General features: G+C 35.6%; 1 protein-coding gene and 2 long non-coding RNA genes across 5 annotated transcripts; 2 read left to right on the top strand and 1 right to left on the bottom strand.

Annotated features, from left to right (window-relative positions):
- The first annotated feature begins 36326 nt into the window (after positions 1-36326).
- On the top strand, positions 36327-49947 carry LOC101262639 (borneol dehydrogenase, mitochondrial-like). 3 transcript variants are annotated; one of them, XM_069287789.1, is made up of 4 exons: positions 36368-36433; positions 36813-36907; positions 48977-49317; positions 49393-49947. In XM_069287789.1, coding segments are annotated over exons 2-4 (771 nt in total). In that variant the 5' UTR covers positions 36368-36433; positions 36813-36905; the 3' UTR covers positions 49821-49947. The 3 variants fall into 3 exon arrangements, with proteins under 3 accessions (XP_004244887.1, XP_069143890.1, XP_025888369.1); XM_004244839.5 differs by lacking the exon at positions 36813-36907 and having other exon boundaries at positions 36327-36433; XM_026032584.2 differs by lacking the exon at positions 36368-36433 and having other exon boundaries at positions 36509-36907.
- LOC112942035 (uncharacterized) lies at positions 36371-39089 on the bottom strand. Its single transcript, XR_003247875.2, has 2 exons — positions 38816-39089; positions 36371-37985 (listed from the first exon to the last, which is right to left on the bottom strand). It is a non-coding gene; the product is annotated as an uncharacterized lncRNA (long non-coding RNA).
- Positions 49948-50683: 736 nt separating the features above from the next.
- Positions 50684-51628, top strand: LOC112942044 (uncharacterized). The gene is made up of 2 exons (XR_003247883.2): positions 50684-50943; positions 51048-51628. It is a non-coding gene; the product is annotated as an uncharacterized lncRNA (long non-coding RNA).
- The last annotated feature ends 20461 nt before the right edge of the window (positions 51629-72089 follow it).

Below are 72089 nucleotides of genomic sequence, written 5' to 3'. Positions count from 1 at the left end.
TGAGCTTGTTCTAATGAGACCGGTGACTAGATGGAGGGTATGTATGGATTACCAGAGATTAAATGCATGGACTAAGAAGGACCATTTTCCTATGCCTTTCATGGATCAGATGTTAGATAAACTTGCAGGAAAGGCGTGATACTGTTTACTTGATGGCTATTCGGGTTATAATCGGATTTCTATTGCACCAGAAGATCAAGAAAAAACAACCTTTACTTGTCCCTTTGGAACCTTCACGTTCAAGAGAATGTCATTTCGGTTATGTAATGCACCAGCCACATTTCATAGATGTATGATGTCAATATTCTCTCATATGGTGGAGGACACTATTGAGGTATTTATGTATGATTTGTCAATGGCTGGTGAATCCTTTGAGCGGTGTTTGAGTCATTTGTCCGAGGTTCTTAAGAGGTGTTAATATTGCAACCTTGTTCTAAATTGGGAAAAGTTTCACTTCATGGTGAAAGAAGGTATTGTATTGGGTCATCTCATTTCAGAGAAGGGTATAGAGTTTGATTGAGCTAAAGTTGAGGTGATAGAGCGACTTCCTCCACCTATCTTTATAAAGGTGTGAGAAGTTTTATTGGGCATGCAGGCTTGTACCAGAGGTTCATCAAGGATTTTTCAAAGATTGCACATCCTTGTGCAAGTTGCTTTATAAGTTTCATTTTGATGAATGTTATCTTAAGGCATTTGGTGAGTTGAAGGAAAAGTTTGTGTTTGCACCTATCATCATTTCTCCGGATTGGAGCAAGCCCTTTGAGGTGATGTGTGATGCGAGTGGGGTTGCTCTTGGTGTGTTATTGGGACAATGAAGGGACAAAATACTTCATCCCATTTACTATACTAGTACAACCCTTAATGAAGCCCAAAATAACTACTCCATGACTAAACAAGAGCTCCTTGCAATAGTCTTTGTTTTCGAGAAATTTCGCTCCTAATTGCTTGGTACTAGACGTATAGCGCATACTAATCAATCTGCTTTAAGATATTTGATGGAAAAGAAGGATGGGAAAGTAAGGTTGATTCATTGGGTATTACTATTGTAAGAATTCGACTTTGAGGTAAAAGATAGAAGAGAGACTGAAAATCAAGATGCTGATCACTTGTCCCAATTAGATGATGAAGCAATGAGAGAGTTGGGTGAAAAGGGTGAGATTGATGATTCTTCCCCTGATGAGCATGTATTGTCTGCCTCCCAAGACTTGATCCCATGGTTCGCAGATTTCGTGAATTATCTAACTAGTGATATCATCCCACCAAACTTATCATTTCATCAAAGGAAAAAGTTCATGCATGATGTGGCAACATTCTTGTGAGATGAGCCATACTTATATAGGATTTGTGCTGATAGGCTTATTCGGCGTTATGTGCTGGAAATTGAGATGTTGAGTGTTTTGGAGGCATGTCATTCTTCGCCTGTAGGTGAGAATCATAGTGGTATTCGAAGTGCTCGCAAGATCTTGCAATGTGGTTACTATTGGCCAACCATCCACCAAAATGCTCATGAGTTCACCGAGGCATGTGATAGATGCCAAAGCGACAGTGGCATTTCGTGAAAGCAAGATCTCCCTCTAAACCCCATTTTTGTGATTGAGTTGTTTGATGTGTGGGAATTTACTTTATGGGCCCTTTGTGAGTTCTAATGGCATGAAGTACATTCTTGTGGCAGTCGATTATGTGTTTAAATGGGTGTAAACTATTGCACACGCGAATAATGAAGGGAAGAGTGTCGCCGCATTATTGAAAAACAACATATTTTCCATATTTGGCATCCCAAGGGCTATTATTAGTGATGGGGGATCTCACTTTTGCAACAAGCTTTTAAGGGATTATTGGAAAAGTATGGGGTTCACCATGATGTGGTCACTCCTTACCATCCTCAAACTATTTGGCAAGTTGAGGTGTCAAACAGGGTGATTAAGCAAATTTTGGAAAAAACGGTGAATGCTAGTAGAACAGATTGGTCAAGAAGGCTTGATGATGCTCTTTGGGCCTACCGGACAGCATACAAGACTCCCATAGGTATGTCACCTATACCAACTTGTATATGGGAAGGCTTGTCACTTACCGGTTGAATTAGAGCATAAGGCCATGTGGGCAATGAAGAAGTTGAAAATGGATTGGAATGAGGCTGCGGAACATAGGTTAAACCGGTTGAATGAGCTTGATGAATTTTGCTTGAAGGCATATGAAAGTTCATCCCTTTACAAAGAAAATATGAACAAGTACCATGACCAAAAGATTGAGAACTGTAATTTTTTAGTCTGGATTTGGTGCTTTTGTTCAATTCTAAGTTGTGTTTGTTTTCGAGCAAACTCAAGTCCAAATGGACCGGTCCCTATTTGATAACCTAACTATTCCCTCATGGTGAGGTTGAGATGGAGAACAAGGAGGGTGTGAGGTTCAAGATGAATGGCAGAGAATCAAAATATATCTAGGACTTGCTTAAATGGCGAAAAAAGTGATCAAGGAATGCCATCTTCATTAAGTCTGAGTATACAAGAGCCCTCCATCGTGCCGTGACTTTAAATCAAGCACTAATTCGGAGGCAATCCAATATGTATCCTCTAGCCAACTATATGTTTTTTATGAATCTTTAGGCATAGTTGCAATATTTTTGCTTTTATTTATTTAATGTTCCGACTAACTGCTTTTTTCTTTTTCATTTATAGTCTGGTCTAGAGCATAGATTAGGGCGTGTGTCCAAAAAGTATCCAGAAAATACAAAAAGATTATCTTAATGCGTGTTCAATGTGCAGGTATCAAATCAGAAGAAATTTGCTAAAAAATTGGTTTGCTGCACCCATCGATGAAACCATAGATGGACCGTCGTGTCATCGATGGACCGTCGGTGTGATACGTCATGCCCAGGTATGTTTTTCAAATTGTCCAAGTTAGGTTACCCTCGACGGTCCCCCATGATGGACCGTCAACCCTGTTACAGTCCGTCGATAGGGAATCGTCGCGTCTTTACCCACCGACCCGACCCTACCCGTCCGGCTGAATATTAAAAGTATTAAACATTTCAAATTCCCACGTCTTCACATAACCCCTCATAACTGTTTCTCTCCTCATTTCCTACCATTTTCCCCCACTTCATCACCATTAACTCTTATTCCCTCTTCATCTTCTGATTTCCCACATTTGCCCCAAATTCCCACTGTCCCTTTCTCTCCCAAATTCTCCCAGTTTCTTCATTCCATTGCCGGTCGGTGTTCGTGGTGGTTGTTGCCGTTGTTCAACTCTTAGAAGTCATACTCCTATTCCTCTACTACAGTTGTCAGGTATGATATTCTGCTCCGCTTAGATTAGCTTTTGTTAATATTCCTGATTACTATGATGTCTAACTTTTTGGCTACTTAATTTTTGACCATGTTTCATGCTAAAAAAAACCACACAAATCTCCTCAGTCCCTTAGAACACTGAAATTGAAAGGGATATGGGTGTACTATAAAAAACAGCCTATATTTGCGTGATTGTGTTCCTTACCTAGGGTTTGATAGGCTATCGAAACTGCATGTAAAAACTAGGAAAATGCATGCCCTGAGGATGATGGGATGCTAGGTAAATATAGTTACCTTAGGCTTCAAGAATAGTTCAAATAAGTATGATAGGGTATGAAAGTTTGGCTGCAAAACTCTATTCCCTGAAAGTCAGTACGAGACCCCGTCAATGGACCGTCGGTCCCTCGACGGACCGCCGTTGGGGTTTTCATCCCTACCATCCTTAGTTTACTCTAACTGTCCCTTTATTGACCATTTTGATGTATCATTGTTCCTTCGACGGTCCGTCTTCACAACCGTCAACACTCTCATAACCTTTGTTTATAACGTTTTTAAAATTTATATTAAGTGTCTCTCGATGGACCCTATGAAGGATCATCCTCCCTTTGATAGTCTGTCCTGCACAACTGTAGACACTATTACAATCTTTGTTTCTGACATTTTTAAAATTTATTCTTAGTGATCCTCGATGGACCCCATGATGAACCATCTACGATAGACCGTCAATGGGTCCGTCCTGCACTCTGTACTTCTGCACTAGCATTTCTTTTCTATGCTTTACTTCTTCATTTGGTTCTAACTACTTCTCTCTGAGAGTAGAAAAGGCACCTAAACAGGAAAGTGTCTACTCACGAGGGCGTTCCAAGTCAGTCGCCCTGTCGAACCGGCTATCATAGTCTCAGATGATGAGCGTAACCCAGAGTACGTGTCAGCAAGCATCCGCACTCCTACCCCTGCTGCCCGTTCCACTAGAGCCACGCCCACGAGGGTGGCACCCGGCGTAGTCACTACCTTCCAGTCAGAAGAGGATCACATACTGATTGGCACACCTTCAGAGTCTGCTGAACAGACTGAGGGAGCATCTGGCTCCGAGGATGCTTTCGGTTCTGAGGAATAGTCTAGTCCTGAGGAGGTCTCCGGGTCTGAGGAGGCCTTTGCTCCCGCCACCGCATCCCAGTATGCCTCATCTGATAAGGCTGATAGTGTTGGCTCTACTCTAGCACCCCAGACTGGCATCCCCGCCTCGGTTGCTGATCAGCCCAACCAGTGGTGTGTTGCGGGGAAATATCATGTATACACCGTCTTCAAGCTGTCGAACGACAAGGGAGTCATGACCCGGACCCTGACACTAGAGTGGCGGTTCCTTACGGGGAGTCTCCCTACCATGCCGGCTATTCATGAACTATTCACCAGTCATCAGCTAGAGTGGACGGCTCGAGATGTAGGTCGCTACAATGAGGAGATGGTCCGAGATTTCTACGCCTCCTATGTGGAAACTCTCCGATCTCAGCTTGCCAGGCGGGAAGCCCCCGCCAAACATGCTCCTTTTGATTACGTCCATGTCCGCGGCAAGTGGGTTGACATTTCCTAGTAAGCCATCCACAGGTATCTCTATGGGGAGGATGTTGATTCCACTCGGACACCTCTCACCGCCGAGTTTGACTATCGGTTGAAGTTGATTAAAGATGGTCAGTTCCAGCATGAGCCAAAGTTGTGAGTGACCACCAAGAGGTGGATTGCACAGTACTGTTCTATCAATGGTGAGGCCTACAATTGGGAGCTAAAGCCCAAGGAAAGTATCAAGAAGGCTAATCTGACCTTTACAGCCAAGTTTTTGTGGCCACTGGTCCGACGCTACCTTTCCCCCAGTGCTGCTGATAATATTATCACCTTGGATTATGCAGTGCTACTGATAATATTTTCACTTGGGATCATGCAGGTCACTACTACTTACCTTTTCCCGTACATGGTTTTTGCTCTATGCAGGTTAGCAGGAGTGACTGTGTGGAACATTGATGTGCTCAAGACCCTGTGAGGCATAATAGATATTGTCCTCATTCGGAATGAGGCCAATGAGTTGGCTCCCAAAAGAGGTCCTTGTATAGAGGTGCAGCCCCTAGGTGAGAACATGGCTGCCACGGTATAGAAGGACTAAGGGGATAATCCGGCTACATCTGATCCTACCGATACCACTCTGGTCGAGTCTATCCCGAGTGGCAGCACTGCTCTAAGCTTCTCCTGCTCTATCCCATCTGCTACACTGGTCCCTCTAGCTAGGGTCCACACACTGAGCGGAAGGTAATGGAGGTCCACCAGTGCTTAAACGTTTTTGAGCTGTGGATTCTTGACCGACCAGCCCCTATAGTTGATGTGACGGCTCCCCAGGCTGCTGTGGAGATTCTTAGAGAAGATTTAGATACTATACTAGAGGCTTGAGTGCCGGAGTCTGAGGCCCCTTCTGTAGAGCGTGCTGAGGACACAGTGTTGGCTACGTTGTTCTCCACTTCCACAATGCCACCACCTGCACCATGAGAGAATGCCAAGAGGCACCATGCTATATATGAAGAGGAGCCCCGGTCTTGGAAGAAAGAGCTCCTTCAGTTGGAAGCTGCAAGGAGAGCCTCGCTTATTGATGAGGAGGCCTGCCAGTTGAGGGATATAGAGTTGGTTGCTGAGGGTCTAGCTTCAGAGTTTATGTGGCTGAGATTTCACTACTGTAAAAGTTGTTGTTGTAGAGGACACTACTTAGGGTTTCCCGACTACATATGGAGCAGGTTTCGGGCAATCGGACCCGCGAGCTTGTTGATCGCCGGTGCTTTGCGTCTCAGTTTTGCTTCACCTACCACCTTATTTTATATACTTTTATGCATTGGGGAAATTTAATGTCTTTTTGTTGGGAGTGGGGTAAATGGAAAGTGAGTGCTAGGGTGAAGTCTAAGTAGCCTAATTCACGATCCTCTCTTGGGGTTTACTTGCTTGTGTTCTTTTCCCCCAAGAGACTGGTTATTTTTATTGTTGAACCAGCATGTTGGTATCTTTTGTACATACTATAGAAATAGAATTTGAAGCATGATGGCTAAACAAAATGATATCATAATTTAAAGAAAATGTTGCATGACTAGGCACAGTAACTGATAAATATGTGGCTTTAAGAATGGCATAGAGATACACCACTCCATGACCCTAAATCTAAGACTCTAACAAGGTTTCTGATAATTTGGTAGAGTAATGAGATGTCAAGTGAGTGTGAGTAAAATTTGAATAGTCCACTGTTTGTACTGAGATACAACTTGCCTGGTTAGTCCTGCTAAAAGTAAGTCGTAATAGACAATTACAAAAGGATCATAGGCCCTTTTTCAATATAGCAAATCTTTATCCTAAATAATAGAAAAAATGAATAAAATTAATACATTCTTGATCCAAATGATTTGAGCTTAAAATAGACCTTTCTTTTTCACCCCAGATGATCTTTTGTGGGAACAATGTGTTGGTCCTGGTCCCTCCTTGGACATGTGCACCTCATCTTATGCCAAAAGCATAAGTTGAGGATGGTTAATGCAGAAAACAACCTTGTCATGGCCTTGACCCAACTTTGTGTATTATGTACCTTTACTCATGGCAAAGCCATAAGTTGAGGGTGGCTATTATGAGAAATACTCAAAAAATTGGAGTTGAAAGAATAAAGAGAGAAACAACAAAAGAAAAGTGACTCAAGAAAAGTTTAAAGTAAAGAAGAAAAATTGAAAATTAAAAATAATACAAGAAAAGAGAAGCGTCACTTATCCAAAAGGAAAAAAAGGGAAAATAGCAAGGTTAAAGAAAATTGAGAAAAAGAGCAGAATAAAATAATAAAAGGGTAGGATGCCTAGACGTTATGTCAAGGAGGGGAACAAGTCACTAAAATATATCTAAATGTACCCTACCTAATCTTGAGCCTACGTTAGAAGCTAAAAAAGTCCTATCGTTATTCTAAGAGTGCATTATCGTAAACTTAAAGCAGTGAAATAAGGGCAAGCATATGGAAACAGGTATAAATGAGGTGAGAAGTTTCCCTGAGAGTGAGTGTCGAAAAATAATCCTTATACTCAAACTGAAATCATTGTGTGAAAAATAAGGATGTTGTTTTGAACTGAGGATAGTAGTTGCAATACCCAAATAATTGGTACCTCAGTGAGAGATCAATGAGGATAGGTGTCGGTGTATGGTGATTCTGTCATGGTCTGATCCACATGAAAAAGCCTAATAGTGATAACATGCATAAATCAATTTGAAAAAAATCAGGATTGATATCCAATTTAAAAGGCTAAAATAAGGATACTTTTGTATAAAGATTTGGTGGTAAGTCATAGTGCGTATCTTAAGGACAAACAACGAATTTAAATGGAGGGTTTTGATGTACCGCAGTTTCATGGTACTTTCAATGTTTTTTCCTTAAATTTAGTGTGTGTCTAAGGCCTTTTTGTATTGGCTTTAATGTAGTTTTCTCTTAGTTTGCAGGAAATCTATCCAAAAGGAGAAAGTGGGAGAGTTGTGTCAAAAATTAGACAAGTGACGACCTACGGAGCCATCAACGGTCTGTCAAGATCTTGATGGTCCGTCGTGATCTCGACGGTCCGTACGTGACTACCGTCATACGAAGAAAAAGGCTACTAAAGGAAGTTGGGGAATTCTAACCAATTGTGGGGCTACAGAGGATCTCTACGGACCGTTATAGACACGACGGACCATGGTGCAAATCCATCAATGTTAACAGAAAGTAGCCCCAGTACTCATCTCCAAAAGATTCTAAGTATGGAAGAATGGAAGACATTGACGGATCGTCGTGCATGCAATGGATCGCCATCCATGTCCGTCAATGGTAATAGAAAGTTACTTAAGAAAGAAGCAGAAGAAAGAGTTATGATTGGAACGATGGAGGGCCTCGACTATCACTCCAGTCATCCACTCAGATGCGTTTTTTGGAATATTTTCCTCAAATAGATTTCCCTCTTTTGTTAGGACTCTATTATTATAAATACTTGTAAAACCTCATTTTTAGGGTTAGAATCTAGGATATTTTCTAGTTTTATTGTTCTAAGTGTTGAATATTGGGATTTTGTGAAAATTACTTTATTTTCCGGAATCGTTTGTTGCAAGTTTTAGATTAATTCAAGTAATCTTCTAGATTTTCTTCAATCTCATCAAAGTAAGTGCATGGATTCTTATCTAATTAATATGAATTATGTGATTATTAACATGGGTAGCTAAACTCCATAACAAGGGTTATGGTGTTATGGGAACCATGGGTAAATAACAAGGTAAAACCTAGCTAATATAACAATTCTCGAATAGTGTATTGCATGTATTTATAATTCTTTCGTTTAGAAGTCTTTTTAAAATGAGTGCACGCTTTAGAACTCGCCTTGTTGCTACTTGGACCAAGGAGGTAGATAATTAGAAAAGAATTATCAACGTAGATTTATTATACACTATCTAATAGGCTAGTGTCTGTTGGTGCGAAGTAGCATGTAAGCCAAACAACGATTGGGATGCATAATATAAGGTAAAGGTAAGGTTTAGTAAAATATACACACATAGTCGGACCAAGGTGCGGAGTGAAATTTCCTAGTTGCCGGACCAAGGAATAAGGAATACATAACTTACCACATTGCGTGGAGGATACTAGGAAAGGATTGTTATAGCTAGAATTGTCGTGTTATGAACCTGTAGGGAACACTTAAGCCCTAGTTACTATTATTACTTGATAATAAATCAAATCTTTGAACCTGTTACTTATCTACTTAGAAATAGTTAATTACAGTTATTGATTAAAACCCCCCTTTTAGTAACTTGTTTCTTGGAAATAACTTGACTAAATTGACGTAATAATAGATTAAAGTTAAGTCTAAATATTTTTTCTCGTGGGATCGATCCCAACCTCATAGTTGGGTTCTTTACTTGATACGACCTCTTATACTTCTTTTCGAGAAGTAAATTTGAGCGTATGATATGGGAGGCGTGATTCAACACTTATCCTGGTGAAGTCTCAATCCAGTTGACAAGACTCAAACCCAACGATGGCCAAATGGTACGTTCGGTCGTTGGGACTACAGGTCGTCGATAGTGGCATCGATGCAGCCTACAATATCACAGCCAGGCGAACTGTTTCATTAAGGGGTGAATGGAAAATTGACACCACGTCCTAACCTAACCCTAGGAGGTTTATTTAGATATTTTTGGGTATACTTAGTTAGTTAAAAATACAAAACCCATCCCCAATTCATCTTCTCAAAATTAGACATCCCTCAAAATTTAAAAAAAAACTATAGAAACCTCCATTGGAGATGAAGCTTAATAACAGCTTGTAGATTTGATTGTGATGGTTTCTTCATGAAATTTTCATGGTTTTTCTCATATAGTGAGTTATGCTGATCCTTCATCCTTATCCAACCTTTCTTCCTAGGAGTTCCTTCCAATGTTTTAAATGAAAATTCATTATCAAACCTTGAATCTTCAAATCTATCCATGGGTTCTTTCTCAAAATGTTAACAAAAGCTTTGTTATGATGAATTGATGTTAATGTACTGATTGTAAAGTGAATGGAAATCCAATTGATGATGAACCCATGTTCCCTCCAATTCTCAAATTGGGCATTGGTGATATTGATTATGTGTTGATTGGATTATGATTCTAGCATGTTGAATTGTTTGTATCTACTGCCTATCAGGTAAATTGATTATGAATTATGTGTGATGGATGTAATATGGATCAAGGTTTGAAGATTTTCTAGTATTGACTTATGTTCTTCTATCCTCTATTGATTGGTAATGCAGAGCACTTATATGATCTCGATTCTAGGGCAATTGATGTATGATTCTGTTTAGGTTGTCATCTCTTTAGATACTGCCCTTTATTTTATTAATGATGAATTGTGAGTATTGATCAATGATGATTAAAGCAAGGATTTTTGGTAAGATTGATCTATGTTCTTCTATCCACTATAGATATAATGCAATGTATAGAATGTAATCTTAATTCTAGGATAGATGAAGCGTGATTTCGTTTTTGTTAATATACATTAAGCTACAACCCTATACGTTAATTTTTGATGAAATATGAGTACTGATCAATGGTGATCAAAGGTTGATGAATTTGTAAGATCACCTACTTTCTTTACTTTTCCTATAGAATTTCTAGATGATTGGTCTTGTATACCATTGTGTGGTATGGTCCACTTATAGTGGCGGTGATTACTTGTTGTCAATATATATATATATATGTGTGTGTGTGTGTGTGTGTGTGTAGATTATGTCCTTTAAGTCAAATTGATTATATATGAATGGGTGGTTATGATGATCACACTATGTGAAGCTTATGCCTAGTTTCTATTGTAGTTTATGATGTAGGTTGTGTTGCTAATGTTGTGAGTATGTTGGAATCTTATGTGTGGTCTATATGCTGCTAATAATGAAGTATAAATTGTGAATGACCCCTTACCTATGTAACATTACATGACGGTGTGATTAGATAATGTTAGGAGTCTTGAATGCAAGTGTTGAAGTTATCTTGTCTCCTATGATAGTATGTGTTGTGTGGTCTATGTTTCAATGTGCATTGTGTTCCTAATAGGGTGGCTGCCTTTATATGTTGTTGATATCCATTATGTGATCATGTTGACCAATGTACACACACTTACACTTTATGCATTCTTACAAATAGTATAGGTTTTTGGTGTCTAATGAAAGGTTATTCTCATATGTACTAACATTTACTACTATGCATTTAAAGTATATGTCGATGATGTAAGTTATTTATTCCTTAACTAGGATGACTTGATAGGTGTACTATTATGGAAAGGTGTATGGGACCTTGTCTATGCATTGCACATGTGTGTCTTGATAGGATAGTTCCTAGGTTTGTGATCTATTTACATGAACATGAATTCATGAGTATGTTATGAATATGCATAGTGTCTGAATGTGTTTATGTGAAAGTATTGCTCACGTAGTTACACATATACCCCTAATCATCAATAAAGTTAAGTATGAATATGTGTGGTCTAAAGGTGTTAAGTTAAAGATTTGCTCACATGTATGCACACACACACGTGTATGATGATCTAGTAAATAGAGGGGCGCTTGAAAGGTGTTCTTAAGGGTACCCTAATCTATATGGTTCTTTACACATTCTATGTCAATATGAAAGGACTACTCACATGATTTAGGTTGATGAACTCTCCTCTATTAACTATGAGCTAAGCATATGAGGAGATAACTCTCCTAAGCCTATTTTTTATAAAGTAATGATAATAATGGTTTTTTCAATAAAAGTAACTTAGTTTAGCACCGAGTGAACTTAGATGAGTGGTGCCCCTTCCCAATGTGGGAAGTCTTGTTCATTATAGTGCTCACGAGGTGGATAACTATAATGCCTCTACAGGCATAAATAGGGTAACTAAAATGCTTTAATAGTCATAAAGAGGGTTTCCATATATACCTCCAAGTTCCATAAACTGTGTTTGCCCCATAGAATCTAGCAAGTGATATCACCTAATATATTAGCATGATGTTAATGTTCTAAATAGGCAAAGTAGAGCACCTTCCATTGGTGTAAGGCTCTATAACACCAGATTCTGTGTAGCACCCATGCTCTTATTGTCGGTTAAGACTATAGTTTTCCTAAAGTAAAAAGGTCAATGGAAGTAAAGTTAGGACCCTAACTAGGATAACCTAAGGGAATTTGCTTAGTGTATTTGAGGGTATGGGACTTTACCTATGCATTTCAAAAGTAGATCTTGAGGGGAGTTCTAGGAAGGTTTTCTAATGTATATGATTATGTTTATGTCCTTATGCATGACATTGTAGTTTTATCTACTTATTGTAAAATGAAATGCATTGTATGAGTCAGTATGAGTCTATATTATGGGGTCTTACCTTGTATGCATAATGTTGTCACATTTACTATATGATTAAGTTCATATTTGGTGAGAATGTAGTTGACTATAGTATTATGGTTGATGTATGAAGTATATGCTAAGGCTTATAGTGTCTTTGTAGGTTTAATTTGTTTATGTGAGGTTACGGGACTTCACATTTTTATTGCACAAGTAGACTTAGATTGAGGTTATGAGTAAGGTCCATGATATATTTATGAAGTGAAGTCCAAATATGTTAATGTTGATTATTGTCTTCATATGATGATGTTGGAAGTCTTTACTTGTATGTGGTCTTGTAATGACTTCTTATATGTGGGCCATAAAGTGTATTGAGTCAAGTGTGTGTTATATGTCTTCATATATGAAATGGTTCTATGAATGTATGTGTTGGATTAAGGAAGGTTGTATGCAAGTTTTCTTGTGTCCTTAAGATGATGCTTGAGTGTGGAGAGTGTAATGGGACATTATCTACACATTGCACAAAGAATCACTAGAGGGTTACTTGGGGACTTAAGATGATAAGAAGGAAAAAGAGTTAAGTGTAAAAAGAAATGAGCTTACTGTAACATGATATAAGCTTAGTGTAGAGTGATGCCTATTATGCCTTAAATTTAATGTATGGTTTTATAGGATATTATGACTATTGTATATCACTAAATGAAATATGTGAATTTTATGATGCTTACTGTGTCAAGTTTTATGAATTTTTCACAAAAGTCATGATGCATGGTTTCAAAGTAAAATGTTCCTTTTAAATGCATGTTTTTGCATGATTGTCATACTTAGTGCATTTTTGTTGTTTCACCTGTCTTCTTTACCTTTTTATAAAAAGTGTAGGTTATGGATTCTTAATGGATGTCTCTAATGGTGAGGATCTGGATATGTGATTACCAAGATCAAGTAAAGGAATCCTTAAGTTCAACGAATTCCTATATCATGCCTTAATGTAAAGTCTTGTATTAGTTTACTTATGATTTATGTTGTAAGGGTCGTGTCCCTAATGTACTCTAATGATGATGAGTCTAAGATGACAAAGAGACTTAGAATCTTAAACTATGTATTATGATATTATATATATATATATATATATATATATATATAATGGAAGTGATGTTCTAGCATATGATGTGCGATGAAAGTTTTAAATTTTACGCTAAATTTACCTATGAAAATGCGATGAATGATAACTATGGGCTTGTATAAGGACTCCAAGAGTTAAACTATGCCATGTTACTTCTAGGGGTGCTCCATGATCGTGGCAATGGGTTTTTGAGAATGTGTATCAACTATTGTCAATTCAACAAAGTTACCATAAAGAATAAGTACCCACTTCCTAGGATTGATGACTTGTTTGATATACTCCAAGGAACAAGTTACTTTTCAAAGATTAAATTGAGTTCGAGTTATCACCAATTTATAGTGAGGGGGGTTGATATTCTGAAAACAACATTTAGAATAAGATATGGTCACTTTTGAATTCCTAGTTACGTCATTTTGTGTAACAAATGCCCCGGCGGCTTTCATGGACCTTATGAATCATGTTTTTATAGAGTATCTTGATTTGTTTGTGATTATCTTGTTGATGACATTTTGATATACTCTAGGAGTGAGAATGATCACATAAGACATTTGAGGATAGTTTTGCAAGTTCTCACAGAAAACCAACTTTTTCTAAGTTTAATAAATGTGAATTTTTGTTGAGATTGGTTAAGTTTCTTGGTCGTGATAAAAAAGAGCTAGCGAAGGAGGCTCATAGGTTGGCCATGTTGGGTGTCCAACTAGAAGACTCTCCAAAGGGTGGTTTTATGGTTTGCCATAACTCCGAGTTATCTTTAGTTGTGGATGTGAAGTCTAAGTAACATCGTGATCCTCTAATTATAGAGTTGAAAAAATTGGTCCTTATAAAGAATAATGAATCTTTCCCAAGGGGAGGATGGGGTACTCAGGTACTAAGGAAGGTTATTCGTGCCAGATGTGAGATTTTTAAGGGATATAATCATGGAAGAGGCTCATGGCTCTCGATATTCCATCTATACAGGAGCCACTAAGATGTATCATGACTTGCGGGATATTTATTGTGGAATTGAATGAAAAGAGACATGGAAAACTTTGTTGTTAGCTGCTCGAATTACCAACAATTCAAAGCCGAGCATCAAGGGCCAGGAGGTCTAACAAAAGATATTGATATTCAAACTTAGAATTGGGAAGATGTAAGCATGGACTTTGAGGTAGGTTTGCCTCGAACGCGTAGACAACATGAATCCATTTGGGTCATAGCGGATAGGTTGATTAAGTCAGCCCACTTTCTTCTCATAAAAGTTTCTTATTTAGCGTAGGAGTATTCTAGATTGTATGTTAAGGAGATCGTAAGTTGCATGGGACCCCTTGTCAATTATTTCAGATAGAGGTGACCAATTCACTTTGCATTATAGGAGGTCTTTCCAAAGTGAGATTGGTACTGAAGTGAAACTTTGTACCGCTTTCCACCAACAAAAACATGGTCAAGATGAGCGAACCATTCAAACGTTAGAAGACATGTTAAGAATTTATGTAATTGATTTCGAAGTGAATTGGGATGATCACCTACCATTGATAAAATACTCCTACAACAATAGTTATCATTTGAGTATCGCTATGGCACCTTTTGAAACACTTTATGGTATAAAGTGCCGATCTTCAGTTGGGTGGTTTAAAGTGGGTGAGTTTGCTCTTCTTGGTGCCGAAATATTATATGAAGCCATGGAGAAAGTTCAACTCATAAGCGAGAGGTTAAAAAAGGCTTATAGTCGGCAAAAATCTTATGTCAAAAATAGAAAGAGAGACCTTGAATATGAAGTAGTTGATTGGGTTCAAAATCATACCCGTGAAAAAGGTGATGAGGTTTTGAAAGAAGGGGAAACTCACTCCCCGTTATATGGGACCTTATAATATTTTTAAGCCAGTCGGGAGAGTGGCATATGAGTTAAATATGCCGAATGAATTGGCCTTGGTTCATCTAGTGTTCCATGTGTCTATGCTAAAGAAGTGTATAGGTGATACGGTGTCTATTCTCCCTCTAGAATTTTTAGGGGTAAATGAGAATCTTTCTTATGACGAGGTTCCACTTGAGAACTTAGATCATAAATTAATATATTGAGGGATACGGAGGTTTCCTCCGTCAAAGTTCTATCGACGAACACCTTATTGAGGGTGCAACATAGGAGGCCGAGGCCGACATGAAGTCTCGTGATTCTCATCTTTTTCCTCCTACTCCTAGCCAAGGTTAAGGTCAGTAGTTTTCTCTTAAATGACTACTATGAATAATGTTGAACTTATCATGTTTTCTAATATGTGCATGTTTTAATAGAAATTCATTCCTAAATTGATATCTCGTAAGTATGCTTCTCATGGCTAATTTGGACATAAATATGTAGTTTGTTATATTGCTTTCATGAGAGTTGTATTAAACATGTTTAGTGTTGTCTTTATAATAAAAATTTGCATGTCAACTCTTTATAGGTGTTCATGTTGACCTTATATTAATATAGAGAAGGTAGTTCTTCCTTATGTGATGTAAATTATAAGCTCTTATGTGTTATGAAATTTGGAGTAAGCTCCTATACAATGATGTTATGTTTATGTGTTGAAAGGAGTTGAAATTTCTCCTATGAGTTGCGACTAATTACGATATTCTTGTTGATGGGATGCTAGTCTTGAGTCTTTCTTCCTTATTCCCTAGTATTGGTTTAAGGTTTCATTTAGGTACGAATGTTCCTAAGGGGGGATACTCAAACACCCTTGAAATTCTATGCCCTAGACTAGAGCCTCACATTGGAATTTATGATGATTATAGAACTAAATGAGTGTAAATAACTTGGTTAAGAAGTATTAGAACCAAATCGCTAAGAAATGACCATGATGTCCGGGAACTAGTAAAATTGAAGTAGAAAATGTCCATAGGTCTTGTGAAGATTTGGGAGTGTCATATGAAGTCTAAAACATGTAAAAATAATTTAATAGGTAAAATTATGTATAAAGGGTCAAAGCTTCCAGGTCCGACCCCCAAAGGAATGCCCTAGGGGTCCACGAAGGGACTCCACCTTTGGACAAGCAAGCTGTCAAAAGACAGCAAGAAATTTCACTAAGAGGGATCCAGTCCGCGTTGCAGACTTTGCAAACCTATGGACAAAATCTTGGTATGAAATGTGTACATGTTACGTAATTGTCTGGTTCAAAAATTAATCTTGGAAAGTATACAGGAACAGCTCCGCAATGCAGACTTGTTTCCCAATGAAAATTTTGAAATGAGAATTCAAGTTTGACATCACTAAAGGGTCAAATTAAGTGAGGGTATTTTGGTTATTTTTAGTGAGGGTTATATATTAAATTAAAATAAATTTTTTACCACAATTTCCCATTAAAACCAAATCCCCAAATAAAAATCTAAAATCTCTCTCTTCTCTCTACATTCTCTTTCTACCCAACGTCTATTGAAGAAGCTTTGTAGCTTAAAGATGAAGACCAAATCCTCTAATATTCTACTACAATTTGGTAGATATTCATTTTTAAGGTATGGTTTCTTGCGATTCTTTTCCCCAAGAGTTTCCTCCAGAAGATTATTTCTTAATCTCCCAAAACTAGGGTTTTCTTCCATACATGGGTCTTCTTTGAAAAATGAATTGTCAATAAATTGTGTTAAATTATGATTATTTAATGGTTTTTTAGTATATATTTATGGTTAATTGATGATTTCCTATGAGTTTTCCCTAAACCCATGTCTTTCCCCAATTTCCTCAAATCTTGGATTTAGTAAGGTAAATTGTTGAAGGGGATGAACATGATAATTGTTTAATTTGATGTTAATTATGAAATTACTTCATGAATTACCTTGTTTTGTGTATTGGATATACATTCTTGGGTGATTGAGGTGTGAAGTCCCATTAAGTGCAAGAAAGTAGGATTGTTTATTCTCTCTTGAGTTCAATTATGAAAAGTGAGTTATTTAGATAGTAATGATCTTATGTCTAATGTGTTGTTGTAATGTTTATGACAAGCATTCCTCATACCTAACCCTAGACATCTAAAATATCCACAAAGTATGTATGAATGTTATGATATGATTATTATATGATTGATAGTGTTCTTATTATTGTAATAATGTGCTAAGTGGAAGGTTTACTCACTTGTGTATTGGTTTCTAAAGTGAAAGGAATGTTCGCACTTTTAATTACCTATGAGCTATTATGTTGAGATGTTAATATAAGGGCTTATAAAGTCTAGTGTGAACTTACAAAATAACAAAATATGGTTATAAGAACGGAATAGATTCTTAGCACCGAAAGGGCATGTAAATGAGATGGATGTCTCACATTTAGTAAGTCCGGCCTCCCACATGGGTTTCCTCGCGTTAGTAAGACGAATTCCGTGTTTTATCATGAGATGGTAACTCCCATATTAGTAAGTTAGTATTCCTAGTAACAATCTACTTGACCCTTAACTATGTGCCCACATAGGACTATATCTTAGTGGATCCACCTAGATAGCTATGTACGAAAGGTTACACCTCAGGCAAGTGTTGACCATCTCTTTGCGGTGTGGGACTAGAACACCAAATTACATGTATCTCACATGATCTGATGTCCGTTATTGTTCTTCTTTCCCTAATGTAAAAGTAAATAAACAAGTTAAGTTCATTATCTCATATAGGGCTTGTCTTGAAGGTTTCTACATGATGTGAGTGAGGGTATGGGACTTCACTTACATATTGCACTTGTGGGATCCTAAGGGATGGTTCCAGTAGTATTCTTTTATGATTGTGATTATGATGATGCCTATGTTGATAAGCTATGAGTAGCATTCATTTATGAAGAATTTCATGATGAAATATGAGAATATGTTGCAAGTATGAAGTGGGTTGCTTAATGTGATACTTAGCTTTGGATAGGGTAATGGAATTCTATCTTTGGAATTGGACAAGTACTGCTTAGGTGGTCTACATGTTGGGTTGATATTAAGTAGAATTGACTTACTATGTTTATTATATGTACATGTTGATCTAGTTGATAGAAAGCATGATTTTGACTAAAATATCCTTTTCTCATGCATTGATGATTTTTGTACATAGAAGACATAATTAGTACGTGCGATGTACTAAACCTTATTAGGTTGCCACCTGATGTAGGAATTCCGCCATCGCACAATCATATGGAATCAATTGTAGATGCAGTATATTCATCACTATTACAAAAGTACGATGACACTACATACTTGAAAGAAAGAGCCATACTGACACCAAAAAATGAAATGGTTTATGAGCTGAATGATAAAATTATGAAAATGATATGAGGGTTAAAAAGAACCTAGTACAACTCAGACAATGTGTACAAAGAAAGTGTGAACACTAATGAGGAAGATATATTGTACCCAACCGAATTCCTTAACTTACGCTTACCAGGAATTCTGAACCATGACATTCACTTAAAATAGGAAGTACAGTTGTGCTTCTTAGAAATGTCAATCAAACGTAAGGCCTTTGCAACGGAACAAGATTAATTATCACACATCTTGGGAAATGGTCTATTAGTGTGAATATCATCTCTGGTAAGAAAATGAGCAATAGAGTCACGATACAAAGAATTATCATACCTCCAAATGAATAAAAGTGGCCATTCAAGCTTAAGAGACGCCAACTTCTTTTAGCGCCCTCTTATGCTATGACGATGAATAAGATCCAAGGAAAAACCCAACCGACAGTTTGATTGTATCTTCCAAAATGTGTATTCACATATGAACAATTATATGCCGCAGTATCGTGTGTAACAACAAGAGAAGGATTGACAGTCTACAACTCGGCCGAGGACACTGAACACCATACATACATTAAAATATTGTTTAAAAAGAAATCTTCCAGAATGTATGCCAAAGACTTGTGGAAACACACCAGGTATTTATTAACATGTGCTCGTAACTTTAGCTTTTCAATACTATCCTTAAATAGAAGAATAACAGAAAAACTATCCAGAATGATAGGCGTCTAGATAACTAGCCATACAAGAGGATTCATAATCGAGATGGAATGCGAAGACCCACGAATCCTCATAGCAAACTTATGCAAGGACAATATGGATAACACATAGGCATGAAAGTTAATCATTTGTTGCAAATACATATATTGGAGTTGACCACTCACTAAAAAAAATTCTCATAGCAAACTTATGCTACGACAATATCGAATACACATAGGCATAATCACAGGTAATTTAAGGATACTTGCATCGGCGGCGGTCATAATGGGGTTCAGGAGATATGAAAGTTATGCTACACATTTTGCAGGGAATACATTTAAAAAATTTAATCGGTATATATTATTGCATGGTGTGCAGATTTAATAGAATATAAGGACACACACATCAATGTGATTACATCTTCTACATCACTAGTGGATGGCTCATCTACTATGTAACAATAGATTACATTGTTGTGTACGCACTGCATTGCAGCTTATTAGACATACAAAACTACATTACTCCAGCAGGATGGTTTATCCATCCTGTACATTGAGTGTGCAGGATGAATTAAGGTCCATGCAAAAGTGCAACAGACCTATAATACCATGAACTGAAAGTGAAAGATGGAAATTAGGCACACAGTTAGTAGAAATTGGAAACACCTCACTAATGCAGTTTACTGCACCTTATTATGATTATGTACAGACATGTCTATGACATGAAACAGAAAGATAACTATAATGTCAACCGTTTAAGATCGTCGTACGGACAAGCCAACGTAGCAGGATATATTTCAACACTCCGATGCATGAAGGCCTAAACAATAAGAGATCAACTTGTGAATATTCAATTTTAAGTGGGAGTAGATATTACAGTTTGGATGCCCACATACTTGGAGACATAAAAACGACAAAATGAAAATAAGTAGACCTTAACATTAAACACTTATTTAACAAGTACACTAAAAAAAAATAAAAAAAGACACCAGATTTGGAACTCTCGGACCCGTGCTAAGCGTGAACAATATCCTAGCTTAAAAATAATTGAAAAGAACATTTTAATGTTATCCATGTATTTCGTGAATACCTATATCAATTATTATTATTTAAAGATAGTGTCATGAACGGGAGTGGTAGTGACAGGCCCCTTTGGTCACCGACATGTTCCATTTCCAAGCCACTATATGCAAAATAATTGGGAAGTGAGAGCAGTTTCATAATAATTTTGAAAGGACTCATTTATAAAATCAATGTGTTCACGCACTTGTATCTTAAAAAATTAAAGATGTTATCCAATCATATGCATCTATTTGTATGATATTTTATTTTTTATTTTAAGTCATTGTAGCTCTTTAATGTCGTTTATATAATTTATTTGAATATTGTAATTAAAATTATTATCTATTAGACTCTATAATATTAATAAATATGTATTTTTTGAACATAAAATAAAAATTTGCTTTAAAAATATCTAGGTTTAACTCATACACAATATTTTAAACTAATCATAAATCAAATTATGACACAGGACACATGAACCCAAGTTAACAATAAATATAAATTCTAAATTTATGTGACATTAAAACAAAATATTTGCCATAATTCAATAATTGTAATTCTAACTTTTGATATCAGATCTTTCTACTCAATCTAATTTTCATTAAATTTGAGAAAAATGAGTTGATTTGGAAAAAAAAAATTCAAACATTTAGGTCAACCAAACATGAATTCCATTAACCGACTCCACCTTCGTTGGAAATATTAACTGGACTCCCAATCGTGCAATTGTGCTTATATCTTTCGCTAACTCTTTCTTGTCTTCCTCGACATGGAAGTACAACCCACACTACAAGAACTGTGGTTTTCTGCAACAACTTTTAGTGACAACGTGTAGAGGTGCCACAAAAGTGAGAGCTCCAGTGACCACTTCAAAAGGTTGCTATAAAAGATCATAGTTTTACTGGTGACTAGTAAAGTCGCCACTAAGTGTGTCCTTTTTAGTGGAGACAATTAACAAGTCGACCCCAATATAAATTAATCTTCTAATAAAATATAATTGAAAAAAAAAGATATTTATTACGATCATATCAGTTAAGAGTCGCTACAAAAGTCCCTTTTGCAGCAACCTTATCGCCACTAAAGGTGAAACTTCTGTGGCAGCCTTGTGAGTCGCAACAAAATTTTTGTTTTGTATTTATATAATTTAACTTTTGTGGCAGCTTATTGTGTAGCGGCATAATCTTATATTTAGTATTAATCTGATTTTGCACATAATCCGTCATTCTTCTGTTAATACAAGTAAAAAGTTAGACCATGATTCATACTTTATTAGTAATAAATAAGTGCATGTTGTTTACGGATGGGCATAAAATCGGTGAGAAACGACATACATATTTTATAGAGTAAAATATATTTTATTTTGATAATTGTTCTAATATAAATATTTCTTTAATATTATTTATTATATATTCTATATATAACATATCTTGGGTTCTTTTGTACATGTATAAATTTTCTTGCATTAATTGTTTTAATAATCTTATATATTCATAGTTTTTATCCAATATTTTAAATAGTCATAGTTCATTTTAATCTGAATTTATTTCTAAATCGTATATATCTATTCTTTCTATATCTATTTTTTGTAAATCTATTTCATACCATTCTTGATTTAATGTATCTTCTATATCATGATCAAATATTTTTTCCCACATAATTTTTTTATGTCAACAATTTCTATATCTTTAAGTATATATGAGATCAAAGTTTTATAGTTTTTTATTTCATCATACATTGTAATCATGTTTATTTATTTATGCAGGTTTTTTTTCAATTATTCCTTCCTATCATATCATAATTCAATTAAATTCATATTAGTTTATTATAAACTAGAGTATCGTTATCATGTTTTTCGGTCACTACTAGCATCGTACTTTAGCGGATAATTACTGTTTATCAGCGCCTCAACCTTGTGTACTCCCCTAAGGACATCCCTCGCCTACTGATTTCCACTGTGGGATGACATAGTCTAGCAGTTTTCTCCCTGTTTCCTGTTTATGAGCAAACTAGAATTCATGATTCAAATATTTTTGTAGTATATAATAACTAACATAAATTTAATCAATCAAATATATGATTTTCACGAATATATGAAATTAGTTTTGCATAATTGTTAAACAATATACCTTTGTCTCTTGATTTTCCATGCTATCTATAATATCCTACTTGATTTCAGGATTTCTCCATTTTTTAACTTAAATTATATCTTAGAGAGGTTTTTTGAAAGGGTTTTTTATCAACTAAACTTTTGTTTGGCACTGCCTGCCTTTCATTTACAATTTGGCAATCTACATATACTAAATTCTAAACATGTGCATAAGTGTGCCTACTGTATACTTTACAACTTTTTAAACAAAACTTTACAAATGGCCGGCTATAGACATTGGCCTTTTAAAAAAGTAAAAGCTATTTACTATACAAAGGAATCTTATCTCTTATTTTTACATTTTTTCAAAGATATCTATCTCTTTGTCTGCCACCTTTTTTGTTTCTATCTCTACGTATTTTTCTTCTTATGTCATTTTTCTTTGTCTACTATAACTCTTTTTCTCCATCCTTATCTTATTTTGCGTTTTTACCTCTTCATCTTTATTACAAATCAACATCTGGTATAACGTTATCTTCTCCATTGCATTTGGAACATCTGTGATCTGGGTATTTGTGTCCAACAAGTTTACAATATCTAATTAATAAGTCTTCTAAAATAAATTATTTCTTCAATGCTCTTTTTGTAGGTTGTTTCTCTTCTTTAGTAATAATAAAATCTATCGTTGAACTTCATCCATATCTGTTCTTCTTAATTCTCTTGAGTTTAAATATATCATAACTTGATCTCCAGCATAATAGCTCCATATGGCATTTCCATTTAAATAATTATTTGTTAATTCTTGTATGATAGTTGATATACCAATTATTCTTTTATTGGCATAAAAATTTGGTATTTCTATCTTTGGTATTTCATTCTGATGTCCAATATCTTCTGGTATAATCATATCTTTTGTTAATCCTATCTTAATAACTTGAATTGGAGATTTTACCTCCTCATATAATATTTCTGTTGGTGCTGTATAAAACTTAATATAAAATAAGTTTCCTTTTCTAACTCTTTTATATGTAATAAATGCTTTGTATAATTCTGGTATTCCACTGATTTCTTCTTCGTCATATGTATATATTGTACTTGGTAATCCATAATTGTAACATGTCTTAACTAGATTAGCACTAGTTTTTGGTTGTGCTAAAAGCCTATTGTATCCTTGTAATTTTTGAGTTATATAGTCTTGATTTGGATCTTTGGTTTGGTTAGATCTGGGGTTGAGATTTAAATAAGTTTGGATTCTATATATATTTTCAATGTAGGTGTGTGTAATATAATTGTATCTTTTCTTTTCACTCTGATTTTGTATACTTACTACATAGGTAGAAGTTTGTGGTTCTATGGGTATTTGTTTTAGTGTATTTTGAATAAATAATTTTGCAAATAACTGGTTTAAATTTGTATTTCGTGGTTTTCACTGACATTTCTGCTTGTACCTGTAGCTGTATTTAAACAAACATTTTGGGTTATAGGGAGTTTCCCATCGTCTCCTTTTATCTTTGAAATTTTACCGTCTTTCGATCGACGTAGCTCCGCATTTTTATAGTCATGTTGCTGACTTATATTAGCTTTAGACTTCAGGTTATCTTCATTATCTTTAGCTTTTGTATCTCATTGTCCATACTTTCCACTTTAGTACAAAGTGTACTAATGGATTTGAGTAGCTCTTCAGTTGTATCATCGTTTTTGTTCTCAGTCTGAGTAGCTTTGTCTTGATAAGTAATCTGCAACACCATTCTTATTAGTCTTTATCACTTCAATTGTAAATGTAAAGTTTAATATATTTAATACCAATCTTCTAATTTCTTTCATTGTTACTGAATCTTGTATTTTTCTGGTTAACCACCATTTTACTTGTGTATTATCTGTTCTTACAATAAATTTGTTATATACAACATATGGCTCAAATGCTAATAAACATTTATATACTGAACTTTACTATTTATTTCTAATTTTATTTTCGTATTTGTATATGTGCCTGAATAATATCTACAGTGATATTCTATATAATTATCATTATATTTATATTTTAATAATCCTCCATAACTTGCATCAGTTTCTACTATATAAATAAATTTTTTCTCTTCATCTGAAAAATATAATTTCGGTAATGTTTTACATAATTTTGTGTTTGTGTTTGATCTCTATTATCAAAATGATATTCTACATCTTTCTTTAATTTTTGTTGTAATGATTTTAAATTTTCTGTTAATTTTGGTATATATTCTCTTACTTGGTTAACTAATCCTAAAAAGGATTGTAATTTCTTTTTTGTATGTAATTGTTCATTCGAGGTTTTATTTTTTGTACTATATGTGTTTGCATTTTTATTCCATTTTTATCTATTTGTATTCCTAGGAATTCTCTTTGTTTTTTCATTATATCTGTTTTCTTTTTACTTAGACTTATTCCTGAGTGTTGTATTATACGTATAAATATTTCTAATAATCTTATGAGTTCATCTTGTGTTTTAGAATATAATAATATATCATCAATGTATACTACACAATTTTCTAGTTGTTTAAAATAGTTATCCATAAAATGTTGGAATCTACCTGGTGTATTTTTATATCCAAATGGTAATACATTCCATTCATAAAATCCTCGTGATACTGTGAATGTTATAAGCTTTTTAGATTTTTTTCTAACTTTAAATGATAAAATCCTGATTTACAATCAAATTTATTAAAGTAATTATATCCTTGTATTTGTCTTATCTATAATATTTTATTTGGTATTGGATAATCATATGTTTTAATTTTTGCATTTAAATTTCTATAATCAATTACCATTCTACTTTTTTCTCTTTTTTGTTCACTATATTTATTTACAATAAATGTTGGACTTGTATGTTACTATTGCTTTCTTGTATATATCCATTTTTTAGTAATTCACTTTTATGTATTTTTAAATTCATTTAAATCATTAAAATTATATTTTAATGGTTTTTGTGTATTATACTATTTTCATCAATCAGTTCAATTTTAACTTCTGTTTTATGTTTTTCCATCCATGTAAAGGATCTTCGTCATACAATAATTTTAATTTTTCTTGAATTATTTTTAGTTTAGCTAAGGAAAATATAATTAATTCTATTCTATGGTCTTCTTCTTTTATATTTTCGAACTTTTGTGTAATTTTTTCACTGTCTTTAATCCATTCTGTTGTTTTTCTTCTTTTGTTACCTACTCTTCTCGCTCCTATCTTTTGTTTACATGGTGTTGTGAACCACCAGTGTGTTTTTGTTATTATATGTGGATATAATTTTTTTTAAAATGGCATTCCTAATAACAAATCCTTTGTTGTTAATTTATATATTTCATCTACAGTTAATATTTTATCCCATATTTGTATTTTCATATTTTTGCCTTGTATGTGATCATACTTCCTTCATTATAAAATCCTGTTACTACTATTGGTGTTTTTAACTTTTCCTATTTTTCTTCTGGTAAACAATTGTATTTACATATATTAGCCTCTGCTCCTGTATCTATCATTGGTATTTAGTATTTGTTATAATATTCTTTATCTTCGCGAGTATATATATTTTCATATATTTTTTTATATTCAAGTCCTTTTTATTTTGATAATTTATCATTAGTTGTTTATCCTCTATATTACATTGCTTTACTTGTTCTAGTCATTTTATTCCTAGTGTTTTTCATTTCCTTGATATATTTTAAATTTTATTATCATTGTTATAGCTCCAATTATAATTTCTTGTTCCTTTGTCTCTTCAGTATTTATTAATACTTTTGGTAATTCTGAAAATGAGTGTTCCGTAGTTATTGTTTTATCTTCCATTACTAACTTTCTTGTAATATAATTTTGTTCTTCTCCTGTTGTCGCGACCCAAAACGAGCCGTGAGTGGCACCCACACTTACCCTCCTATTTGAGCAAACCAACCAATCTAAACCCCAACATTTCAAACATAATAAACAGAATATAATGCGGAAGACTTAAAACTCATTAGCGAAATCAATTAATAACTTCTAAAATTCAATACTTATCATTCCCCAAAATCTGGAAGTCGTCATCACAACAACATTTATCCTCAACTTACTAAATCTAAGAGTATCTAAGAAGCTAAAATAACTAAACAGCTAGTCCATGCCAGAACATCAAGGCATCAAGACGTGAAGAACAAGATCTAGTCTAAGCTAGAAACAATAGCTCACCCTGAAATCTGACGTGATGAAGACTGGCTAGAGTTGTGGTTGAGTTGAAGACGACGGTACGTTTGCTGCACTCCACAAATAACAAAGAGAAAACGTACAAGTAGGGGTCAGTATAAAACACGAGTACTGAGTAGATATCATCGGAAAACTCAAAATAGAAAGCAATATATATCAGATAATATCATAAAATCAACTACAATACTCAACAGGTAGCAGCAACAAGTACAAGAATCATTGATAATAACACCAAGTACACCCATGAGGACTCAAGCCTCCATACCATACTCATTTGGGAAATAGGTTCATTAATTTGAGTATATTAACATAATTCAAGATTCATTCTCTTTACTATCCTGGTGTCGGAACGTGACACTCCGATCCTCCTACTACTATCCTGGTGTCGGAACGTGACACCCGATCCACTACTACTATCCTGGTGTCGGAACGTGACACCCGATCCATTAATACTATCCTGGTGCCGGAACGTGACACCCGATCCATTAATACTATCCTGGTGCCGGAACGTGACACCCGATCCATTAATACTATCCTAGTGTCGAAATGTGACACCCGATCCATTAATACTATCTTGGTGCCGGAACGTGGCACCCGATCCATTGATACTATCCTGGTGCCAGAACGTGACACCCGATCCCCTAATACTATGGGTCGGTTCGTGACACCCAATCCATTAACCTCATTCTTTTAATTCATCAAATCTTCTTTTATACCAAGGCATCATCATTAACAAAGAGGTTTTTAAAGGTTTAAGATTCAACAGCCTCATCATGCTCTTTTTTATCACAATTATATAATCACATCATGCAGGCACATAATTAAGCATATACAAGGGTTTACAATACTACCCAATACATATCATTCGCTACTAAGAGTTTACTATGAAATAGCATAAACAATAACCTACCTCCACCGAAGAATTCGCAATCAAGCAAGCTATCCCCCAACACCTTTGCTTTCCTCTTTGTTTCTCTCTTCTCTCGATCGTTCTCCCTCTCTTTCTCTTTTTCTGATTTTTCCTTATTCAAACTCTTTTTCTTTTACCCTAATTACCATATAATTAAGTATAAAAGATGGTAAAAGCAACCCACTAATTAATCCAAGGTTGTCTCCTTTAATCCCCAAATAATTGAATTATTAACATTAAACCCCTAACTTTATAATTATAAACAGGAATAGTCCAAAACGCCCCTTAAAACTTTTAACAGAAATCCGACTCAGTCAGGGTTAGCAGTCTGTGATGGGCCGTCGTGCCTGCGACGGTCCGTCCTTCTGAGTCGTCACAGAGTTTAGAGACTCAATTTTTATTTAAGACCCTGTGACGGTCCGTCGTGCCTACGACGGTCCGTCCTGCTCTTCCGTCGCGAAGTTCACAGAGTTGTTCTCAGTACCCAATTTTTCAGAATTCTAAGTATTTTGGAACGAGACCCCCTCGACGGTCCGTCGTGCCCATGACGGTCCGTCGTGGGATCCGTCGATACAGACTGTTATTACCAGAAATAAACTCTACTGCTCAAAACGACTAACAGGTCGTTACAATAGATACAAATTTACCCATCGTTCGTCCCCGAACGATCACAAGAAGAAAAACAAGGGCGAAAAGGAGTACCTGAATCTGTAAACAGGTGTGGGTATTTTTCTTGCATATCAGCCACCTTCTCCCAAGTGGACTCTTCAACTGGCCGATTCTTCCATTGAACTTTGACCGATGCAATCTCCCTTGACCTCAACTTGCGGACTTCCCTATCTAAGATAGCAACAGGCTCCTCCTCATAAGACAAATTCTCATCAATAAGAACTGAATCCCAACGAATGATGTAGTTTCCATCCCCATGGTATCTTTTCAACATAGACACATGAAATACCGGGTGCACTCCTGACATTCCTGGGGGCAAGTCTAATTCATAAGCTACCTCCCCCACGCGCTTCAAAACTTCAAATGGACCAATATACCTCGGACTAAGCTTACCTCGCTTACCAAACCGCATCACCCCTTTAATGGGTGAAACCTTCAGTAGGACTTGTTCACCCTCCATAAACTACAAGTCTCTAACCTTTCGATCTACATATTCTTTCTGCCTACTTTGAGCCGCTAAGAGCTTTTTTTGAATGCATTTCACTTTATCTAACGATTCCCTCAGAAGGTTAGTACCCCAAGATCTAACCTCAAATGCATCAAACCACCCAATGGGCGACCTACATCTTCTCCCATACAGTGCCTCAAATGGGGCCATGTCAATGCTTGAGTGATAGCTATTGTTGTATGAGAACTCTGCTAAGGGTAAGAAGTTATCTCAATGACCACCAAACTCTATCACACATGCACGAAGCATATCCTCCAAAACCTGAATCGTTCGCTCAGACTGACCATCGGTCTGAGGGTGAAATGCGGTACTAAGATCCAATCTAGTACCTAATTCAGCATGCAATGTTTTCCAAAACTTAGAAGTAAGATGCGTACCTCTATCTGATATGATGGAAAGTGGAACTCCGTGCAATCGAACAATTTCTGAGATGTAAAGCTTGGCTAAGTTCTCTGCATTGTAAGTCACCTTAACCGGAATAAAGTGAGCAGACTTAGTTAATCTATCAACAATCACCCAAATATAGTCATACTTACCCATCGTCTTTGGAAGACCAACCACGAAGTCCATTGCAATTCTCTCCCACTTCCATTCAGGAAAGGGCATTCTCTAAAGTGTCCCTCCAGGCTTCTGGTGTTCATGCTTTACCTGCTGACAATTCGGGCATTGAGCAACAAAATCAACAATGTCACGCTTCATCCTACTTCACCAAAAATGTTGCTTTAGATCACGATACATCTTGGTTGCACCAGGATGTATAGAATACCTTGAGCTATGAGCCTCTGTGAGAATAGTGTGAATCAAATCATCGACGCGGGGTACACATACCCTTCCCTTAATTCTCAATACACCTTCCTCATCGATTTTTTGCTTCTTTAGCCTCTCCTTGCAACACCTTATCTCGGATCCGGATCAGTTTCTCATCGGTAAACTACTTTCCCTTAATCTTGTCAAGAAAGGAAGATCTTGCTTCCACACAGGCTAAAAATCCTCCCTTCTCATTTACTTCTAGCCTCATAAGGTCATTAGCCAAAGTCTGAACCTCTTTAGCCAATGGGCGTCTAGAAACCTGCAAGTGGGCTAGGCTTCCCATGCTCCCTGCCTTTCTACTTAAGGCATCTGCCACCACATTAGCCTTTCCCGGATGATACAAGATAGTGATACCATAGTCCTTCAGTAGTTCCATCCATCTCCGCTGTCTCAAATTCAAATCTTTCTGAGTAAAGACATACTGTAAACTACAATGATCCGTATAGACTTCACACTTAACCCCATATAGATAATGTCTCCATTGCTTTAATGCAAACACTACTGCCGCTAACTCCAAATCGTGGGTCGGATAATTATGTTCGTGCACTTTTAATTGCCTCGAGGCATAAGCAATTACATTCTTCTCTTGCATTAGCACTACACCCAAACCAGAATAGGATGCATCACAGTAAACAATGAAATTCTTACCTTCCACTGGCAAGGTAAGAATTGGTGCAGTAGTCAACAAGGTCTTGAGCTTCTGAAAAGCTTTCTTCACACTCGTCCGACCATACAAATGGAACACTCTGCTTAGTCAATTTTTTCAATTGGGAAGCAATGGAAGAAAATCCCTTGACAAATCGACGGTAGTTGCTATCTAACCCAACGAAGTTCCTTACCTCTGTAACATTAGTAGGTCTTACCCAATTCTTCACTACTTCAATATTGGAAGGATCCACCATCACTCCGTCCTTAGAAACTACGTGCCCCAAGAAGGACACTGAATCTAGCCAAAACTCACACTTAGAGAATTTGGCATAAAGCTTTTTCTCCCTCAACATTTCCAATACCATTCTCAAGTGCTCCTCATGTTCTTTCTTGCTCTTTGAGTATACCAGTATATCATCAATGAATACAATGACAAAGAGATCCAGATATGGCTTAAAAATCCCATTCATCAAACTCATGAAAGCAGCAGGGGCATTCGTAAGCCCAAAAGACATTACTAAGAACTCATAATGTCCATACCTGGTCCAAAAAGCAGTCTTGGGCACATCCGTTGCCCGTATTTTCAATTAATGATAACCATATCTCAAATCAATTTTTGAGAAGGTACAAGCACCTTGTAACTGATCGAACAAATCATCGATGCGAGGAAGAGGATACTTGTTCTTAACAGTTACCTTATTCAGTTGTCTGTAGTCAATGCACATCCGAAAACTTCCATCTTTCTTCTTCACAAACAGAACAGGAGCACCCCAAGGGGATGCACTTGGTCTAATAAAGCTTTTGCTTAACAACTCTTGAAGCTGGGCCTTTAACTCTCTTAATTCAGCGGGAGCCATCCTATAAGGGGGTATGGAAATGGGACGAGTACCCGGCTCCAGATCAATGCAAAAGTCGATATCCCTATCCGGTGGCATACCAGGAAGGTCTGCAAGAAACACATCCAGAAACTCACGGACTATTGAAACCGACTCAATTGAAGGTACTTGGGTATTATCATCCCTGAGGTGTGCTAAGAAAGCTAAACAACCCTTTCTAACCATTCTCTTAGCACGAAGGAAGGATATGATACGAACTGGAGTGGAAGTGTAGTCACCCTCCCACACTAACAGATCTTTCCCACGCTTGGCCAACGTTACATTTTTAGCATTACAATCTAAGATTGCAAAATTTGGAGAAAGCCAAGTCATACCCAGAATTACATCGAAGTCAACTATTTCTAGGATAACCAAGTCTACATGAGTATTGCTCTCCATAAAAGTCACAGGACAAGACCTATACACCTTTTCAACTATCACAGACTCACCCACAAGAGTAGAAACACGAATAGGCATGTCAAGAAATTCACAATGTAAATTAAGACTAGTAGCAAATGAGGAAGATACATATGAAAATGTGGATCCAGGATCAAACAATACAGAAGCAATGCAATCACAAATCAAAAGATTACCTGTGATAACGGCATCAGATGTCTCCGCTTCAGATCTCCCAAGGAAAGCATAACAATGGGCCCTATAACCTGTCTGCCCATTGCCCCTACCATGTTGCGCTACAGAAGCTCCAGTTTTCCCGTCACCCCGGCCGTTTTTGTGACCACCATTACCTCGGCCACCACGTCCTCCCGAATAGCGGCCTCTTCCATGACCACCTCTACCTCTGACTATTGGGGGTCTGTTACTCTGTTTTGGACAATACCTCTTAATATGTCCAGCTTCCCCACATCCGTAACACTCTCTGGGTTCAAACATAGGTCTCTGTGAGAATGTTGACCGGTCTGCGGTGGACCCCCAGCTACAGCCTGCAGTAAAGACTGAATAGGGCGGGCTGGATAACCTCCTAAACTCTGCCCTCTAGAGTAAGAACCATTAAACTCACCTCCTTTACGAAACCTCTTAGATGTCGATGCCAAGATTATTCTATTTTTAAAAATCTATCCCACTTCGACTAGTGGTTTGTCTTTCTTTAATCTGAGTGTAAATTTCAGAGGACCTGGTCCGTATAAGATTTCGTTCCAGATCCAGTTTGGCATGATCAAGATTTTCTTGTAGCAACCTATTCCTTTTTGTTAAAGCTTGACAATTTATGGTTAACAATTTTATTTTTTCTTCTAGAGCTAATTGAAGTTCACTAGCAGAGTTTTTGCCCTTGTGATTTAACTCTAAGATTTTTAATCTGTTCTTTTAATTTGTTTTGAAGAAAGTGATTGTGTTTCTCAAGATTGTCATTGACTTCTCTTAAAAATGCACAGTTTTCCATCATTTGTTCTCTTTCAGAATTGATTGACTGATATGCATCTACAAGAGTACTCTATAAGGATTCTAGTTTCCTTTTAGAATATGATTCAATATTTACCTTGATATGATGAAAACTTACCTTGCTTTGTTTGTCATCTTCTTCATCATCTTCAGAATCTGATTCAGCAATGAGTGCAAGAAAAATAGATTTATTTGATTGTTTCATTGCAAGTAGTGACTGATTTTCGAACCTTCGATCCTCAAAATCTTCTTCTGATAAATCCCCCATAGCGACAAAGACTCTTTTCATTGAAAGATCCATTTCTTGATTGGTCATTCTTCTGTTTGTAGGAATGTACTTATCATTCTTAATTTCCTCCTCTTTTTTCAAACTATTCCTCTTTTTCTCTAGAGATTTTAATGGACAAAACTTGACAAGGTGATCCAGACTTCCACACTTGTGACATACTTGATCTATTGGATTTTCAGTGATTCTTTGAGAGTTCCTTCCATGGAATACTTGTCCCTTTTTTTTAACAATCTTGAGAATCTTTTGGCCATTAACGCAATATTTTTGTCCTCAAAATTTTCTGGTGTTGTGCCTGTAAGAACCAAGTTCTTCTCTTTTCTTTTGCCTCCAATTTCATTTTCTTGTTTTTTCTTGAGTTCATAGGTCATGAGATTTCCAATAAGTTCATCCATAACTATCTTATCTAGATTACAGGCTTCAGTAATGACTTCTACTTTGCTTTCCCAAGATTCTGGAAGAACACTCAAAAGTTTTTTGACTGCTTTCCCATTGAGAATTATTTCATCTAGTGAGTAGATTTCATTAATGATAGCAGCGAATCTGATATGCATCTCTTGGATTGTTTCACCTTCTGTCATTCGAAACAGTTCGTATTGTCTATTCAAGTTATCTATTTTAGACTTCTTTACCTGAGTTGTTCGTTCATGCGCAGTTTGTAAAGTTTCTCATATTTCTTTTGCATCTTGACATGATGATATTCGATTGTATTCATCTGGACCTATTCCGCATATCAAGATTTTTTTTGCTTTAGTATTGTTCTGAATTGCAAGTTTATCTGTAGCATTCCATTCTTTCCTATCTTTTGGTATTTGAGTGATTCCATTAATTCCATTCTTCATGGGTATGGTTGGACCGTCCAACACGACTCCCCATAGGTCTAGATTTTCTCCTAGTAAATGATCCATCATGGGATTCTTCCACCATCCATAATACTTTCCATTAAATAGTGGTGGTCGAGTTTGAGTGGTGTAGCCATTGATCCTTTTCAAGATGTTAGTCTTTTAATGAAAAGACCTGCTCTGATACCAATTGAAGAAACCTTACCCCTAGAATAAGAACCAAGTTCTTGTAATTTTATCGTAACACAATAAAACAAAGATTTATCGTGGAAACCTTCTTAACTCAAGAAAGGGAAAAATCATACCGAAGTTTTATGTTAATTCAAGATTTACAACTCAGTCAATCAATGAATCTAACTCTAAATTTCTACCCTTTTCAATTAACTATCATCGAAAACTCTCCACTCAACAAGAAGTCAAACTCACTTCTTGTTTACAAAAGATCTCAACTCTTCTTAACTTTAACAACCGAAGAAGTCAAACCCACTTCTTGTTTACAATTCCCACAACCTATCTCCCAAGAAGTCAAACCCACTTCTTGTTACAATTCTCTCAAGACTCAACTCCCAAGAAGTCAAACCCACTTCTTGTTACAAATCTAGGAATTATTACAACTCAATAATAAACCTAGAACAAATCAACAAAGACTAATAACCCTAGACTTTAATATATCAAATTTTAATATCCAATAGTTCTGAGTGGAACAGGTTTCATGAACCTGGTCCTAATATTGTTGTGATTAAGGTGAACCCGGTCCTTGCGTTTTTGTGACGAAGGCCTGCGTTTTTTATCCAAAAAATACTGTTCTCAAGATGATATATTTCGTGAATATGCAATGGCTATTGTTTTGGCTTTGCTGATAAATTCTCTTGATTTGTGTTTATGCAAAGATGCTTATTTTCTTCAACTTTTTGATCCTTTTATAGATTTGATTTGCCTTCAACTTCTACAAGGAAAGAAATTACAAATCTTTTTCCTTCTTGAACTTGTCTGTATTTACTTCTTTTCTTATTTGACTTGAATTGTAACTTCTTTATTTCTTTACTTCTTTGACTTGAATTGCTACTTTTTATTTATTTTCTTCTTTATTTATTTCCATATTTGTTTCCTTCTTTTCCTTCTTTACAATTCTGCATTTTTTTCTTTGCCCCAATACTTTTTCTTCTTTGCCGCAATCTCTCATAATTGTACACATGCAACACCATGCCTTTACTTTGTCAATCATCAAAATTACTTTATTTGTTCTCATACTTCCCAACATATTCCAAGGTTACCGATTTTGTTGTGGTATTAGATTATGAGATCGCCAAAATAAATCCTATTTTCCCCTCCTTCATTAAAGGGGACAAGTTTCCAGAATGCAAATGGCATCTAGGAAGGATGATTGAAGACTTCTATTTTTTTAAAAATCATATATGTAAATTGACATTGAAAAATATACTATCTTGTAAAATATTTAATTGAGCTTTTTGCCATGAAAGTATTTGAATTATTCAACATGAGAATTATATGTTTATTGAATATATCGGATGAATTTAATATTAGTTAGCAGTTTATTCGTGTGTACATGCATATATATTTGGCAACAAAAATTAATTAAAATATTGTATATTGCAATTGTTAAAAAGATAAGTTTTAGTGGCAATCATAGTTGCTACTGAAGATATAACATGTTTAGTGGCTACAATAGTTGTTCCTAAAGATCATGCTATTGCGGCAAAAAGACCTGTCACTAAATACAAAATGGTATTGTGGCGAAGCGATCGCCACTAAATGACATTTCAGTGGCAATAAGAGATGCCACTAAACATATATAACTGATGTGGGGACCCTTGTTTTCATTGAAAGTCAATTTTCAGTGGCGACTTACATAGCATTTATGTTGTGGAACCTTATTTTGTGACGTATTTGTTCAATTTTTGCAGCGAAAAAAGTCGTCGCAAATATAATTTTTTGTGGCGCTATAAGAAGGTCGTCACAAGAAACCTTTAGTTATGGAAGTACTTGCTACGGTGATATTGTTGCCACTTAAGGTCATTAGTGGTGACTATCTAGCTTATTGTGGAGATTTTAGTCGCCACTAAACATCTCATTTTTTGTAGTGTCATATACAATCTACTAAAAGCATCAACAACAACATCAGCCTTTCCAAAATGATAGAGAATAATCATGTCATAATCATTGAGTAACTCCAACCACCTCCTCTTGTCTCAGATTAAACTCTTTCTGACTGAATACATATTGAAGACTCTCGTGATCGGTGAATACATCTAAATGAACACCATAAAGACATTTTCCAAATACTTTTTTAAAAAAAATTGACGATGATGGTGGGGGAGGATTAACCTTGTATGGGGTGGGGGGGGGGCACGGAATGTGGGGTAAAAGTTTTTTAAAAAATTGAAATATTTTTCAAAAAAAAATAATTGGAGGGTGGGGGTGGGGGTTTAAGGAGTAGGGTGGTAGGGGTTGGGCCATGTAAAATTATCTTTAAATTTTTAATTTTTTTTTTTTTGAATAGGCAGGGCTAGATACGGTGTATGTGTAGGGTAAGAAAAAAAAATTAAAACATGAGGTAGAGTTTAGGAAAATATTTCCTTCATATTGGAATAGAAAATACTTTCATTAAATTTGAGAAAAATGAGTTGATTTGGAAAAAAAATAAATATTTAAGCCAATCAAACATGAAAAATTGAAAAACATTTTCTAAAAAATATTTTGCCCCTACCAAACACACCCTAAGAGTAAGACATCATAGTTTGTTGAATTATTTAGAAAATTTGTGGCTAATAATCATTTTATCTTATCTCTCTTTTATATATAAAAATAATAATAATAAATATACAAATATAAATATCTCACAATTGTCCAAGTATTTTACTTTTCTATTCCAACTTGAAGTCTTTTAGGGCTATTTACAGTTTCCAATGGCTGCCCACTTAGCAAGAAGGTTAGACACTTCTTATCTATATATATTATTATAATTGTGATGAGTGAGTCAATTTTAATATGACTTTGATCAATGTTATGAGATATTTGAAATTTTTCACAAGATTTTAAGTGAGTTTATTTATTAAAAGTATGATAAATAAGATGAAATTATCTAGTGACTTTTGTTTCCATAAAAATATAAATTTGTGACTTCAAAATTCTCATTCTATTATTTTATCATTTCATTGTATGATTACTTTTTTGGTGCTCTAATAATATATTTCTGGTGCTCCTGAAAGCCCCTTAAATCTTTGTTCCAGAAACATTGAAAAAACTATTTATTTGGGTCATTTACAAAACAAAAACAAATTTTTTTTAACCAACTCAGCCATTACTAGTGCCTGATAACGAAGTGACAACCTTCCCCACCACCAATAGAAGGTCCAGAAGGGCATTCTTGTCCCTCCTACACCTCATCACTTGGGAGTCGTATGTAAGTACTAATTATATATGTATTAATTATAAGAGTTTAGTTATGTTAAATTTTTATTTGTACATGTATTAGTTGTATTAGTTATGTAAATATATTAGTTGTGTAGAATTTTTGTTATCTAAGGTGTAGTCATACACTTATTTTATAGATATTAGGTATGCATGATCCAATTAAGTAGAGATTAAAGTATTTTAGTGAGCTAATTTTATTTTTTAATTCCAAACATAATTATTGAGCTAATGTTTGTTATAACCATTAAAATAACAAACAATATAAATAACATATTACAATTAAATAAATATCAATAGTTAAATATAATAAAGTAAATAAAATTAAGAAAAAGTAATTAAGTTATCTCTACTCAATATGATGAAAAATTTAAGCAATAATTTATATTAAAATTAAAAAATAAAATAAAAAGACAAAACATGTATTGGTGGTGTGCGGTAGAAAAACTATGCAAAGAAATTAATTAAATTAGTAGTGACTGACATTTTTTTGGTAGAAAGAATATATTATATATAATTAAAGCAGTACACAATCACTATTATAACTAATGATTACAGATAAGTTTCTGTAATGAGCTAACTTATTACACAATCACTTAAATATTTGCTTAGTAGCTAGAATTCCTTGTAGATCGGTAAAAACTCTGTTGCAGCTTCCGGCGAAGTATGTAATATATATGATTGAGGGGGTTAGCTGAGTACCTATCTTGCACAAAAAATCCGCTACTTTGTTCCTGTCGGAAGTTATGACGCACTACTAGATTCCCCAACCTCTTCAACATTAACCTGCGAGAATGACAATTGAAGAATACAAAACGTTCGGTTCCTCTTAAGTAATCGAGTAGATCAGTGGAGTCTGTTTAGACTTCCAAGGGTTGGAGATTTAGCATATCTGCCAACTTTAAACCTTCAAGGAGGGCTTCAAGTTCGGCAATAATATAAGTATGACTGCTAGCTTTTTTTTAGAAACCAGCCTTCCAATTTTTCGTGATCGTCTCGGACGACTCCACCAATACCGCTATCTCTTTGTTTCATCATGAAGGAACCATCTATATTTAGCTTAAAATAACCTGGAGAGGGGGGGGGGGGGGGGGCACTGGATGTGAATGTCGATAGAGGCTTCAAGGTTGGTAGGAGTTGAAGTGTAATGAATGTATTCCGTATTTTTTCTTTTGACCAGGGAATGAGAAAGAAACTTAGTTTTTCCATTAACAATTAAGAAGAATTAAAGCAAACAAACTAAAAGTAATCAAAAAGATAAAAGAAACCCAAAGCAAGAAAATTCATAATGTTTTTTCTTATATGTATTATTATTTGATTTCTTTTAGAAGTGATTTGATAAGGATAAAAAAGTAAATCCATCGGTGATCTCTTAAATTTGGCAATAATTTTCACTTAGACACATCAATTAAGCGATGTTCATTTTATACACCTCATATAGGGTTCTATTGTGTCATTTTTTGACACTTTTCTGACAATAAACAAAAAACTAAAGGAGAGTGTAATACACTCGTTGATTACGTGACAAACAATCAATTAAATAATTACATGTGTTATTTTCAGTAAAAATAATTATAATATCTATTTAGTAAATAAATTTAAAATATTATTCTAAGAAAATGTCTTATTTCATTACATCCAAATCTCTTTTGTGCTTTTTCAAAAAAAAAAAATCTTTTCTTTTACTATTTTCATATTTATTCATCTTCTTTCTTTTTAATATTGTTTTTTGGAAAGAAAAGAGGGAGAGGAAGAAAGAAGGAGAGAATCAATAAGAAATATGGGTGTTGGTATCCATTTTTCCCACAAAAAATGAAGGGAGGTGATGGTAGATTTAGATAAGTAATACAATGAAGAAGAAGAAAATAACTTAAAAACGAATTTGAATTAAAAAAATTACCTCCATTGAAGGAATTTAAGCTTGAAAGAGGTTGATGCCTTGAAAAAATGGAGAAGAAAAAGAGAAAATAAAATAAAAAATGGCTAAATAAAGTCTTTCACGTGCTATTGTTCAGTGTATGACACTCATTTTGACATGTCAGCAAAAAGTGTCAAAATGACACAATAAAATCCTAAATGAGGTGTCTAAAATGAACACCGCGTAATTGAGCTGTATGAGTAAAAATTTGTTCCAAGTTTAGGGGGCCACCGATGGATTTGGCCAAAAGTAATTTAATATTTTAATGCATGTATAACAAAAACACACATAACATCTTTCACCTACTGTCCCACATATATTATACATATATTTCCTCATAAGTTCCACATGTATTAATTGTCTAGGATTACAATAAATGCAACAAAAACATTTTATAGAACAAATACATGAATAATTTTATATGACACATGAAAAATAATAAACCAAACATTACATAAAATAATATATGAATAATTTTTATACAATATTTAAAAACATACAACCAAACATTTTATAAAATTAATACATGAATTACTTTGATTCTATTTGAAAAAAAATAATCAAACATGGTATAAAAAATATAATACATAAATAACAAAGCTATGTATTAGTTGTGACATAATAAAAATATAGGAGTCGTTTGACTGCTTGATAGCATTACATGTAATAGTTACATACATGAATAGTTTCTTTTTTCTTATCAACCTTCACAGATCGTATTAATTATATGAGTTAATAACCTTTTCCTTATCCACCTACTTAGTACCATATACGTTATACATTCTCTAATATATGGATAAAACTTAATTTAAAAATATTGGTGTTATATTTTAATCAATATTATAAGTTGCATAACTAGTAATAATAAATTATGACAATAGCATATTAAGGACGGTTAATACTCCATTCATTTCATTTTACTTCGTCCCTATATCATTTCATGTTGTTTATTTTAGCAAATTCAAACAGTTTAGTTTTTCTCATACGATCTTTAGGCCTCATTTTGTATGAGGATAAAACATAATTAATTATGGAATTAATAGGATGAATTATTCCATATTTGGTTGGAATAAAATATATGATAATCTATTTTGAGATAATTTATACTCTAATTGTTAGAATATGTGCATTCACTATCCGTCAATGGATCAGGTCCTTTGACACACTCAAAATATGAACAACTGTAAATAAAGGCAGAAACCTCCTTGCTCAAGGGAGTAAAACAACAACCTACCTCACAAGATTTTAAACCGTTTCCACTAGTCTTCACAAGCAAAAGTAAAATTGTTTACAAAAACGTGATAAAAAGTTATTAATCTCACTATTAAGCAATAACTCTATTGGTTGAAGAGCCTAAGCAGATTTCACTCTGCCCACTAAGCTACTTAGGATCAACTAAGCAACACGCAGGTTGCCCACTAAATCACCACGCTCCGAATGACTTAGGATTTTTACTAAGCAACACTCAAGGCTGCCGACTAAATTAGTTGGACTCAACTGATTTAGGATTTTCACACCAAACAACTACCTGATTACTTTATAAATGGAGGAACAGATTTACAATTTACATGCAGAAGAAATAATCCTAAGACAACTAAGCTTCCAGCTCTTTCATATTTGAGTTGATCTTGAGGATGCTACTTCACTCCTTTTTGAAAGCCTTTCCAAGAGTTCTTGAGATATTTTTCAAGTTGCAAAAACTAATTGTGAATATAGGGATGTTTTATTTATGTAAAAAGGTCACAAAACATAAAACAATCCCATTGGCTGAGGTTTCTGGCGCGTCTACCACTGTTGGAGACTGTGCACTAACTTTTTGTACTTCGTCCAGCTAGCAGCCAAAAATCATATTGAGCCAAGAACCATGTCCCTTCATAAGGTCCCTAAGTTTGTGAAATCATAAAAACTACAAATAACATCTTCCCCCTTTTTGATGGTGACAAACAGTACACCAGTGTCTGCATGTTCTTCCATGTTTCCTTCCCCGTGTCGATAAAGACCTCGCAGTTGCATGAACATTTGCACAATGAATCAGGTCTCTTGACAAGGACTTTGAGTTTGTCACATCATCAAACTCCAAATAACATTTTCTCTCTCTTTTTGATGATGACAAACCATACACCAATGCCTGAATTTATTCCCCCTGTCGAGTAGACACACTCATTAGTTTCCTACACCATGGATAGGTACCTTTACAAGGTCCTTGAGTAACACTGGTACGTGCATATTTTCCTTGAGTTACATTGGTACATGCATGTTTTCATTTCCCCCTGTCGCTTTTTCTTTCTCCCCCCTGTACTTCTTACCAACCTAAGCATCATCTGAACACTCCCAATTTATTACCCTTTTGGCATCATAAAAAAGTAGTACAGTAAACCAACACAAAAAGTAAGATTGATAAGTAAGATCACAGTCAAGGAGAACACTAACATAGTTAATAAGCCAAAAAGCAACAGACTTTAGCCTTAATAAAACAAGATTCCATATCATGAGCATAACAAATCAGCATTCAATACATTTAAGTTAAACTGAAAACTAAGAACCCCAGACACTATCCACACAAAGGAAAGACATAGGAAGGACTATGAAGAGGGAGGTATATGAAAGAGGGACTTGATAATAAGGGTGAGTGTAGAGTTCGATGCATCAGTATCCTTGATCATCTTCTCTTGAAGAGAAACAACTTTTGCCAATAGATCATCATTTAGGTTTTCTATCTTCTAGACAACCTCAGTAACAGGTCCCTCTGTTTGCGCTTTGAGCAGTTCTTCTTTTAACAGAGCAATTTCATCCTCCTTGTTGCTCACTAGCATAGTTATTGCATCTAATTCATGTTTCAATTGGTCCTACCCCTTAAAATCAACTGAGAAACTTTACTAAGTGCATTTCCCTTTCTTTCAATACACTCACATGATGAATAGATCAGTTGCAGAAGCCATAGTACCTTTTTTTTATAACAACCTTCTTTCCCGCAAAAGTCTTAGTTTTCTTTTGCTTTTACCTTTACTCACTTTCTTAGACGACTTGTCCCTTTTATCAACAGAAGCTGCTTCAGAAAAGGTGCAAGAAGCCACTAGATTTATCTCATTTAGAGAATCTAGCATTTTCTTTGAAGAAGAAGAGGATTGAGACATTATTGTTTGAAAGAGAATACTTAAATGCTAGAGAGAGATAGAAATATTGAGAAGGTTTTGATTTTAGACTTAGAGAGAAAAGTTGGAATGTAATAAGATGGAGTGTAGCAAAGGCACTATAAAAAGAACTTGAAATTGTGTATCAGGTCCCTAGATTTATGCGTCGCTTGGATTAAAGGCGATGGGACAACGGTCAGAAGGACCGATGACTGACATGGGGTGATCTGAATGGTTCTCATTTGACAGTTTAAAACAAATATAAAGAGTTGTAACCTTGGGAAGGACCAGGTACTCAACTACAGATGAATACAATTCTTTATGGTTCTGGCCATTCTCTTCTCTTTTGCTTTCAATGGGTGTATACCTGCATTCAGATACAAAGATGATCTTACTTAACAATGCATTACAGGTTCTGTGGATACCTGCCCTCCAGATCTTAGCCAAACCAAAAATTAGAGGCTTCTTGAAGAAACTAGGTTAGTGCATGTTCATCATCTTCAACTTCAGCCTCTTGCTCTAAAATAGATCCTTGCTAAGAGATTTGATAAAGATGTCTATAATATGATCTTCAGACCTGATGATGTTTCCTTTCTCAACATTATCTCTTAAAAGGTGATGCCTGACATCAATATGTTTGAATCTTTTGTGCTGGACTGGATTCTTTCCCATGTTGACTACACTAGCATTATCATACATGAGAGGGATGGTGTTGATGTGGACTCCAAAATTCTCAAGTTGTTGCTTTATCCAAAGAAGTTGAGCACAACTAGAAGTAGCAACTAAACACTCAGCCTCAATTGTTTAGAGAGCCACTGATGAGTGGGGATCCAAGGAAAAGAGCCATTCTAGAATTGTGCTTTCTGTCTACATGATATCTTGCAAAATCAGCATCTACATATACCACTAATTTAAAAGAATTACTTGCAGGATAAAACAGGACCAGGTCCCCTATTTTCTTCGGATACCTCAGGATTCTCTTAGCTGCCTTTAGATAAGATTCCCTGGGGCATGCTTGGAACTGTACACACATTCCCACACTGAATACCATGTCCAACCATCTTTCTGTCAAATACAATAGAGACCCAATAAAACCTCTTCACATTATTTAATTTACTAAAAGATCTGACTCATTTGCTCCCTTTTTTGAGTTTATACCCATGGGGTATCAATTTCTTCGCACAAATGTTCAAAAGTTGCCCCAAAAATGATATCATCCATATACACTTGAATGATGAGAAGTTCTTGATCTCTTTTCATAAAAAACAATGTGTTGTCAATTTCCTTCCTCTTGAAGCCAGTCTTCTCTAAAAACCTTGACAACCTTTGATACCAAGCTCTAGGTGCCTGCTTCAACCCGTACATATCTTTGTTGAGTTTGAACACATGATTTGGCAAATTTGCATACTCAACTCCAGGTGGATATTTAACATATATTGTTTCCTTCAAATCACCATTCAAAAAATAACTTTTAAATTCCATTTGGAATAGTTTGAACCCGATAAAAGTTGCAAATGCTATGAGGATTCTGATAGCCTCCATTCTCATCCATCTTGTTTCTGAACACCCACCTGGTCCCAATAATGGTTTTGTCAGCAGGTCTTGGGACTAGGTACCACACATTGCTTCGCTCAAATTGATGCAATTCATCTCGTATAGAGATTACCCAATCAACATTCATCAGGGATTCTTTCACATTTTTAGGCTCAATAGTAGAGATGAATGCTGAGAATGCAACCAAATTCCTTGTTTTTGACCTGGTTTGTATCCCAAAATTCAGAGGAGAGATGAGATTTTCAAGGGGGTGAGATGAGCTATGCTTCCATCCAGATCTAGAGCCCAGAGAATGTGGTTGATCCATATGTTCTTCATCTTCAGAATCATCATTTGTGGCAGGAGGATGAGTGTCCTCTTGGCTTGCATCATTAGAAGGACCAGGTCCTATAGTAGGATGGTTATCCTCTTTCACCTCCTTGGATAGACTAAGATCAACAAACAGTGTCCAGATTCACCTCAGTTTCATTTCCTACTTGCTTCATGGTTCTGGAATTTGAATAGCTCCAACAAATCATCATCATCATTCATATCAGCAGTCTTAGACTTTGACTTGAGAAACATAGTCCACATGAATCTTGAGTAGTCATCCACAACCACTGAAATGTAATTTTTCTCGCTTCAACTCCAAATCTTTGCCATTTCAAAAAAGTCAATATGTATTAACTCAAGAACCCTTGAAGAACTGACCTGCTTCTTTGATTTATATAAAGATCTTGTTTGTTTCCCTTTGACACGTGCATCAAACACTTTACTCTCACTATATTTCTTCTTTTTCAGACCACAGACCGATCCCTAGAAACCAATTTGTTGAGTAGAGAAGAGCTCACATGACCTAGTCTCATTTGTCGGAAGTCAGCACTTTCACTTTGAGCAATTAGGCATGTCAGATTATCTCCACGAGTTATTTCTAGTTTTGATGCATGCATGTTTTTTTTGGAAGTCAAAAATCACCCTTTTTGTGGACAAAATATTACACATTTTCAATGGAATCTTCAAGAGATTTGCCAAATTTTCTTATGCCAAGAATATACCTTTTTTCCGTTGCCAAAAAAGACACCTCCTCTGTGAAGTGCCTTGAGTGAAAGGAAGTTTTTGTTATTTTCAGTCACGCGCTTTGAGCAGCCACTGTCCATGTACAAGCACGTGCTGCTACTTCCTTCACTCACCTGAAAAAAAACATTAGTTATTAGATTCGGGAACCCACTTCAATCTGAGTTCCCAATAAGCTGACAAAGGTGTAATGAGAGTGTTTTTTCCCCAGTGTGACAACTTTGTCTTCTTCAAGTTTGAGACCCTACGAACTGGAGCATGTCCTCTATTTTTAGTAGTTTCTTGTCTAGGCTTTTTTCTAGTAGGACCTGGTCCTTTAGCTGAGTCCTTTTCTGCTTAGAATAGATAGAGAAATTTTCTTGTGAAGCTTTCTAGGCAGGACAATCTCCGTTCAGATGCTCGTTTCGACCACAGTGAAGACAAAGTAAATTTTGAGACAAACACATATTTGTTGTGGGGGTTTTAAGGAGGAGTAATTTTCAAACTTCCTAAACCCCTTTTTTTTTGTAGTTGCTTTGACTTGTAACATTAGATTGTAGTTTGGTGGAGCTGGTCCATTTTAAGTATACTTGAAGTTCTTCCTTATGATGAACCAGGTCCCTCTATCTGAACATTTCTTTCCATGGCTAAGGCAAGTATGGTTTCGGTCGGGTTTGAATTGCTTTCTAACTCTCCCTGTATATTAGTAGCTACAGCCTTCCTTTTACCAGATTTCTCGATCATCAAATCAGTTGCTCCTTAAGTTCCATTTTTTCAGATTCAAAAACCATCATTTGTTCCTCAAGAAAAGACATTTGAACTACCATTTCTTCCATTTCTTCATTTAAACCATCAAGACTACTGTCCATAGAGTCCCTTTCAATAGTTAACTCTATAACAAAGTCAATCAAGACATTTGCTAACCTTTTCAACCTTTTAATAGAGTACGTACACAAGTTTTTGTTAAAGTCATGAAGAGTTACCTTATCTTCATCATCGTCCTCATATGACTTAGCCATGAGGGAAAACATCCCATTGAATATGTTATCCTCATCTTAAATCACCAGGATTGATGTATCTTTGGGACAATCTGAATCTTCTGAATCGCTTGAAGAGTCTCCCCATGCAGTAAGAGCTTTCTTCACTGCATATTTAGCTGCGGCTTTTCTGGCACATTTTTCAGGTACCATGTCGCTTCGTTTGTCCTTTTCAACTCTTGGCCTTTGATACTCCTTGTTTTCAGCTTTGGGCATCAGACTGTCCCTTATAAAGTGGCCAGCCTTTCCATATTTGTGACACAAGTCACTAGCAGTTGCAGCATAAGGAGGGTTCCCTCCTTTTCTAAGCCCTTTGTTTTTTCTTATGATCTTCTGAAATCTCTTGGTAAGATAGTCCATATCATCTTCTTTACTAGACACTTCTCCAGGAGCAAATTTGAGTACTAGAGACTTGTCTTTATTGGCCTCCTTCTTTTAGAGTCTTGACTTCTATTCATTTCATGTTTCTTGAGATTTCTAATAAGAGCTTCTATATTTAGAACTTTCAGATCCTTAGCTTTAGTGAAAGAATCCACTTTGCTTAAGAGCGTCCATCGTCAGAACTTTCACATCCTTAGCTTCAGTGATAGCATGTACTTTGCCTTCCCATAACTTAGGAAGAATTTGAAGAACTTTCCTAACTTGCTTGCAAGTACTGATAGGCTCTCCAAGACTTTGTAGTAGCTCATTTGTTATGGAGGAAAGTTTAGTATACAAGTCATGAATAGTTTCCCCTTCCTTCATTTTGAATTTTTCATATTGAGAAGTGAACATGTCCACCTTTGATTCCTTCACCTGCTTAGTACCTTCATGAGCAGTCCCGAGACAATCCCAGATCTCTTTTGCTGATTCACAGAAAGAAATACGAATATATTCTTCAGCACCTATACCACAAACCAACAGCTTCTTAGCCTTGTAGTGTTTGTAAGTCTTCTTTCTGTCCGCTTCGCTGAATTATTGACGAGTCTTTGCAATAACTCTAGTTTTCTCACCATCCTTTACTTCAGAAGTTGGAATTAAAGGCCCATCCAATACAATGTCCTATAGCTCACTATCCTCAGCCATAAGATAATCATGCATTCTTGACCATTGAAACGCGGCAGTCGAGTTTAGAATTGTCCTTCTTCTAGGTTAAGTGGAGCAGTCATTATTTTGTAGGAACCACTCTCTTGGTGTTAACCAGTTAGAGAGTACCTGCTCTGATACCGCTTGTTAGAATCTATGCGTCCATTATCAGTCAATGAACCAGGTTCCTTGACATACTCAAAATATGAAGAACTGTAAATAAATGCAGAATATCAATACCAATAGTTTACATGGAAACCTCCTTGCTCAACAGAGTAAAGTCACAACCAGTCTCACAAGATTTCAAACCGTTTCCACTAGTCTTTCAAGCAAAAGTAAAACCGGTTACAAAAATGTGAGAAAAAGCTATTAATCTCACAACCAAGCAATAACTCTATTGCTTGAAGAGCCTAAGCAGATTTCATTCTGTTCAGTAAGCTATCACCACTAGACAACTTAGGATTCAACTAAGCAAAATGTAGGTTTCCCACTAAATCCCCATGCTTCGGATTACTTAGGATTTTTTCTAAGAAACACTCAAGGCTGCCCACTAAATCAGTTGGACTCAACTGATTTAGGATTTTCACACCAAACAACTATGTGATTCCTTTATAAATGGAGGAACATATTTACAATTTACGTGTAGAAGAAATAATCCTAAGATAACTAAGCTTCCAACTCTTTCAGATTTGAGTTGATCTTGAGGATGCTTCTTCACTCCTTTTTGTAAGCCTTTGCAAGAGTTCTTTAGATATTTTTCAAGTTGCAAAAACTAATTGTGAATATAGGGCTGATTTATTTATGTAGAAAGATCATAAAACATAAAACAATCCCATTGGCTGAGATTTCTGGCGCGTCTGCCACTTCTGCCACTGTTGGAGACTGTGCACCAACTTTTTGTACTTTCTCCAGCTGGCAGCCAAAAAACATATTGAGCCAAGAACCTGTTCCCTTCTTAATATCCCTGAGTTTGTCAAATCATCAAAGCTACAAAATAACACTAATATTAAGCAATTACGTAAGATAATATTCTATTTGTTCACTTTTATTTATCACATTTGGACTCGACCCATTCATTATGAGAAAAAGATAGTTTGACATGACTATTTTATTACACTACTCCTATTAATTGAAGTTGAGTATTATGTCTTAGAAAATTATTGAAAAAATAAGTGATTAATGCAAATGTTAAATCATGATAAAAGAAATTTTCTTTTATAAATATATTAAAAGTTTTAGGTAGAAATAAAAAAGTTATTTTCCAAATTGTGAAAAAGTAGAAATTAAAAAAGAAAATAGTAGTCAAATTTAGAATTCTACAACATCACAAATAAGTTTAATTTTAACAATAATTTATTTTTTTTTACGAAATATATCAAATCAATGGAAGTCAAGTATTATGAAATAGTTGAAATACATGATCATATGCATAGTTAAAAGAAAAATTCCCTAAATACATTAGATCAAATTGCAATCATAACATAGCTAAACTTAACATTTCTAATATACTCTACTTTTTATTATTCTAATAAATTTTACCAAACCACCTTTGTAAAATAGCTCACTAAAGATTTATACACAAAGAGTCTTTCTTTGTCAAGAACTTCAACAAAAACCACCAGCCACATTCAAGCTTTAAAGTTTCATCCACAAATTCAATAGCTTTAGTCATATATTCAACCACCCTATCTTGTTTTATTTAAAATTATATTATTCTTCAACGAAAAGTCATATAAAGATAATTTTAAAGTTGGCATAATGGGTAATATGAAGTATTGATCTCAAACGGTGCTTGTGGTTATTACGGTAGTTTACATAGCAGAAAAATTAACAAACATGTTTCTAATTACAATACTAGAACTTAACATATGTATATTGTTTGGCCGGGCGGACCCCCGTCCCATTTAGAATTTTAGTTGTAGTTTACCTGCCCTGTTTTGTCCTGCCCTACCACACGCTTCGCTTCCGAGATTCCTATTGGCGACATTAATGTTATCTTCTATGGAAAGGAGACTTTTAGTTTATTATACTCTCGCCGTTCAAAAATAAGTTTCACCTTAGAAATTCAAGACAATTTTATATGTTTCCATGTAGACTTTTATATTTCATCTTCTTACTAATGTTTATTTCTCAAAAGTAAAATTTATTCAATAAGGATATTTTTTAATATACTACATAGCATTTATTGAATTTTTAATGAGCATAATGCTAACTAAGATAATATATACTTGCTTTGAAATGGAGATGGTAATATTATACCTGGCGAATAGACAAAAACTCATAAAATGTCAAGGAGTAACACTCATCATTATTATTTATTTTAGGCTTGAAGGTAAGGTTGCAATTATAACTGGTGCTGCTAGTGGCATTGGTGAAGCATCAGCGAAACTTTTCTCTAGATATGGATCCAAAGTTGTGATTGCAGACATTCAAGACGACTTGGCACAAAATGTTTGCAAAGATTTGGATCCATCATCAACTACCTTTGTGCATTGTGATGTTACAAAAGAGGAAGACTTAGAAAATGTTGTGAACATTGTTGTAGACAAGTATGGCAAGCTAGACATCATGTACAATAATGCTGGTATTATGGGAGCAGTCAAATCCAATATTCTTGAAAATGAAAAATCTGACTTCGAAAAAGTCATTAGTACTAACCTCGTAGGTATGGAATAAGTGCATCTTCTATCTCATAGGCTTTGATGCTTTTCATATTTAATAAATGTAATATCCCTCGCAGGTACATTTCTTGGAATTAAACAAGCAGCACGAGTCATGATCCCTCGTGGTCAAGGTAGCATAATTACAACTGGTAGTGTTTGTGCATCAATAGGTGGTGTTTGTCCTCATTCCTATACCAGTTCAAAACATGGATTGTTAGGACTTACTCGGAATGCTGCAATTGATTTAGGACGGTATGGCATTCGTGTGAATTGTGTGTCACCTTACGTTATTCGTACGACATCAGCTTTAGATACCTTAAAAAAGATGGGGAAGGAAGATTCAGATGTTTATTCTACCTTAAACGGTCCTACACTTACTCCTTATGATGTCGCCGAAGCAGCTGTTTTCCTAGCAAGTGATGAGTCCAAGTATGTAAATGGCCAAGATTTTGTTATTGATGGGGGATTCACAATTGAGAATCCAGGTTTATCAATGTTCAAGTAGTTTTTTGTATTTGATAAAGCTATACGTAATTTGGAATAAGATTCATGTTTATTTCTTTTTCAGTAGAGGTCATGTCCATATTTTATAAACAAATTAAGTATGTATTTATTTATTTTCTTCGCCTTTTCATTCTGTGTACCATCATAAGTGCATGTGTGGTGCATCTTACTGAAGAAGGATTACATAGCAGAAAGCTCATATCCAAAAGGGAAAAGAGTCTAATATACCCCTCAACTTTGTCATTTAGAGCTGATATATCCCTTGTTATGAAAGTGGCTCACATATACCTGTATTTGTAAACAAATGACTCACATATACCCATTTCCTTTAACGGAAATGAAAAAAATAATAATTTTAATCTAAATTTTTATTATTTTTTTCTAAAAAATATAATCTCATATGAGTAAATTTAATACTCGTCAAACATATTTTTTTTGACTTTTTTGTTTAAATGACTAATTTATAATTATTAATTTGATAATCAAATTTATTTATCTTTCACTAATATTCTTGTGAAACTTATTGTAGATGACCAAATTGTTTTTTCGAATACAAAATTAAATTACAATACACACAAAAAAATTAGTTTAATTTTTTATTTTTTAAGCTAAGGAATGAAAAAAAAAACAAAATAAGAATAAGAAATTCAAATAATTATAATAAAAATGTCAAAAAATAATTTATGTATGAAAAAAATTAAAATATACCTTGAACTTTGATAGAAGAATCATATATACCCCTAAATAAATTTTTTTAAAAAAATTAGAAGTAATAAATATAAATTTAAAACTAATTTTTTAACTTCCGTTAAATGAAGAGTATATGTGAGCTATGTTGTAACGTCACGGGTATATGTGAGCCGTTTGTATAACGGTAAGGGCATATATGAGCCACTTTTATAACGAGCGGTATATCAGCTCTAAATGACAAAGTTGAGGGGTATATCACACCTTTTCCCTATCCAAAATTATATATACACTTTTCTTTTCTAACGGTAGAAATCTTGGGCTTGGAGACAACCCTTTATTAATTAAGGACATTGAAGATGCATGGATCAAAGATTTGAAGGCTCAAACAATCCTAACTCTTGTAACAGCATCTCAACTTCATTGTGCTTAATGAGGTACCACGGATTCACGGTACTTTAGATGCTTTAAACATGGAGTCTTGCATGAGTCTTAAGCATTTGTTAGTAGATGTGATGCTATTTTTGCTTCGATTTTGCAGGATATGGGTTTTGGAACGGTCAATGAAATGTTTTAGCAGCAATAATTTTTTGATGATTGACGACTTGACCTACGAGCGAGTCGTAGAATCTTCTATGAGCCGTAGGTATGAGTCGTGGTTTGGAGTGGTAATTTCTCGAGCTAAGTGTGAAACAAAGAAACCTAACGACGAGCTGTAGTTGCTTCTGTTAGCTATACAATTCAGTCGTAGAATGTTCAGAGATGTTGAGTTTCGGTGATTGAATGACGAGTTGACAGGACGGGCCGTACAAAGATCAACAGACTGTTGATCATACCGGTCGATAATGCTACTAAAGTGAAGGAATAAATAATGATCGACGGAGGCTATCTACGAACCGTAGGAAGACCTACGAGTCGTAGGTCTCAAGCATAGAAACAACTGCCCAAGCCGAATGTCCTTACAATTCCTTTTCCTACTACGTTTGTGATTTGATATTTATAAGTATTGGTTGTAATTTTTCTTTTTATGGGTTGTTAGACGATTTGATACTTTTTATATTAGCCTTGAGAACTAACTTGCAAACATTTTGAGCATTTAATTCTTAAAGTATTGGTTTATAATATTGCTTTTTGTTCATCAATTAAAGATTCTGAATTTCATCTACCCGAATTATAAGTTTATGATTTATTCAATTTATCATATTATAAAGTATGATTAACCAAGCATAAGTAGGTAATACCACAACTAGGATTATGGGATCATGAGTAATTAACAAAGTAGGCCTAATAATTAAGTAATTCTTGAAGTGTTTACACTTCAGTAAGACATATTCAAGTTACTCTATCACAAGACTTAGCCATATCTAGCTAGCTTCACTGCCACATTATGAAGCTTGTTTCTCCTGTTTATATCCCTTATTATCCCTTATGAATATTGTCTGATTGATATATATAATCTTGGGGGAAAATAGTTACCCTTCTTCCATGTAAAACTCTGGAAATTATCATGTTGGCAAAGGTGTTTTTAATATTCTTCTCAGATGTAAGAACATTTTTAGCTGAGGCCCTTCCCTGCTCAATTTTTTCATGTTGCCTCCATATGGATTTATCTCAAATTTTGCTTCTTTCACCTTTATTACATCTTCCAATGTAGCAATCTATTAGAAAATGTTACCAAAGGTTTTCTACCCCAATTAGCTAATACCTCTTGCAACATCTTGATTTTCTTATGATAAATGGTAATAGGACGGTCCTTCCACTGGTACTGCCTACATTCCTTCACTTTCTTTTATAATCTGAATGATTTGTCCAAAAAAAACAAACTGACTGGTCAAACTATAGGTGGCTCCTGTGTTGCATTACATGTCACATGCATGAAGAGGGGCATGGTGACTCTACCCTAATTAGATGATAAGCCTCACTATCTGTCAATGAATCCACAAATTTATAATTTTTCAGTATTCTATCTAGTCTTTTGAAAATACATTCCTCCTCAATTCTTCAAGTCCACCATGTATATTTTCTCCATGAGTGCCATATTACCCTTGAATAACAATTATTCAAACATTGAGCAAAATCAATGGTTTCCTGTTGTGTAACAAGGAGACCACCCATATTTTCTTCCTCATTCAGAGTAATATTGATATCACCCCCTACAACCAAAGGTTCTTGAGCCCTCATTGTTGTCATATCAAAATCCTTCCATAGCTCTAATCTTTCAAGAGCACTGCACTAGGCATATACAGCTTAAATTTTGAAGCTATTATGACAAGTGTTATGAGTGAGCTTTATTGTTAATTGTTGAATTGAATCTTCTCTACATGTCATTACCATTCCTCATTCTAAAAAATCTATATATCAGCTGAGCAATCTAGCATCTAAGATTTGGAACAAAAGGAAAAGAAACTTTTGGGTTGCATGTTGTCTCAACAGTTCCATGCATGTAACGATTATAGAAGCTTCTACGGACGGTAGATTGCAACTGTAGGAAGGGGGAAAATATTTTTTTAAAAATCAAGTCACAGTACCTTTTCTACAGTTCACCAAGATGGTTCATCAATCAATCTATGAGTCGTAGATAGGGTTCATAGAAACAATCCAGACTTGTGAAACTTTGAAGTCCAAGTTAAGTTCAATGGTAAGGGTCTACCGACTGTGAGAAGTCTTTCAAATCGTAGAAGGATTTTGATAAAGTTACGTATATTTTTTTGTCCCAGTACTTGGTTAATGGTTGAGCTAACAAGTTCTAGGGTACATAGATGTGACCTTTGGCCGTTATTAAGGGACTTTTGTCTTTTCCCTAATCATTTTTAATCAAACCATGCTGTTTTTCCTTCTACCCCTAAGCCATATATAAAGTTTTTCTCTTCGAAAACTACCCAGTTTGACCCCATTCTCCTAATTTCTCTAAACGTAACCAAATTCACTCCCTAATTCCTTTCAACCAAAGGAAAAAGAAGAAGCTAGGATTCAATTTCAAGTCCTCCAATACTCTACTCTTTCTTGGGCTCTGAATAGCAAGGTATGTTAGTATTCACCTATGGAGTCCTTTCCTCCACGGAGTTCCTAAAATATCTAATTTCACAAGTTAGATTATCCAATCAAAGTTAGAGTTTTACTCAATCTTGATTAACTAGTTCTTTTAAATTTTTATCAAATTGATTGTTATCTATTTATTTATGTATGAATTGAAGTAATTACATGTTTTGGAGTTAAATTTATATAAATCCATGCATTCCCCATGAATTTAGACTATGAACATATGATTAACCTTATAAACTATGGAAGATGAATTTATGAAAATATACATATTATTTATATGGAATTGATATAAATGATTTAAATTTATTTTGAGAGTAATTCATCATTGTTATTGTTGTTGTTGTAGTTTCAGTTGTGAAAGGTTATTCTCAAATAAAGGATTCATAGGATTCAATGGTTTTCTCACCTAACATTGAATCAAGGTTTATTATCTATTCTAAATGAAGTCGCACTTTGATTTGTTGATTTATTGTGTCTTTCGTGGATAATAAGATGAGTAGGACTAACAACTAGTCCATGAGATATATGCTTAACACCGAAACGATATCGAGATTGAAACTCTCCATTAGTAGAGGCGAGTTTCTAGTAGCAATTTCTCTATCCCATAGAAATGTACCACCATAGGTTTGTCTTAGATAGACATTAGCTAGTGGATCCACTTTAGCTCAACTTTATTGTTCTTATCTTGAAAAGTAAGGACATCCCCTTTTTGGTGTGGAATAGAAATCATATCCCATGTTATAGCTCACATGGTATATGTCGATTAACGAAAAACATCCCACAATAACAAACTAAGGTAAATTTCTAAAGTAACACACAAGTGTTTAATGAATTTGAACTTGCATTTACCATGAGTATGATTTATGTTTTCTAAGATACTATCTTTCGATTTATCTTGGTCATTGCATGTAATGCGAAGTCCTTTCCACATAATTTCATAACTCTTATGCATTGCTATCACACTTAGTACATTTCATGTACTAATGCATTCTTGTGTCTACATTGTTCCACTATTGTAGGGAATGATGCTCCTACCTCCCACACTCGTGGCTACTTGATCTTTTTGGGTATTCAAATATTGGTTAGTCCTCACGTTCTAAGAACCGAGACTCTTTTATTTGCTTTATGTATTTTATTTTTCAGACCCTGTATATGATATATGAGTTACGTCTCAATCACTTTCTTTATGATGTATTAGAATAGTTTTGAGACTTATGTAAGACTTCTGCTTTTGTCAAACAATTTTTGATATACGATTGTCTTTATTAATCTTTAAATTATATTGTATTGTATGATGTAAACTAAGTGTTTTATGTAGGGTCTCTCGGGGTCCTATACAATATGTTACACCTAAGGTATACTTTCGGTCATAACAAAACTAGTATTCACAACACTAGGTTTATAAAGGTACTAGGATGTGCCATAATCCGCATCGAGTAGAGTTTTGTTCATGAGTGTAAAACGATACATATTTATTAATAATAAGCTATAATATGTTTAAGAAACTCCATAATATTTATTACTCTAAAGTCGTGAGATAGAGTGTAACTCTATATGTCTTTCTCCAAATCCTTATTTAATGCTTTTCAAGATATGACCCCTCAAAGAGCATATGTTAGGAGGAAGAGGTATGAGAAGCTCTACAAATTTAAGCCGACCCTTTTGCCAAAAAAGTGATTAATGCAGAGTTTAGGGTTGTTTTTCAAGTTTTGGCTCAAGCGATGAAGGCCGAAGACAATACGGGGGTGTGGTCCCCGTATACCAAACTGTGGAAACAATGGAAACTAGAGTGAGGGACTTCATTGGAATGAATCCCCTAGAGTTTGATGTTGCCAATACTAAGGAAGAATCTCAAGAGTTCATTAATGAAGGTGTTGACTATAACTAGAGTGAAATCGGTAGAAAAGGCAGAGTTGCTCGCCTATCAACTTAAAGATGTTGCTCAATCTTTGTTCAACCTATGGTAGGAAGACAAGGTAATTGATGCCAGTCCTCTTGATTGGGAAAAATTTAAGGCTGCTTTCCTTGATTGGTTCTTTACCCTTCAGATGAGGGAGGAAAATTTACTTGAATTCATCGACTTTCATCAAGGAAATATGATTGTGAAGGAGTATGCCTTAAAGTTCACACAATAGTCTAGATGCACTCCAACTACGGTTGTCAATCCTAGGGTAAGGATGAAAATGTTTGTTTTGGGACTGTCTGAAATGGCAGATAAAAAATTTCGTACCACCATGCTCATCAATGAATTGGAAATTTATTGTCTAATGGTGCATCATAATAATTGAATAGGAGAAACTAAAAGATAACTCTAGGGAGTTAAAGAAAGCAAACACCAGTGGTATTGACTTTTCACATTCTAGGTCCAATTCTACATGGTCATTCTATGTTCCAAAAAAGGTTCTCTGATCAAGGTCTTTAGTGCTATAATTCAAAAGTACAAAAAATGGAGTGTCTAACCCTAAGACTAACGGAGGAAATGATGTTGGATCTTCATTGTCTACTTGTGCTAGATTTTGAATAAAGCATCAGGGTAAATACTTAGCCGATATGGATGGTTTGTTTTTTTGTGGAAAGAGTGTCAGAATATAGAATTGTCCATCGCTTACTATCAAGGGAAGAGAAGGTAGGAAAGCTCTGATTAGTGGTTCGGTTTCAAATGTTCCCAAGCTAAAAATACTTTATGTACTACAAACTCGTCATCAGAAAGAGGATTCCCTGATGTGGTTACCCTTATATTTAAAGTCTTTCATTTTGATGTTTATGCTTTTGCTTGATCGCGCTTCTACCTTGTATTTTGTGATTCCATGTGTGGCTAAAGTTTTACATTTCTTTGGATGTGTTATTGGATCCTTTTTGTTTCTTTACTCCTTTTGGTGAATTTATTGTGTCTAAGAGAGTCAATACAAATTCTCCAGTATCCTTATCCGCTAGAGTTACTCAAATTTATCTTGTAGAGATCAATATGCTAGATTTTGATGTTTTTCTTGGCATGGATTATCTCCATTATTTTAATGCTACTATTGATTTTAGAACCTGAGTTTTAAAGTTTTATTTTCCAAATGAACTCATCCTAAGGTTGAAAAGGGGAAATTTTATGCCTAAGGGTAGTTTGTTTCGTGTCTTAAATCTAGAAAAGTGATTTCTAAAGGTTGCATATATCATGTTATTTGGGTTATAAATATTGAATTCCAAATCCCTATTCATAATTTTTGCCCTGTTGTTAATGAGATTCTGGAAGTGTTTCTCGACAATCTACTTGTGTTCCTAAAGAAAATGAAATAGACTTCGATATTGACCTTCTCCGAGATCGCAACCTATCTCTATTCCTCCTTACCTCATGGCTCCGGAAGAACCTAAGGATTCGATAGAACAATAGAATGATTTGATGGATAAGGGTTTCATCAAACCACGTATCTCTCTATGGGGTGCTCCGGTTTCGTTTGTTCGAAAGAAAGATGGTTCACTTGGCATTTGTATTGATTACCGGCAATTGAATAAGCTAACCACTAAGAATAAGTATCCTCTTCCAAGGATAGATGGTTGGTTTAATAAACTCAAAGGAGCGAGTTTCTTCTATAAGATTGACCTTCGGTCGACTTATCACCAATTAATATGTAAATAGATGACATTCTAAAGACGACTTTTCAAGTTGTGTATAGTCATTGTGAATGTGTAATAATGTTGTTTGGTTTGCCTATGGCTAAAGCTTCATTTATTGTATTGGTGAATAGAGTGTTTAGACAATATCTTGATATGTTTTTAAATCATGTTGATTGATTACATTTTGATTTATTCAAGGAGTGAGGATGAGCTCACTGATCAATTGAGGATAGTGTTGCAAGCCCTCAATGACCAAAAACTACTTGGAAAGTTTAGTTAATGTGAGTTTTGGTTTAGATGCATGGATTTTCTTGGTCTCATTTTTTTTGTAAGTCTATTGAATTTGATCAAACGAAGACGAATGTGGTTAAGAGTTGGCCCAGACCTATATGCTCTTCAAATATTAGAAGCTTTTTTGGTTTTGCTGGTTATTATAGGAGGTTTGTGGAAGGCTGTTCTTGGGTTGCCTCTCCATTGATCACATTTACCAAAAAAAAGTTAAGTTCATATGGTCCGAAATATGAGAGAAGAAATTCAAAGAGTTGAAGATACACTTACTTCCGCTCCGGTGTTGACTTCACCAAAAGAATCCGATGGGTTTGCTGTTTATTGTGATTTCTCAAGGATAAACTAGGGTGTGTCCTTATGAAAAATAGGAAATTTGTTGATTTTGTTTCGAGGAAACTCAATGTTCATGAAAATAACTATCCTACCTATGAATTTTGAACTACTAGAGGTTGTGTTTTCCTTAACGATTTGGAGGCATTACCTACGTGGTATTCATTTTGGTGTCATTACCATCAATAGTAATTGAAAATACATGTTCAGGTGAAAGGAGCTAAATCTTCACTAAAAGAGGTGGCTTAAGTTGCTAAAGGATTATGACACGAGTTTTCTCATCACCTTGACAAGGCAAGTGTGGTGGCGGATACTCTTAAGGGTTATCAGCGGGTTGTGTTGCACATGTTAAGGAAGATAAAAGGATATGTCTCATGATATCCATAGATTTGCCCAATTGAGGGTCCGGTTAGTAGATTCTAATAAGGGTGGTCTTGTTGTTCACAACAGTATGGAATCTTCTTTTATGTTAGAGTCTTAAAATAACTTTCCTAATTTAGTACTAATCTACTAATACCTAAACCTCAAGGCATGGATCCCACAAGGACCCCCAAGGGTCGCTGATGAGAACCAATAGACTACTCCAAAACCTGTCCAAAACAACATCATATATGAAATGAAACCTATGAGGCATAGGTTGACTCACACCCTGTAGGTGGGGGTGCTAAGTCAACACTTGGTTTCTTCATGTTTCTCCCCAAAACTCTAAGTCTCAAACTGTAACACCCCGTAGCCAAAACAAACCAAAAATTAGTTTTTCAGAAAAATCTGCAAGTGCTACAAACGGTGGCATCGACGGACCATAGCCTGAACCATGGTCCGTACTGCACAACCGTCAATGGGATCAGAAACTACCAATAATATAAGCCTACAAAAATTGGTTATGTCTTGGACGATGGACCGACTTACGGTCCGTAGGTCAAATGATGGTCCGTAATCCGTGACCGTCGATAAAGACTCCCTTCAACCACTCTCTGACAAGAGTTATGGATGACCAACATGGTTCGTAGGTGGACCTACGGTCCGTAAGTGGAAAATTCACAGCCAGTTAAGGGGAAATGCAGTTGGGTCAAATTAAAATAGACATAACTCTTAGCACAAAATGAATTAGGTCTTCCATAACCTACCCACAGATAAATAATTGAATTATCTTTCCATCTCCACCAACCTTTCTAAAATCAGACCTTCGAGTAAAAAGTTATTCCCATTTTAGTAAAAGACTGTCGAACAGGCCCTCACAACGGACCCAACAACGGGGAGTCGGGCGCATGATGGACCGTAAGTCCTGGCCGTCGTTAGGCCCGATAGCAACCTTCCTAGGGGTCTTTTTGACCTTTCCCACTCCATTTAGACCCTAAGTTACGTCGTTTTGACCCTAATTCATAAGTTTTAGTTAGTTTAAGCCTAGAAACATAATTAAAACATTTCCAAGTCAAATCATTAAATCAAAACATAAAAAATTAGAAGCAAGAGATGAGAAAAAATCTCAAGAACCCTAGTTCAAGAAGGCCACAAGCTCAGCAATTCCAACCTCGAAAGTTAAGTGTTTTTTCATGGATTTCATCACCAGGCATGTGGGATTTCACTAGTTGGTTCCTTTCACCCATTGGGTCCTTAGTTTCAGTCAGTTCTTTATTCTCTTATCATGACTAAACCTAGGGTTTCTAGAACTTTGATATAACTTCATGAATTTATTAAATATATGTTCCAAATCAAATTATCATGTTATTACTATGATTATTGCATGAATTTCAGAACCCTAGCTTTGTATTTCTTTAGTTCTTGAATTACACATCCTAGGTCATATACTTCAAACACTTCAGATATAAATGCCTCAATTATAAATACATAATTACCAAATTAATTGTTGGATTCTCAGTTTGCATGTTGAGTTTCGAGCTATCCAGCATTTACAGAAATTTTGATATAATCAGTTAATTTACAGAATTCATTGGGAGTAGCATAATACCGAGTTGGACTAGGGTTTAGTGTACCCAATAGTCCTAGAACTACTAGCCGAGTAGGTTGTAAGTCCCCTCTATGGGTAATTAGTTTAGTGAACACGCCAGCATGCCTTTATACCGTTGTCAAGGTATATAGGGTCCTCTTGATGTGGCGTATACATCAGAATCCACATTTAGCTCATGTGGTTTTATTGTAGGTTATTAGTAGCTCCCACAGTTCAGTCAGACTCTCTGCATTGACCATTTATCAGTATATTCAGTATTCAGTTTCAGCATGTTATAAATTAGTCATTGCATCCAGTTAGCTCATAAATCAGCACATCACATTCAGATTATTATAATTGTTTTTGTGCTTCTTCAGTTATGTTTTATTTGAGCTTTACTCTATTCTACATGCTCAGTACCTTTCAAGTACTGACGCATACGTGTGCTACATCTTCTCGTGATGTACGTTCAGGTTCTCAGCATCCAGATCACGCATAGATTGATTTCCCGATCTCCAATTTAGCAGATTCAGTGGTGAGTCCTTATTCTCTGAGGACAACAGTCATGAGATTCATTTCAGTCCTTAGTCATTTAGTTTCAGTTTTTGATAGATTTAGTTGGGGCTTGTCCCAATATTTCTAGTCTAGTTTAGAGGCTATTTTCAGACATAGTTAGATTCAACTTAGTATTGAGTTAACATTTCCCTTGTATTTAACTCATTGTTTTCAAATATCTCAATTATAGAATTTGGGTATTCCCCATCTTTTCATTTTAAGTATGATTTAGCTTCCGCAACAGTTTATTATCTTTAGTATGCTCATGATCATTCCAGCAGGGTTAGCTTGGGATCACTTGTGGTTTTAGGTTCTGTGTCCGCATCTCGGGGGTAGCTCGGGCCGTGACAAAACTTTGTATTAGAGCACTAGGTTCAAGATTCTTAACATGTCTGAAAAGCCGCACTAAGTAGAGTCCTTTTCATGGGTTTGAAGTGCACCACATCTAATGTTAGGGAGGCTATAAAGTGTTTTAGGAAAAACTTCACTTTCTTGGTACTCTTATCGTGCGTAACGTACGATCGTATTCTAATTGAAATTGACGTTGTGCGCTTAAGATCATTCGTTCTTGTAGAGCATAGGCATGGAATGCTAATGCATGCAATGCTAATGTAGTTCCTCTTCTAATAAAGAAGAAAGTTCAAATGCAGAGTTTCAGAATGCTAATTCGGCTTTTGGCTCAGAGTATGACCAACCAGAACAACTAGTAGGTTCTAGTTCCTACTAAAAGAAATGACTGATTAGTGGCAGCCAGAGTTTGTGATTTTGTTAGGATGAATCCGCCGAAGTTTTTAGGATTGCAAGTTGGTAAGGACTAACAAAAGTTTATTCATGAGGTTAAGAAAACATTTGGTGTGTTGTCAGTAACAGGTAGTAATAGGTGAGATTGGCATGTTATAAACTCAATGATGTGACTCACATATGGTTCACTCAGTGGAAAGACAACAGACATGACATTGTCTTTTGTAACTCAGTATAGCAGTCCAAATAAGTATTAGTCCAGATCTCTCTCAGAATGACTTTGTCTTTTGTAAGTATCTAGTCAAGTTGATGACCCAGTTATACCTAGACGGGTTTACAGAAATTGCCCTGTCACATCTCTCAGAAAGTCACCTTAGCAGATCTAGTAGAGTTAGAAATGGTAGACTTTGATGTCATTCTAGGCATGGATTGGTTACACTCATGTTATTACTCAGTTGATTGGTGAACTAGGATTGTTTATTTAAAGTTTCCAGATGAACCAATCTTAGAATGGAAGGGTAGTAGCTTAGCGCATATGGGTCGATTTGTTTCTTACCTTTAAGGACAGAAAGATGATGTCTAAGGGTTATATCTATCATCACGTTTGGGTTAAGTATTCTAGACTTGAAACCCCAACTCTTGATTGAGTTCCAGTAGTCTATTAATTTCTAGATGTATTTCCAAAAGATATTCCGGGATTACTCCCGAAAGGGAAATCGATTTTGGAATTGATCTCCTTCCAGATACCAAGCCTATTTCTATTCCTCCTTATAGAATGGCTCCAGAAGAGCTTAAGGAATTGAAAGAGCAGTTGAAAGACCTTCTAGATAAGGGTTTCATCAGACCTAGTATTTCTCTATGGGGTGCACCTGTATTGTTCGTAAAGTAGAAAGATGGTTCTCTCAGAATGTGCATTGACTATAGATAGTTGAACAAGGTCACAATAAAGAATAAGTATCCAATCCCCAGGATTGATGACTTGTTTGACCAACTTTAGGGTGCTAGTCATTTCTCAAAGAGAGACCTCAGATCGGGTTATCATCAGCTCATAGTTGAGATAGTGACATTCCAAAAACAACCTTAATAACTCGGTATGGTCATTATGAATTTGTAGTTATGTTGTTTGGACTAACCAATTCTCCTGCAGCTTTCATGGATTTGATGAACAGAGTGTTCAAACAGTATTTAGACTTGTCCGCTATCGTCTTCACTGATGAAATCCTTATTTACTCTAGGAGTGAGGAAGAACATGCAAGTCATTTGAGACTTGTTCTGCAGACTCTCAAAGATCGCCAATTATTCGCTAAGTTTAGTAAATGTAGGTTTTGGTTTTAATCTGTTTCTTTCCTTGGTCACATTGTATCTAGCGAAGGGATCCACGTAGATTCACAAAAGATAAGAAGCAGTGAAACAATGGCCCAGACCTACCTCTACTACATATATCAGAAGTTTCTTAGGTCTAGTAGGTTATTACATAAGGTTTGTGGAAGGATTTTCATCCATAGCCTCATCATTGACTAGGTTGACTTAGATGATGGTCAAGTTCCAACGGTCAGATGATTGTGAGAAAAGCTTCGCATAATTGAAAACTAGATTGACTACAGCTCCTGTCTTGATTCTACCAGAGGGTTCAGATGGTTATGTGATCTATTGTGATGCATCCAGAGTTGGACTTGGTTGTGTGTTGATGCAAAGAGATAAGGTTATATCTTGTGACTCTAGAAAGCATAAGGTTTATGAGAAGAACTATCCAACTCATGACCTCGATCTTGCAGCAGTGGTGTTTTCACTCAAGATATGGAGACACTACTTGTATGATGTTCATGTAGATGTGTATACCGATCATAAGATCCTTCAGTATGTGTTCACCTGGAAAGAGTTGAATCTTCGCTAGAGGAGATGGCTTGAGTTCCTTTAGGATTATGATATGGGTATGCATTATCATCCTGGAAAGACGAATGTAGTGGTAGATGCTCTTAGTAGATTATCTATGGGTAGTGTAGCCTATGTTGTGGAAAAAAGAAAGGAGCTAGTGAAGGATGTTCATAGGCTTGATCCCTTGGGATTTTTCCTTATAAGCATATCAGACAGTGGTGTAACAATTTAGAATGGGGCAGAATCATCTTTGGTAGTGGAGGTTATGGAAAAGCAAGAGAGTGATCCGATCTTACTTGAACTAAAGGGTGCAGTCAACAATCAGAGAGTGGAGGTTTTATCCCAGGGGGAGATGGTATACTTCGCTACAAAGGTAGAGTGTGTGTTCCTGATGTGGCAGACTTGAGGCAGCATATTCTTGCAGAAGCTCATAAGTCCATCTATTCTATTTATCCAGGAGCCACTAAGATGTACCGCGATCTGCGGGAAGTCTATTGGTGGAATGACATGAAGAGGGATATAGCAGACTTTGTGAGTAAGTGCCCCAATTGCCAGCAAGTCAAGGTAGAACATCAGAAACCACGAGGTATGACTCAAGAGATCGATATTGCCACTTAGAAGTGGGATGTGATCAATATGGATTTAATCACAGGGTTACGTCGTACTCGCAGACAACATGGCTCAATTTGGGTGATAGTTGATAGGATGACTAAGTCTTCTCACTTTTTGGCGATCAAGACTACATATTCGGCAGAGGACTATGCAAAGTTTTACCTTACGGAAATTGTGAGGTTGCATGGGGTTCATTTTTCTATCATCTCAGATAGAGGTCCTCAGTTTACCTCTCATTTCTGGAAGTCATTTCAAAAAGGTCTTGGTACTCAAGTTAACCTTACTACAACATTTCATCCACAGACGGATGGGCAGGCAAAGCGTACCATTCAGACCTTAGAGGATATGTTGAGAGCTTGTGTGATCTGTTTCAAAGGTAGTTGGGATGATGACCTTCCTTTTATTAAGTTTTCCTACAATAATAGCTACCATTCCAACATTCAGATGGCCCCTTATGAAGGCTTTTTATATGGGCGTAGATGTAGATCTACTATTGGCTGGTTTGAAGTAGGTGAAACAGCTTTAATAGATATAGATTCAATCCTTTATGCTATGGAGAAAGTGCAACTCATTAGAGATTTACTTTAAGACAACCCAAACTTATCAGAAATCTTATGCAAATTTAAAGAGAAGGGAACTAGAGTTACAAGTTGATGATTGGGTTTTTCTTAAAGTCTCACCTATGAAAGGGGTGATGAGATTTGGAAAGAAAGGGAAGATCAGTCCTAGATATGTAGTCCTTTACAAGATCTTGAAAAGGATTGTCAAGGTGGCATATGAGTTAGAGTTACCAGCAAAATTAGCAGCACTGCATTCGGTCTTCCACATCTCACTCTTGAAGAAGTGCGTGGGTGACCCAACCTCTATAGTTCCATTAGAGAGTGTGGCGGTGAAAGATAGTATTTCGTTTGAGGATGTACAAGTTGAGATTCTTGACCGTCAGGTTAGAAGGTTGAGAAACAAAGAAGTCGCTTCAGTCAAGGTTTTGTGGAGTCAGTCCGTAGAGGGAGCTACTTGGGAAGCAGAAGCAGCCATGAAAGCCAAGTATCTTTACCTTTTTCCTTCCAATTCCACTACACTTTAGGTAATAGTTCCTCTTAAGTTTCACAGTCATTCATGCGTAATATCAGTTTTAGAATCATCTTCCCTCTGTTTCTACTTTCATTTTTAGTGTAATTGCATGTACTCAGAACTCAGTTCTCAGTGTTTAGTAGTGGGGTTTGCATCTCTCTCTCTCTATTTCAGCTAGTTTATTCTTCATTCAAGGACGAATGTTACCAAGGGGGAGATAATGTAACATCCCGTAGCCAAAAACGACCAACAATTAGTTTTTCAGAAAAATATACAGGTGCTACCAATGGTGGCATGGACGGATCGTAGCCTGAACCAGGTCCATTCTGCACAACCGTTAATGGTAACAGAAAAATCCAAGAATTTCAGCCTAGAAAAATTGGTTAAGTCTTGGATGACGGACGAACTTACGGTCTGTAGGTCAAATGATGGTTCGTAGTCTGTGACCGTCGATCAAGACTCCCTTCAACCACTATCAGACAAGAGCTATGGATGACCAACATGGTTCGTAGGTGGACCTACGGTCCATAGGTCAAACGATGGTCCGTAGTCCATGACTGTCGATCAAGACTCCCTTCAACCACTCTATGACAAGAGCTATAAATTACCAGCATGGTTCGTAGGGGGACCTACCATCCGTAGGTTGAAAATTTACAGCCAGTTTAAGGGAAATGCAGTTGGGTCAACTTAAAATGATCATAACTCTTAGCACAAAATGAATTAGGTATCCCATAACTTACCCACATATAGATAATTGAATTATATTTCCATATCAACCAACCTTGCTAACATCAGACCTCCGACTAAAAATTTATGCCATTTTAATAAAGGCCTGTCCAACAGGCCCACACGATGGACCCAACAACAGGGCGTCGGGCGCACGGCGGACTGTCAGTTCTGGCCATCGTGAGGCCCGTTAGTTACCTTCCCAGGGGTCTTTTTGATCTTTCCCACTCCATTTAAACCCTAAGTTACGCCATTTTGACCCTAAATCATCATATTTTAGTCAGTTTAAGCCCTGAAACATAATTAAAATATATCCAAGTCAATCCATTAAATCAAAATTTAGAAAATTAGAAGCAAGAGAGGGGAAAAAAGCTCAAGAACCCTAGTTCAAGAACACAACAAGCTCAGAAGTTCCAACCCCGAAACTTAAGTGTTTTTCCATGGATTTCATCACCAGGTATGTGAGATTTTACTAGTGGGTTCCTTTCACCCATTGGGTCCTTAGTTTCAGTCAGTTCTTGATTCTCTTATCACGATTAAACCTAGGGTTTCTAGAACGTTGATATAACTTCATGAATTTATTAAATATATGTTCCAAATTCAATTATCATGTTATTACTTTGATTATCGCATGAATTTCAGAACCCTATCTTTGTATTTCATTAGTTCTTGAATTACACATGCTAGGTTATATACCTCAGACACTTCAGATATACATGCCTCAGTTATAAATGCATAATTACGAGATTAATTGTTGCATTCTCAGTTTGCATGTTCAATTTTGAGCTATCCAGCATTTACAGAAATTCAGATATAATAAGTTAATTTACAGTATTCATTTGGAGTAGCATAATACCAAGTTGGACTAGGGTTTAGCGTACCCGATAGTCCCAGAACTACTAGCCGAGTAGGTTGTAAGTCCCCTCTGTGGGCAATCAGTTTGGTAATCACGCAAGCATGCCTTTATACCTTTGGCACGTATATTGAGTCCTCTCGATGGGGAGTATACATTTGACTCAAAATTTAGCTCATGTGGCTTTATTATCGGTTATTAGTAGCTCCCACAGTTCAGTCAGACTCTCTGCATTGACCATTTATCAGTATATTCAGTATTCAGTTTCAGCATGTCATAAATTGGTCATTGCATCCAGTTAGCTCAGAAATTAGCACATCACATTCAGATTATTATACTTGTTTTTGTGCTTGTTCAGTTATGTTTTATTTCAGCTTTACTCTATCCTACATGCTCAGTACCTTTCAAGTACTGACGCATACGTGCGCTACATCTTCTCGTGATGTAGTTTCACGTTCTCAGCATCCAGATCACGCATAGATCGATTTCTCGATCTCCAGTTCAGTAGATTCAGTGGTGAGTTCTCATTCTCCAAGGACAACTGTCATTAGTTTCAATTAAGTCTTTAGTCATTTAGTTTCAGTTTTTGCTAGATTTAACTGGGGCTTGTCCCAGTATTTCTAGTCTTGTTTAGAGGCTATTTTTAGACATAGTTAGATTCAGCTTAGTATTGAGTTAATATTTCTTTTGTATTAAACTCATTATTTTCAAATATATCAGTTTTGGAATAAAGGCATTCCCCATCTTTTCATTTTAGTACGATTTAGCTTCCATAATAGTTTATTATCTTTAGTATGCTCATGATCATGCCAGCAAGGTTATCTTTGGAACACTTGTGGTCCTAGGTTCCGTGTCCGCGTCTCAAGGGTTGCTCCGGGCGTGGCACATACCAAAACCTTGACTGTGTAGTACGTGGCATCACGTAACCTACAAATCATAGGTGTGTTTCATGAGTTGAAACTTAGTTTCCTCACCATGGACTTTAAACCACCCCTCTCTGACACAAACCTTGAGTAACCAGTACAGTCTTTGGTTCAAACCTCTCCCCCTGAATGGGGATTCGTGAATGGGGCTTTGGTGGGCTGCCTTAAGTAGGCCATGTAAGGGGTAGTTTAGTAAATTACTAATTGATTAAGTTAGGGCGGGGTACGGTTATAATTAGATATATTAAGTACATTCACATGTTTTTATCTATTAAACAAGACCTTTAACTCTTATAACACACACATCAAAACTCAACCAACTTCCCATAAAAATATTCTCTCCTTAAACTCCATTGATGAACAAGCAAGAAGCTCAAGATTATGGTTCAACCTCCAAAATTTTAACTCAAATTTCGTGGGTAAACAACAATTAAGGTATGGGAACTTTCATTCATGCAAAATGATTTATCCATGAATCCCATCTAATAAAATTTCAAAATTTGGGATAAGGTTCAAAACCTAGGGTTAGTATTCTAGCAAAGAGTTCTTCATGAAAACGATTTCATTATGTTTATTGTTCTATTTTATTGCGAATGAGATGTTTAATTATTGTTTTCATTGTGGAAACTCCCATGAATCCATGTGCCCCCCATGTCCCCCACTTCATGAAAATTATTATGGGTTTCTTGATGCAATACGATATGTGTGATTGTAGTTTTGTTGATTTTATGATTTATTCTTTTTTTATTCATGCTTAAAGTAGTAATTCCAAGTGTGATATCAAGATATGGTTTATGAATATAAAAGGGGTATATGGCTAGGGTTTATATACATTGTGGAAGGTTATGTGTGTACTCATCTTTCACTTTAAAGGTCAAGATCTTATGACTAATGTGTGAATAATGGTATTATTGAAAGACTAGTTTCCTTATCACTACACATGTGTTTGTATGAATCGTCTTGGATGATTATAATGATATTATGATGAATGTATGGTTATTCTCAAGATATTTTATGAACATGATGTGAAAGGTTTATTCACACATTAATGATTCTAAGGTTGAAAGGACATTCTCAGCCAATAAATCCATGAGCCATTATGATACTATGATGATTGAAATATTTATGCATTCTCTTATCAATATGAACTTAAGTAAATTCTTAATGTTTCTTTTAAAGAGAATTAAGCCAGCACTAAGTGGATATGAATATGAGATGAAAGATTTTACTCTAGTTCATCCAGCTTCACCATGGGTCCCTTTTAGGTTTGTTCGGGTTCCCAATATGATTATTTCATGAAATGGAAACCTTTTACCTTGATTATTCTGGGTTTCTTGTAGCAATCTACTTATATCATAAGTATGTGCCCACATAGTTCATAGATAGTGGATCCACCTAGAATCTAAACATTTTAGTACTACAAGAGTCAAGACAGACACCTCTTTCGGTGTGTGTTCATGAAACTAGATTCCATGGAGCTCACCACGATCTATGTCGGTTAAGGATATATCTCCCTACATAACAATAACAAGATCCATGATATGAAAAGAGCACAAACTATGAACAAGAACATGAGTTATATGTTATGATTGCTTGAGGGGTCTTACTTAGTGTGAGTGAGGTTATGGGACTTCACTTACACATTGCACAAGTAATCTTTTAGAGTGATTGGTGGTATATGCTATAATTACAATATGCTTATGATTTAATGTTTGCTTTACATCAACATACACTATGAATTATCAACATGATCATGAACTATGAATACAAACATGAACTTGACATGCATGTGAACTATATCCATGACTTCTTTAAGATCATTGATTTGTGCAAATGAGGGTGTGAGACTTCACTTGCACATTGCACAAGTAGACTTGTGGAAGGGTTGTGTTGTGGTTCCTTTATGATATCAAGTATAGTAATTCAATAAATGCATTATATGAAATGTTATCATGAATATTCTACATATGGGTCTAAAAGTGGATTGACTATTTGGTCTCTAATCTGCATAATGCCATTTAAACTAGAAAAGTCATATTTCAAGTAAATGTCCCTATTTACATGTTTTAATTATTTTATGCATGTTTCCATACTTAATACATATTATGTTCTAACCCCTTATTTCTTCTACATCTTAATGGGTGTAGGATCCGGCTAGGTGACTTTCCCTCTCATTTGAAGAAGACTTGGATTTCTTATTGCCATGTTTTGGTGACTCCTCATGTTCGAGGATGGAATTTCCTATTTACTAGTTTTATGTCATATCTTGTATATCTAGCCTTTTGTTGATGTAAAGGGGAAAGTCTCAAACTTTGTAGTCTTATGTATACATGGTAAATGAGACAAAGTGTATATTTCCTAGTACTTTCTTTTATGAAAATTGAAGTTGAACTTCAATTGTAAACTTTTAAATTTTTCCCGCCTTATTACTATGTCATATGTAATGATGATGCTAGAGGCTTGTATGACCACATCAGAGTTATGTACAATGTGTTATGTCTTGGGGATATTTGGTCGTGACATGTGATCAAGATTGATATTGCATAATTTTTGGCTAAGTTCCCTAATTGTCTATGAGTGAAAGTCAAGCATCAAAGTCTGGGAGGTTTGTCCGAAGATATCAATATTCCTACTTGGAAGTGGGAAGATTTGAATATGCACTTTGTTGTTGGTTTATCCCACACCAGCAAAAACATGACACGATTTTGGTTATAATGTATTGTATGACTAAGTCGACTGATATGTCAAGGTTTCTTTATTGGGCGGAAGACTATGCTTAGTTTTATCTAAGGGAGATGGTTAGGTTTCATGAGTTCCCCTCTCTATTGTTTTTGATCGTGGTACCCGATTCCCTTCTAATTTTGAAAGTCTCTCTAAAAGGGTCTTGTTACTTGTGCAAAACTTCTTAGAACCTTTCATTCATAAGCCGATGGGCTAGTAAAGCGCACTATATAAACTTTGGAAGATATGATTAGAGCTTGTGATTGTATTCAAGGGTAATATGGATGATTATTTTCCTTTGATTGAGATTTCTTACAATAATAGCTATATTCAAGTATTGATATGACTCAATTTGAGGCTCGTTATGGTAAGTATTGTAGACCTCCTATTGGTTTGTTTGAAGTTGGTGAGATGGCATTGATAGGTTTCTAATTGGTATATGAGGCTATGGAGAAGTCTGGCTTATTAGAGATGGTTGAAAATGTCTCAAATTTGATAAAATTCATATGCTGATATTACAAGGAGAGATGTTGAATTTGAAAATAAATGATTAAGGCTACTTGGTGTGTAATGAGATTTGTAAAGAAGGGGAAGCACTGCTAGTCAAGTTGGCCGATTTTCGAGGATGATTGTTCCGAATGGAAATATATTTTAACACCTTGAATTTGGAATTAAAAAGGAAACAATATCTTGGGCTAGATGGTGTGTGTAAGGTTCCCATCTACATACTATACAAGTTTGTATAAGCCGTAGATTGACACAATAGGAAGGAGGAATATAATTTTTTCAAAATCAAGTCAAGTACTTTTCAACGCTTCACCCGGATGGTTAGTTAGCTAATCTAAACTTCATATATAGGGTATATAGAAACTTGTGAAATTTTGAAGTCTAATTTGATTGTTAAGATTAGACTTTATGGAGCGTAGGAAGTCTTACGACAATGTTGTGTACATAGAAAGTCATACGGTCCATACATCAGACCTATAGACTAGTTCGACAGTTATCTTAAGGGGATTTTAAGTCTTTTCCCTAATTATTTAAATAAAAAACATGTTGTTTGACATATACCCTAAGACCTATAGAAAGCTTTTGGGTCCTAACCTATCCACATTAACCCCATTCTCCTAATTTCCCTAGACTTAAGTTAAGTTCAAACAATTAAAAGATGTAATGGTGAAGTTAACTAAAACACCACTTAATTGAGAAGTAAAAAGACCTCATCTATTAGAATCCTCAAGAAAGAAGCAACCATACTAGCAAATCCTAGGGCAAGATATTAAGTTTAGCAAATGGTTTCCAAGATTTCACTAAATAAATATATCCAAAAAGTAATTATGAAACCCTAATATCTACTATTTATTCTAAAGACTAAAAATAGTGAAGAAAGACCCAGTTGACCCTCACTAAAATTACAAGGTAGTTTAAATAATAGAGCCCTTAATATATTAAATATGTTCAAGTCTTCCATGTATGAGCCTTCCAAAGGATCCATATTCATTCATAAAGTTTTCAAATTTTAAAGGTATTTAGTTGGAATCCTATCACTTTGATCTATGTCACTCTACACCTACATCAAACAGAGATAAATCACTAACATTGAAATCATTATTGACCATATATTTACTTGGTAAGTCAACTTTGTAAGCATTATATGATGTACCGTGGTTTTACAGAATTTGCAGAAGTGACCACCTACGGAGCCCATGAAGGTACGTCGCAACTGTGACGATCCATAGGTGGCACCGTAGTGAGATGAAAAAGGATGCTGAAGGAAGTTGGGGAACTTTGACCAAGTGTGGGACTATGAAATCTCATGACAGAACATCATAGCCACGACGGCCTGTCCTGCATATTCGTTGTGGTTTTATCAGAGATTAGTTCCAGTACCCAATTTCAAGGAGTTTCTAAGTGTTGTGGAATGGAACCCCTCGACGGACTGTCGTGCTTGCAACAGTACGTCATATAAGTCCGTCGAGGGTAACAGAGAGTTTATGAAGAAAGCAGAGAAAATTATGCCAAATATTGAATGACAGAGCCCACGATGGTCTTTCGTGTCCATGACGGTCCGTCGCAGGGATCGTCGATTCAGACGCGTTTTGGATAGATTTTCCTTAAATAGAGTCTTTCTTTTATTATAAACAGTTTGAAAAAACTCATTTTTGTGGTTAAACTTTTTGATATTTTTTAGTTCTTTTGTTTAAGTATTGAACTCTTGATTTTGGTATTTGATCATACTTTGTTGAATACTATTTTTGGTGTTTTTGTGAATTATTCAAGTGAATTTTGGATTTTCTT

The sequence above is a fragment of the Solanum lycopersicum genome, chromosome 8 (assembly GCF_036512215.1).
Source record: "Solanum lycopersicum chromosome 8, SLM_r2.1".
Lineage (NCBI taxonomy): Eukaryota > Viridiplantae > Streptophyta > Magnoliopsida > Solanales > Solanaceae > Solanum > Solanum lycopersicum.
This window is presented reverse-complemented; position numbering and strand designations above follow the sequence as displayed.

What these genes read in the sequence shown, in the direction of transcription:
- LOC101262639 (XM_004244839.5), top strand. Translation starts at nt 36,411, where the DNA reads ATGGCTGCCCACTTAGCAAGAAG. An exon ending in GCTGCCCACTTAGCAAGAAG is followed by an intron (nt 36,434 to 48,976) that starts GTTAGACACTTC and finishes TATTTATTTTAG; the next exon opens with GCTTGAAGGTAAGGTTGCAA. An exon ending in CATTAGTACTAACCTCGTAG is followed by an intron (nt 49,318 to 49,392) that starts GTATGGAATAAG and finishes TATCCCTCGCAG; the next exon opens with GTACATTTCTTGGAATTAAA.